The following is a 62,737-nucleotide window of genomic DNA, read 5'->3' on the forward strand; positions in this document are numbered from 1 at the left end:
TCTCTGTGTTGTTCTACTTTTAACTTGTACTCTGGATGGCTGTACTGTATTTGGAGGCCAGTATTTTACTTTGCTTTAGTTCAAAGCTTTGATTACTTACTATTTTACATATTTCATAATGGGTAAAATTATTGAAATCATCTCTAGCTGATAGACATAAAAATCTATTGCATAATATTCTGCCTTTTCTTATTGCTTAAAGTGAATTATGACTTTTAATAAATACTTAGCAGGTAATAAATAAATTATTTAATAAATAAAAGCAGGTAAAATTAGTTATTCAATTAAAAAACATGTTTAAACTCTTGTTCAACCCATTTTAATTCATCTACATAAAAGAACAAATCTTCACTTGATCCTGAAAATCATGTTGGTGTTTCTACATAAATGGTCCACACTGTTTCCACACTGCTTTATTCTTTTCTTTTTTCTTTCTTTTTTTCTTTTTTTAATTCGGATGGCCCATTTAAAAAAAAAACAAAACATTGATATATCTCTGACCTACATAATGAGTGAGTCACTTTGATGGATTTAGCAGAAATGACAAATGTGTCAAGTACTGGTAAGGTGCTGGTGTGGTTCCCACGAGTTTGGTTGAAGGCAAATGAGCTATAATTCAGATCAAACCACAAGCAACTGCAATGGAAATTCAAAGAAAAAGAAAACTGGTTTCATGCTGGAAACCACAGTTGTTCACAGGTGTCAGGCTGCAGGCTATTTGTTTCCTCAGTAAATTCTCACCTTTTATCAAACATGCAGTCACAACGAATCATGTAGTGATCCAGTCTGTTAAAATACCGCCATCTATTCTCTGCATCATGTCCCATCATGTCTTATTTGAAAATGATTTTGTGTGGATGTGCAGACCACCGTTCCCTGTTTATATATGACTCGGCCTGCGGTTGTCCTATTTCTCTGCATGGGATGAATCTATCAGAGGTTCTGGAATTACACATGTTTAGAATTTTCAAGTCTCTCTATTTTCTTTTTATTATATATTATATCGTGGCTCAAGAGTTGGGAGTTCGCCTTGTAATCGGAAGGTTGCCGGTTCCAGCCCCGGCTTGGACAGTCTTGGTCGTTGTGTCCTTGGGCAAGACACTTCACCCGTTGCCTACTGGTGGTGGTCAGAGGGCCCGGTGGCGCCAGTGTCCGGCAGCCTCGCCTCTGTCAGTGCGCCCCAGGGTGGCTGTGGCTACAATGTAGCTGCCATCACCAGTGTGTGAATGTGTGTGTGAATGGGTGGATGACTGGATATGTAAAGCGCTTTGGGGTCCTTTGGGACTAGTAAAGCGCCTATATAAATACAGGCCATTTACCATATGAAATTTTATCGGTCTGCTGTGGTCTGTATCTAAGGTAATCAATGGACACAGTTGATGAGGTAACATTTACTTCTCAAACTCTGTTTGATAATGAGGATGACGACCATTATAGATATAATTAGGCAAAGAAAAGGGAAATTAACTTTTTCAGTTATATACATAGATATATAAAACAAATACCAAAAATTCAGTAGATGTAAAAGCCAAATCTTTGTCTCGGTCAATGTAACAGTGAGAGCTGGGGGTGTGTGACTGGGAGGAACTGCTGGGCCAATCTAAACCCAAGTGGTGTTCTGTTATTAGATTTGCTAGACTGTGCTAATCATGATTTATGCAAATGTCAGCATAAATGCACTTGGCTACAGGACATCAAAGGTTGTAGTGAGGCTTTACTTTGAGCAGAGGCTCAGTCCAACAAACAGCATTCCAACACTAAGTGTGAGCGGGTCATGTTCTTCCTCTCCATTTCTCTGGCTGCTGTACTGAGTTGTGGCCATTTCTACTTTAGTGAGTTGGAATGTTTTTGGATGTTTTATACCTCATGAAGGTGAGTTGGAACAAAACACTGAGACTCATAAAATAGTGATAAGTAAGTCAATGTGCAGAGTTTTTTTCTTCCTATGCATCTCTCACACATTCAGGAGTGCAGAGATTTTGAATCGGTTGTCCTCTTCACTTATTTAAATAGTTAAGACAAAGTCACAACAACAGTCAACTGATGTGTTTTATATTGTAAGGCAAAGACCAACGATAATGCAGAGAAAACCACAACAATCAGTCGACCCCATGAGCAAACACTTGGTGACAGTGTCAGTAAAAATCATCCATTTTAACAGAAGGAACCTTCGGCGAAACCAGGCTCAGAGAGGCGCAACCATCTGCTCTGATGGGTGAGGGGTGAGGGGAGGAAGAAAGGACAAAAGCAACACACCCAGAGATCAAAATTATTTTTAATCATTATCAATGATTAATTATTTAATACAAACTGCATCATAGTAAGCCACCAGCAGCCTAGGTCTATTGCAGCAGAACTAAGAGAGGGTTAATGGACACCTGATCCAGGCCTGACTATAAGATTTATCAAAAAGGAAAGTTTGAAGCCTAATTTTAAATGTAGAGATCCAAGGTCTCCCGAATCCAAACTGGAAGCTGGTTCCACAGAAGAGGGGCCTGAAAACTGAAGGCTCTCCCTCCCACTCTACTTTTAAATACTCTAGGAACAACAAGTTCAACAAGATAATACAGGAGATATAATAATGGATTGGATTTATACAGCGCTTTTCAAGGCACCCAAAGCGCTTTACAATTCCACTATTCATTCACTCTCGCATTTACACACTGGTGGAGGAAAGCTACGGTTGTAGCCACAGCTACCCTGGGGCAGACTGACAGAAGCGGCCCCTTTCGGCCCGCCAGTAGGCGGTAGGGTAAAGTGTCTTGCCCAAGGACACAACGACCAGGACAGAGAGCCTCTGTTGGGAAGCGCATCTGTAACCTTCCGGTTACAGATGCACTTCCCAACCCCCTGAGCCACGGTCGCCCACATATGGGATATATGCTCTCTCTCTGTGGTCCCTGTCAGGACTCTTGCTGCAGCATTTTGGATCAGACTTTACTGTATCTGGACGGTTTCACTGATATTTGCATTGATTTGTTTCTTTCTCCCTTCATGTAGTAATTTTTATTTTCTCTCTTCCACACCAAACATGAACACCAAGTCTTAAGTCTCACACCGGTACTACAGACAACAGTAAATGAATGCACATCTCACTACGATTCATGTTTCGTGTTTTGTTTTTTTTGTTTGTTAGTTTTTTACACTAGCAGTGGTGGGTGGTGAGAATGTGTCAACTGAAGTCACACCCCGAAGAAAGACTTGGTTTCCTGTTGGTTCAGATGTATCAGGATCAAAGTGACTTAGTTCTGTAGATTACAACCTGCCATATGTGCAGAGTTTTAAACATCTGCTGAAGTTTTCTAAAACAAGGAGCTACATCTACACCTGTCAGCCACACAAACACCTCTGAGCTGTAAAATAAGTCAAAGGTGAGTTGTTGATGTTTTTGTCTCAATGCATACAATTATATTCATTTTGTACATGCAGTCAACTAATCTGATGTTTAACATGATTAAACCTGCTAATGTTCTTCAGCAATCTATTCTGACTCTCTCTGAATGGTACAGTTACCTTTAAAGTATTTTCATGACTTGGTGCCTCTTGTACCTTTGACTGATGGTTCTAATGTACCTGTTGGTCTTTGAATGATGTGTCAAAACAGTAAAACAGTATATGGTGCACCAGGGTGCACAAATGAAACTGAAGCGCTACAGAGGTCAGAGATGCAACAGGCACAAGATTTGAAAAAAAGGTGTTATGGTGGTGCAGTGGTTAGCACCGCTGCCTCATATTAACAAGGTTACTAGTTAAACTAGTGATTCTAAATCAGCTTTGGCTGTAAAATGTTCTAGAAGCATAAACATAAAAGAGCTTCATGAAGGTATTGTTAAAACTGCTCTGAGTGGGCAGTAAAGCTAGAGAAATATTCTGTATTTATGCTATATATACAAATGAGTATATTAAAGTTTCACCTGCATGGACAATCACCCACAATGTAGCTCATTCTGAGATTAAAACTAGACCATTCAACAGGGGGAAATTATGACGACCGCCGAGCAGCCATTTGCCCCCCTCCCCCAGTTTGTGATTTGAAAGCACAAACTAGTTTTCAAAGTGTTAATTAATACTGAACTTATATTTATTGTTATAAATGGAAAGTAATAGGATGTTTTTGACGATACAGCAGTGAGAGGTTCAGAACGTTCATGCCACTTTTCATTTTTGATAAAAATATATTTAAATCATTGTGGCTGCTATGTTGTCATGTCTTTAGTAAAACAGGACTTGATGTGGTCTTTTTCCAATAACAAGTGTTGTAAATTCTAAAAGATAGACGTTCCCTCCTCTGAAACATTAAGGACTCACATTAACATCCTTTTAATAATGTCAGATAGCTTGTTCTAAATGTATCCACAGTCCTAAATTTGCTATAGATACTTATGAGGGAATTCTTGGCACAGGTCAGAATTGACCTAAACTGTGCAATATTGTGTATAGGCAGAAAATATGAACTGTATGTAAGTTTCAAACAAAAGCTTTGTGAGCCTCTGCACCATGCATGCCTTCATTCCCTCAAATCCTAAATTCGGACATCCAATTAAGGCGAGCAGCATGTTCTATTCAAATAAATTGCTACAGGTATAAAACGAAGTGTAATTTAGTGCAGTAATTACTCCTGGCTCATAATTTTTTGTATGACAGATTTATACTAAATTATGTTAACTCTGGTTTACTGTATAATACTTTCCTGCTTTGTTTATTGTACATTTAAAATGCTGTAAAAAATATAAAAAAGCCGAAATTATTGGCTTTTTTGACATGCCTGTATTTAGAATCTTTTATGAAACAGTTCCTACGTGTATACAGGAAGGCTCATAATGTGTTGAATTAAGACACTAATTTTGTAGTTTTGCCTCTGTACACCACCTCAGCAGATTTTAAATGAAGCAGTTAAGATGTGATTAAAGTAAAAATAAGCTTAAATTCAAAAGCTTTTAATAAATACAAGTTCTTAGTAAATTATAAGGAATAACAACCGTTTTTATAAACAGAGTAACAAAATTAACAAACATAGTTTTTAAATATAAGCATTGTTTTTAATACTTGGATGAATATCATTTGCAGTCGATGACTTCCTGAAGTCTAGAAGCCATGAATATCACAAAACAGGCCTACGCCTTGATTTAAAAATGAGGATAATATATTATTAAAAAAACAAACAACAATAGTAGCTGAATTAAAAGGTTTGAGCACCACGGTCAACTGCCAATATCTAGAGTATCAATGTAAATATTACAAAACGCATTAAACTTTCTAAATTCGGTCAGTTATGGGATGTTTCATACATGCTACCCTGAAAATGGTGTAACCGGCACCTGCTCAACTTCCCTGTTTGATTAAACCACACAGCAGGAGTGGGCATCCTCTCTAATCAAGGCTTTCCACGTCAATGTGCAAAAGGATTGAAACACTTCCTAATACAGAACACTACCCAGCTAACAGGGGAGCACTGAGGGAACATTGTCCCACGTTACATTCAGGTAAATTTTCAATTAAAAAAACAGACGTTCTGAGAAATTTCACCGTTTACAGCGCTTCTCCCACTCACAGCCACCTTCCAGCTGTTTCTGCTCCCAGGAAATTTAGCTGTGTTAAGTTACCAGGATCACCATTACAGACTAAATGCCTTATCCAGGGGCGGATCTAGAGAAATTTTCTTAGGGTGGCATGAGGGTGCCAGCATCATGAGGGAAGTCAAATAGGGTGTCTTTTTTTTTCAAACACATATGCAGGTGGTTGCATATGGTTAAAATGATTCAATTACAGTAAGTATACACGTTTTTCTTATAAATATAGTCTATAACTGAATTATTTTCTGTAGCCCATATAATTAAACACTTTAGTTACATAACACATGCAAATTTTGATTTTATGTACTGTATAGCCCAGCGGTCCCCAACCTTTTTCGCGCCACGGACCGGTTCATGCCCGACAATATTTTCACGGACCAGCCTTTAAGGTGTCGCGGATAAATACAACAAAATAAAACTAGTTCCGGTACCGTAAAAAAGAAGATTTATTCACACGTGAAAAGACCCAGGAAAACCGAGTAAACGATAAAAACGATAACAAAATGACGCTGAAAACCGATAAAAACCCTGAAAACTATACATTTCACACCTGAGCCTCAACTCTCGCGGCCCGGTACCAAACGACTCACGGACCGGTACCGGTCCGAGGCCCGGGGGTTGGGGACCGCTGGTATAGCCTATATAATAAATGACTAAATATGTAGCCCAATAAGTATAAAATCCAGAAAGCAACAGAACATGGGGTGGTTGCTTTACAAACACAATTCTAACTTCAGTTTCACACTGTTTTTGTTAGAAAAAAAAACAAATTGTACATGCTTAAATTTACACAAAATGTCAGAAATCTGCAGCGTCATGAACAAAAATCTAAACCTAACTTTTCATGACTAACTTTGTTAGGTTAACCCTCTGAGATACAAAATAACAAAATATAAATGGACATTTTTGACTCCTTTTGATTTTACATTTGTATTTCACCCTCAAATTGTTTCATTGTATTTATTTTTTTCCTGCCTTGTTTTCCTGCATCATTCTTTTCAGCTCAACCTCTTGTGTCTGAATTTAGTTGTTTTTTTCATTGACATACTGTATTAACACAACTGATCTGAAATCACACAAAAAACAAAATCCTAGTAGTTATTTTTTTTACTGTCAAAACCACAGACATGTTGAGTAAATAATTTTTATAACTTGAAATGCAAATATAAATTGTACATTTTGAAAACTTGTGCACACATTTTGTAAACATATACAACTTTATCTGAAAATGCAGCCAATACAGCTGGCATTTTTAAAATTTGGCACAACCATTTAAAAATACTACTAAAACTAAAATGAGAGAACAATCAGGTGTCACAATAAGATGCCCCACAAACTACTTGTGCCAGTAAAAAAAATTGTCCGCCACAAGACAGAGGAGAACAGCACAAGGACAAACCTAACACTATGCAATAAATTCAGTTTTAGAATTTAGATTCACTGTAAACTGTAACTGCACTCAAAGTGTTAATGCTATCTTATTTTAACAAACAACACTGTCATATGCAAAACTAGGGTGGCACCCCATGCCACCCTTCTAGATCCGCCCCTGCCCTTATCTAATACCTTAAAAACACGTGGTTTCACACATCTTGCTACATTTTTACAATTAATTTGTCATCATTAAGCACTCTCAGCACACTACTCGCTTAACAAGTATGCTTCTCAGAAGTGGAAGAGAAGCTTAATTACAAAGAAAGAAAAGAAAGAAAACGGGATTTCCAACACTGTTCATACCAAATCAAAAACACTGCAGTTTCCTGCCTTCATGACACATTTACACAGTGAAATTTGTACTTCTGTGGTTCCTCTACATTGACTGGAGGAAGAACCTGAGCCGGGACAAATGATGGCAAAAGATGGCACAAAAAGTAATGACGTCACAGTTACCTACAGTCACCTTGTGGTTAGCCAGAGAACCAACGTCATCTATAAGAAAGACAAAGGGAAATTTGTTGAAACAAAACATTTTTACAGAAAAGTAGTTTTACTATTTTCAGGTCATTAAAGTCTGTGGTTGAAACAGATATTTCTAATGTTTGTCAGTGACTCAATCCCAGCAGATTCATAAACCCTTTCTTAATAATATAGCTGCTTTATCCTGACTACCAGGAAAAAAAATGTTGTCCAATCAAAAAAATTTTTAAATCCCCCAATGTTTGTAAGGTAATTAGAAGACTGAAAAAAATTTTTGGGAAAAAAAAGTTTACATTTTTTAGATATCACACGTCCACTGCAGAGGACATTGGAAGGCCGAACGTGTAAAAATGAACTTTGATGGCAAACATTTTCTTCAACTCTTCACCAAGGAGAAGTTTGAACTCAAGGAACTGTAGTGGTTTCTTCCCCCAAAACTGCAAGTCACTGCTATACTGAAGCCACGAGTTGGTGATTGCCAGATCAAAAAGTAGAAAACTGCACATACTGTCAATTTCTGAGTGTGAGAGACCATCCTGTAGAATCTCAACATTCAATATGGTCCACGTCACCTATATTGGTAGTGTACTCAGCAATTGCCAGTGGACTTGGCACATGGACAAACCTTTTGTTTTTCTTAGACCATCTTGTGCATCTGTCCTGAGGTTGATTGCCATAGGCAGAGGATGCCATGACAACTGTCCAACCACTTAATGACAGCAAGTTCAGGTCTGAGTACCATCCCTGATGCTCCTCCTTCTTTCTTCTTCAAGGGCTTATTCCCTATGATCTTCTTCATCAGACAACTCAAGATCTGGGTTTCCCTCATCAAACTGCAATAAGTTTCTTTCTGCTTCTAAAAAGGACTCCTTTTCTGGTCATTTAAAAAAACAGAACAAAATGGAAGAAATGACTACAAATGTCCACTATGGAGGCCATTTTTTAAACACTTCAATACTATACTAAAATGAAGTTAGAATTAAGCATACTATGTTTTAATGTGTTATTAAGAGACTTGTTTAAAATATGCTAACAACATTTATAGCTAAAAATTGCTCAATAAGAAGTTTTATGCACTTTTCTTCTTCCCATAAAATGTGCTTGCAGCGATGGCTGCCATGTTCCTTAATGAAAAAACTAAAGTTCCCAAAGCTCCACCCCTTCACATTTGGTATCATTGGAAAGCCCTAAATGTCCTCTGTAGATACCAAAAGGAGGCAATTCTGTAGTATGCAGTGCATGGGAGATATTCAGGTTTAGAAAGGTGCTCTACAGAGGACAAATTTGCATTGCTGGTAGTCAGGAGAGGTTGGATGGTTTCCAGAGACGTGTCCCAATTCTATCCAACCGAACACAAACTCTAAATAAATGCAGGTGCAGTATTTTTATAGAATAAAGGAATGTATTTGTCAGTAGCAGGTAATCATATGTAGCACTGATCACATGACTAATCAGCCTATAATAGTTATTACGCAAAAACTATTTAAATGCACATGTCAGTAGCATAGTGTTGCTGTGACAATGAGGAAGAAGAGTAGCCCTTTATTTTCATTGTACATGTAAAACAAATTTATGGGGGCTCCGAGGGAACTGTGCAGGAATAAAACATAAATAGTAAGACAGAAATATATACAATCAAGACCAGTATATACAAACTAGAGCCTGCTGCTTAACTCAAAGAATGATTGAAATTTCCTACTCCAGGGTGGGTAGGAAGATATATTAAACACAGCAAACTATATCGCACAACATCCAGGTGCGAGTGGTTGCTGGATGAGAATGGTTGTAGCTGGATCTCTGCAGTGCTGCTCCCACACTGACAGAAGTAATGGACAAGTAGGATGTTCTGTGCTTCAAACGAAGAAATATTGAAATCTTTCAATCAAATGAGCTATTTTAAAACACAAGATTATTTCGTAGCATTATTACATTTATCTCTTATATTTGCATATTTATTTATTATTTTTTCTCTTTCAGTAAGTTTCCAGAATCATTTCAGTTTTTATTATTAAAAACATTTGACTTTAGTTTGCTTTTAGTTTTAGTATTAGTTATATTTTTCATACGTTTTGTTTTTTGTCAGAAGCAAATATCTGAGCTGATCTTGAGTAGTGGCCGTGCGCGGTCTCTTATCTGCATCTCTTTTTGGACCTCAGCTTCTTTCAGATCATCTGGCTCATTCTCAAACCCTCATAAACCGCATGCACTTATGCATGTGTTGTACTGCTCGCTTTCCATGCTGTACTTTGTTTAGAAATTATTCTGGTGTTTCCACTTTGACTGTTTGTGGTTTACTGATATGCGTCACATTTTGTGAAATGCTTGAATTCAGATGCTGAGGTTTTGTGTGTTTCAGTTCAGTTGGTTTCTTGAGTTGGTCAGGTGTTTTCCAAAAACCTGATTACAGATTTATCCAGGTCTGTTGGTATGGATAGCAGTGGCCCTCTTTATTGAATGCAAAATTGATATTAAAAATCCACCGTATTACCAGGTGGACATACTAGCCTGTATTAGAGGTTCTGTACAAAGGACTTTTAGGTGACTGTTAAGATTTAGTGCTGTATGAATAACATTGAACCGAATATAACTGCACAGGCATTTAAAGGATGCATGTGGTTCCTCCTCTCAGCTGTTTATACACCAGGAAATAGTCTGTGCACAGTCTTATAGTCTTTCTCATAAAGGATTCCAATGAGTTGCCTGTTGTTGGCAGTCACCGATGAATATCACTATAGTTTACTTTAAAAATGACAATTTCCCAAATAGTTGTTAAACTTTTCCCCCATCTTGCTTAGCTGTAACAATTTTTTAGAATAGGTAAAAGAAAAATGGCTCATTTCTTCTACTTTCCATTCAAAAATGTGCAAATGATGGTTATGACATGAACCTTTCCTCTCTTGCTTCACAGGATTAAACAAAGGAGGTAAACTAATCCCTGTGTGTCACCATCCTGGGTTACTTGACCCAGTGTTTTGAGTTTTCTTGTTTTTTGATGTCATTTTGTATTATGTTTCATGTTTAAGTCCTCTTTGGTAGTCTTAAGTTCATTCTCTAGTGTCTAGGTCTCTAGTGCAGAGGGGGGAGGGGCCGTGGTTACGCTCGCAGTAGCACAGGAACAGAGTGGGAGTTAAAGAGAGAGAAAGAGAGCAGGGACAACAACGTCACATCAGAAGAGTATAGTAATCATCCACAACTATTTTCATTTGTGGATGATAAAGCATTCAGAAAGTTTATTCATGCAGTGAATCCTATGTATGTAATTCCAAGCAGGAAAACACTCTCCCAAAAAATCATCCCAGGCCTATGTGACAGAGAATGTGCATCTTCTTTGCATCTTTTCATTTATATTTTATTGTGTTGTGGTTTGCAGTGTTTTGTGTTGTTTTGAAGTTTGTACGTGCTTTGTCTGTAGGGGCCACCGTAAATATACTTGTATTTATTCACTCCACATAAAATGTAATAAATAAATTATAAAATACAAAAACCAAGTATTTACATTTCAACTTTTAACTATTTAAATTTTCAGCTTTTTCCTTTTAAACAAATTTAAAGTGAAACAACACAAAACACTGCAAACCACAACACAATTAAATATAAATTAAAGTGTGAGAGTGTTTTCCTGCTTGGAATTGCATACATAGGATTCACTGCATGAATAAACCTTCTGAATCCTTTATCATTTGCAACTGAAAATAATTGTGGATGATCAACACGGACGATTACTATACCTTTCTAATGTGACTATGTTGTCTCTGGTTGTTGTCCCTGGCTCTCTTTCTCTCTGTGTTTTGTCTCCAGGGGCCACCGTTTAGATTTATATGTTTGTTTTTACATTAGTAATAATAATGGATTGTATTCATAAAGCGCTTTTCGAGACCCTCAAAGTGCTTTACAATGCCACTATTCATTCACTCTCACATTCACACACTGGTGGAGGCAGCTACAGTTGCAGCCACAGCTGCCCTGGGGCAGACTGACAGAAGCGAGGCTGTCATATCGCGCCATCGACCCCTCTGGCAAACACCAGTAGGCGGCAGATAAAGTGTCTTGCCCAAGGACACAATGACCAAGACAGACAGAGCTGGGGATCGAACCAGCAACCTTCTGGTTACAAGATAAGCTTCCCAACCCGGAATTCCTTTTGTGCATAATTTCATATTGTTGTTGATAATAAATTAATTAAAGCAACAAAACAACCTGAAGAGCCGGTTGGGAGCCGAAAGAGCCGGCTCTCTAAAAAGAGCCTGAGTTCCCATCACTAGTTGTGTGTAATTTGCCCCAACTGTGTTCCCCATGAGTTTCCTGTTCCCTCGTCATTCCCTGTGTATTAAGGTCTTTTGTTTTCTTCTGTCCAGCGTTGCGATCTCCCTCATTCATGGCTGTGTGTTTCCCAGTGTGCCTCTTCATTTACTAGTTCACAGACATGCCCCAGTATAGTTTGGTATCATTTCCCTTGTGTCAGCAATAAAGCTGCTTTTGAGTTGGAGTGGCTGTAGCTCAGGTGGCAGAGCAGGTCAGCCCCTAATCAGAAGGTCGGTGGTTCGATCCCAGGCTGCATCCTGGCTGCATGCCAAATGTCCTTGGGCAAGATACTAACCCTGTGTTTGCCTACTGGTGGTGGTCAGAGGGCCCAGTGGCGCCTGTGTCCGGCAGCCTCGCCTCTGTCAGTGCGCCCCAGGGCAGCTGTGGCTACAATGTAGCTTGCTATCGCCTGTGTGTGAATGACTGAATGTAGTGTAAAGCGCTTTGGGGTCCTATGGACTAGAAAAGCGCTATACAAATGCAGGCCATTTACCATTTGAGTTTACATTTCGCCTCCGTGAAGTCTGTGTTTGGGTCCTTTCCTGCCTGCGCACAGCCGTTCTGTGACACTGTGCTACTTGTGATGTCACATAAAACTGAATTACATTTCACTTCCTTTTCATAAAAGGTGTGATACCTCCTAATAAAGAATTGTTCAGCTGAAGGTTAATCCTTTTTGCTAAGCACAATATGAATATAAATCATATTAAAGGCAGAACTACAGTCAGTGGCATATGCAGACACTTTAGAACAAAGTGCATCGTTGTGGAGATGGCACCACCTGTGCTGTGATTTCTTCTACAGGCGTTATAAAGCACAGCACAGTGTCTCAGTCAACAAAGAACTAAATGCATCTGTGCTGGGCTGCAGTGGGTTCCTCTGCAAATGTTCTGAAAAGAAATGCAGACATGCAGCCCGACCCTATAGCTGTGTTAGACAGATATGTGTGCATAGTCTTGAAAACCTGTTAACATTCTGTCATCATTGATGCTACACTTTACTTCATCTAAAATTTCAAGGCACTCCTCAAATATCTTTTTCTTGTTGTTGTTGTGGTCAGTGTCCCTTTAAAGGCTTCCTTTCGTAGTTCATATTTGTCATAGCTTAAATGTTTTAATAGCCAAATCTTGTATGTGTTCCTTTAAATATCCTTGCAGCACTCTGTGGCTGATAAAGTCCTTGTGTGCCGTCTTCAGTTCTGCAGTGTCTGCGTGTCATTGTCTTCCTCATAATACCATTTTTTGTATTTCAGTGGAATATTTTTTAGTCTGTAACAACTGATAAACTCTAACAGTGGTCTCCCTCTCTGTCTACAGTTACATAAACTGTAACTGTTTACGTAACTTCATCTCTGCAGGATGAAGGTGTGGATAGGAGTCACCCTGCTGATAGCAGTCGCTATTCTGCTTGTGATGAGTCAACTGCTGCCCTGGCCCTTTCACTGTAAGCTGCCTTTATACAACATAATACAATACAACTTTATTTATATAGCACATTTAAAAAACCAACAGTACACCAACGCCCTTTACAATAGAAACAGGGAAATTAAGACATGATTAAATAAAATGCTCTTTAACAAAGTAGCACATATCTCAGCAGGTTGAAGGCACTAATTACACTACAATAAAAGGGAATATAAGAACAAACTTACTAAGAACAGATATATATATATAACTAAAAGATAAGTAAATAGATAAAAATGGAGCCAAATATAAAATAAGGACACTAACTAGAATTTGAACTTTGCTGTTGTGTGCAGTCCTTTCAGATTCATTTTGCAGAGCTGGCATTTGTGACCCCATAACTAAAAAGTGACAGCAGTCAAGTCAGGTTAAGACCCAGCAATTCATTTTTGTCTTCTGTGTAGGACATGAATCCGAGACCTCTATGTCATTCACCTTTTACACAATCTATTTCAGTCCTATCGTACTGTCAAGAGGACATGCTGGGTTTTCTATCAATGCCACATTTGTGGGGGTTACAGAGAACATGAACCTTCTTTCCAGGATGATGGGAGAACTGTAAATAAAGGATGGCTCGTTCTGTAATCAGTCTACTGCTGACTATAAGCTAATGGCAAAACAATTCCCCACTGCAGCCAGTTTTGATAACACATTCATTTCTCTATTTGCTATATAATTGCAGTTCTTCAAACTATCACAAGTCATGATGGAGGCTGTGTTTCAATATTAAGTATTCTAATATTTGTGTATGTGCTGTATTATGGTCTGTGTGTTACTTTCCCACAAATATTTTGTATTAGTTCCTGTTAATATAAAGTGAAACTTGCTGCAGTTGAAGGTTTTGGTATAACTCGGGTAACTTTTCTGAAAAACATGCTTTCACAGCTAACTGTGACATTTTTTATCTAAGTGTTCAAAAATGAACTTTTTCAATTTAGTTGAGTAAATTTTGAAAAAATTCCAGGTTGTGTATAAAATATTTTAAACATTTTGTGTGTCTTTAGTACACAACAATGACACGGTGCAGAGAATTTACATCGGCTCCATGGGAATCAGCAACCAGCGATTCCTGCCAGAGCATGAAGACCCCAGCAGCTCAGAGTTTACTCAGCTGGCCGCTCAAGTCAGCCAACAGGTGAGACCTAACAGACTCACAGCATATATGCTTTATGACACGTTATGGACTTTATGATGATTCCAGTTTTTATCTTGTGAAGAAAGAATTATTCAGGAAACAAAGAAGAGTAGTATGAAATATACACACCTGTCATAAAAGTGAGAAAGAGCAGCATCACAAAGTGCTTTAATGCAGACGGTTTCCTTTTCAGTGAGTTCTTTATATTTGACCATTTTGAACAACAGTGAGGAATTTCCAACTGAATTGACATTTTTATACCCAAATTTGAGGCAGCACACTGTCACAAGTCAGAAATTAATCAAGCATAACATTCAACCACTAAAACACCAACAAAAGTAAATAACAGTAATTTAGCATCTCAATGACATAAAAAATGGCATTAAGATGAAAAAATATAGAATTTTTGTCACAGAGCCTGCTGATACTGGTTGACTAACCATGGGGGAAACATAAAAAATAATTTGGGTAATTACCGATGCTGCTAATTCGGGGCAACTGCGGCATAAACCTTAGGGTGGATGGTGGCCGAATAAATTTGTTAAGCACTATAAAAGCATTTATTGTGAGATTACAACAATCCTAAAGTTCTATTCGCATACAGTTTCATAAATTGGCCTGTAAAATCAACTCTAAGAAATTCAAAAAGTCTTGAGTTCTAAGTCTCTGTTGTGACATTTGGGTCAGAATTTGGTGTAAAACAACAGGAAACCATGACTCCATCATCCCTTCTGTCAACACTTCAGGCTGCTGGTGCTATAATGATGTGGGGGATATTTTCTTGATACATTTTGGACCACTTCGTACCAACTGGACATCATTTAAACACCACAGCCTGTCTGAGGATTGTTACAGTCTCTTTATGACTACAGTGTACCTACCTTCTGATGCTTCCATAAAGATAACGCGCCATGCCATCCTGTCGATTTGGATCAAAATGACTGCTTGCTATGAATCTGTATTGTAATCTTGATGTTATCACAAACCTGTGGCTTCCTCTGTTGTGTGTTTCTGTCTTTGTTGAGGCAATTAAAGGAAGTCACTGCAATGATGTGTGACTTTTTTCTCTTTCAGCTCAAACTGATTTACTCCAAAAACTCAGTGCTGGCCAAATACTTCAACCGCAACTCCGTCCAGGCCTTCAGGTACTGTGAAACAGGAACTTGACTGTGCCTGTCAGTTGGCCATGGTGTCATGCTGACTGCTAAGTGTTGTGTGTTTGTCATTTGTTCACTGTGATCAGCTTATCTAGTTAAAGATGTTAGGGTGCTGAACTGTCAGTTCTTGAAGGTAATGTTTCCTAAGATGGATTAGAGTCAGTGCAACTCTGACATGTATCAAGATGTAATGGTTATGACTGCGCTTCCAGAACAGCTGGTCTGTTGCTTGCTCCTGATATCCAGTAGTTCGTTCTGACCAAAAGGTCAAAGGAAGGACAATCACTGCTGTGTGCCCGGGGCTCAGTAATGCTCAGAGGCATGCGTAGATACATTATACACAAAAGTATTGAGACATCAATACATTGCAGCTACAGGAGTGCCTTGGCCATGGAAACCTATGCCATGTAGCCCCACCCAGTTTCTGTGCTGGTTATACATGCAAAAGTTTATGAATCTGCAGATGATTTGATCTTCTTCCTCCTAGCATTATTGCCACTCTGCCGGATCCGCTTTTCTGCAAAGCCGCCTCCATTCAGCACGATCAAGGGCATCGTTCAGGTTGGCACCTATCTTCTTCACGTCATCTTTGATTCTATCCATCCATCACCTTTTTAGTCTGCCCCTTGATCGCCGGCCTTGGGGGCTGAGTCGCAGTGCTGTTCTTGCCACTGAGTTTTTATCACTTCTGACCATGTGCCCATACCATTGCAGTCGCGCTCCTTGCATCTTCTCTGTGATCGGTGTGATGCCCAGCCGCTTTCGGATGCTGATGTTCATGATGTGGTCCCATCGTGTCAGGCCCAGGCACCATCGCAGCAACCGCATTTCCATTGTGGGAAGGGCCTGTTCGTGCGTTGCGGTTGCCGGCCAACATTCGGATCCATCAAGGGCCACAGGGCGCACTACACTCTTGTAGATATTTCACTTGAGGCAGTCGGGGATTCGTCGGTCACACAGAACACCAGTGACTTAGCGCCACTTCATCCAGGCCGCATTAATCCTGGCTTGTACTTCTGGCAGGATGCTGCCATCGTTGCTGATCATCGATCCGAGGTACTTGAAGTGAGACACCTTCGCCAGATCTTTTCCATCAACGCTGATGTTCCGGTTGGTTTGGGGGCCGGCTTCTAAGTACTCAGTCTTGTTGGTGTTCAACCTCAGCCCGTCACTCAGGTGTGTCTTCCATTGCTAAGTTTGGCATTGCAGCTCCATTCGGGATTCTGCAGAGTATGATTGGTTTTAATATGGTGGATTGGTTTGTACCTAAAATACTGAACTCTCTTGTTCAGTGGGGCACTTTAAAAATAAAGTCTGTATAAATCCTCTCTGTGTTTTGTGGAGCAGTGAGGGTGACAGCGGGGACAACAGCATTGTGGTGTATTATGAGTCAGAGTTTGATGTCCCCGTCCCTGAACGGACCACTGTGGATGAAGCCATTGAATCTCTGGAGCCTCCAGCAGAAAGTGAATGGAGCCAACAGGGACAAGGGCTGCTGAAACCCAGTGACACCCTGAACATCAGCAGCATCATCTCACAAGGTTTGACAGCTCACAGATTTATTAAGTTCAGTTTTCCACAGGTTTTTTCATCGTTTGTTACCAACTTTATTGCCAAACAAATCCTACATCTAGTGACTGAAAGAACAAGATCATACAAAGTGAGCTTCCTTCGAAGGGTGGCTGGCCTCTCCCTTGGTGATAGGGTGAGAAGTTCAGCCATCCGGGAGGGGCTCAGAGTAGAGCCGCTGCTCCTCCACATTGAAAGGAGCCAGCTGAGGTGGTTTAGGCATCTGACAAGGATGCCTCCTGGGCGAGGTGCCCCGAACATGTCCGACGTGAAGGATGCCCCAGGGCAGACCCAGGACACGCTGGAGAGATTATATCTCTCGGCTGGCCTAGGAATGCCTTGGTGTTCCCCCGGATAAGTTGGAGGAGGTGGCTGGGGAGAGGGAGGTCTGGACTTCTCTGCTTAGGCTCCTGCCTCCACAACCCATTCCCGGATAAGCGGAAGAAGATGGATGGATGGATCCTACATCTTTTCAATAAATTTGCCATAATTGAGATAATGTGAAATCATTGAGAAATCCAAAACTGAGTAAGAAAGAATGCAATTGTTAAGAGAAAAAATGATCAAACACGATAATTGTTGTGCTTGTAATGCTTCATAAATATGAATCATAAGTATTATACTTACAAGCATCATTGGTATCTTTTGATAAGGAGAGTCTCAATGTAAGCACGGCAACCTACATCCATAGACCTTGAACAACAATACAGTCTTGTGTGCAAGATAGTGCTGTTCAATGTTGTTTTGGCTATTAAACTGTTTGGCACTGCATGTTTGAATGCAAAAGTGAGTTACTTCTCACAGCGTGCTCAGATCTGACAAGTGAAAATACACCAGGGAAGCTACATTCAGCATATGCAGTCCATATATTTTGATGACGATGAGCTGGGAAGCAAAATTCGCTTTCTTGCAAGAAGAATAATGGCCTACTAATGCCTCCTAGTAAATTAGTAAAACTACTAAATTTGATAGATGTAAAGTTTGACGCAAGCAACTACGTGGAAAAAAAAAGGAGACTGTGTACACTTTGCATGAAGCATGCTATATACTCAGTAAACTGCAATGTTTGTTTTGCACTTACAGCACTTAGGCAGTATGTGTGCCTTGAAGTTAATTGTGTTTAGTGGAGCCTCAGACAAGAGCACTCAGCGAGGACACTGTATTAACTTAATGGGGTGAGGTGGAAAGTTCTCACCCCTTGCATGGTTGTGAGAGTCAAGAAGGTTGTATGCAGTATATTAGCAGGTGAAATACTCGCAGTGTCACATGGACTAGACAGCGCCATCTTTCCATCCACATTAGACTGTGATTTTACTACTTACACTTATAACTTCTGTCACAGTCAATGTCATCTGCCTCCCATTCTACTTTTAAATACTCTAGGAACAACAAGTAGGCCTGCAGAGCGAGAGCGAAGTGCTCTAATAGGGTGATATGGTACTACAAGGTCATTAAGATAAGATGGGGCCTGATTATTTAAGAGAGGATTTTCAATTTTATTCTAGATTTAACAAGGAGCTAATATAGGAGAAATCTGCTCTCTCTTTCTAGTCCCTGTCAGGACTCTTGCTGCAGCATTTTGGATTAGCTGAAGGCTTTTCAGGGAGTTTTTAGGACTTTCTGATTATAAGATGAAATCATCTGGCCTAGAAATAATAAATGCATGAACTAGTTTTTCAGTGTCACTTTGAGATTTAATGAATTAATAATAGAGATATTGTGCAAATAAAGGAGGCTTAGATATTTTTTGATATGCACATTGAAGGACATGTCCTGGTCAAAAAAGGTTCCTCACAGTGCTACTGGAGGCCAAAGTAATAGCATCCAGAGTAAGAATCTGGTTAGATACCATATTTCTAAGCTTTTCAGGGCCGAGTACAATAACCTCAGTTTGATCTGAATTAAGAAGCAGAAAGTTAGCGGCCATCCAGGTCTTTATGTCTTTAAGACATTCCTGCAGTTTAACTCATTGGTGTGTGTTATCTGGCTTCATGGACAGACAGAGCTGGGTGTCATCTGCATAGCAGTGTAAATGTATGCTATGTCTTCTAATGATGCTGCCTAAGGGAAGCATGTATAATGTAAACAGAATTGGTCCTAGCACTGAACCTTGTGGAACTCCATAATTAATTCAATTCAATTCAATTTAATTTATATAGCGCCAAATCACAACATAAGTCGCCTCAAGGCGCTTCATTAACCTCAGTGTGTGAAGAGGACTCTCCATTTACATGCACAAACTGGAGTCTATTAGATAGATATGATTCAAACCACTGCAGCACAGTACCTGTAATACCTACAGCATGTTCTAATCACGGTAATAATATTTTATGGTTAACAGTATTGAATGCTTCACTGAGGTCTAGCACAACCACACAGATGAGTCCACTGTCAGAGGCCATAAGAGGATGATTTGTAACCTTCACTAAAGCTGTTTCTGTGCTGTGATGAGCTCTGAAACCTGAAACTTTTCATTAACATTAATTAATGGTAGGACTTCCCTGAGCAGTCTTGTAGGAATGGGTATTGGAGGAAGTAATTACTGAAGTTAACTCAGAAAGATCAATTGAATAAAAAGACTCTAAATAATTACCAATGGTAGTGAAATTAGCTGTAGATAATGTTACATCTGTAAAATGGTTACAAGTTATTTATTTTTTCAAATGGCCACAATTTTAACAGGAGGAGAGAAGAAGCAGAGAGGTGTTTAGGACTGCAAAGTTTATTATCTATGTGATTTACTAATACATTTATCTTTGTGTTTACAGTTATAGATCCACGCTTGACCAGGTCCAAATTAACTAGTGAGTACTGGGTTTTCTTCAAGCATTTCTAAATGTAAAGCTTAAATTTTCTTAAAATAATTTAAAACAGATTTAAGTTGCCTCAAAATGTAAAAGAGTCTATTTATTTAGGTGAATACGTTACAAAGCATAAGACCTTCATATCCTGTTGCACAGTAACAATGATGCAATGTTACTTTGTTAACATATTTTTAGAGAGGAAGTTCTTCAACATCCATGTCAGGAATCGTGGAATTGTGCATTCTCCGGGGTTTCCAGACTATCCTTATCCTCCAAATGCCAACTTCCAGTGGAGGCTTCGGGCGGAACCCGGCCACCGAGTTAGGCTCGACTTTCACACTCTGATCTTGGAGGACGACTGTCAGCGCGACTTCATCAAAGCCTATGATTCGCTGGCTCCCATAGAGAAACGTGCTCTGACAGAGTGAGACAAATAATCCCTCTCCCAGAATTTAAACTGTCAGTTATCTCAAAGTTTCTGTTTGTTGCCTGAGTAGACTGAATGTTTGGGTTTTTAGGTCAGAAAAAATAAGACATCCATCCATCCATCTTCATCCGCTTTGTCCGGGGCCGGGTCGCGGGGGCAGCAGCCTAAGCAAAGAGGCCCAGACCTCCCTCTCCCCAGCCACCTCCTCCAGCTTATCCGGGGGAATACCAAGGCGTTCCCAGGCCAGCCGAGAGATATAATCTCTCCAGCGTGTCCTGGGTCTGCCCCGGGGCCTCCTCCCGGTGGGACATGCCTGGAACACCTCACCAAGGAGGCGCCCAGGAGGCATCCTTGTCAGATGCCCGAACCACCTCAGCTGGCTCCTTTCGATGTGGAGCAGCAGCTGCTCTACTCTGAGCCCCTCCAGGATGGCCGAACTTCTCACCCTATCTCTAAGGGAGAGGCCAGCCACCCTTCGGAGGAAGCTCATTTCTGCCGCTTGTATCCGCGATCTCGTTCTTTCGGTCACTACCCACAGCTCGTGGCCATAGGTGAGGGTAGGGACGTAGATCGACCGGTAAATTGAGAGCTTCGCTTTTACACTCAGCTCCCTCTTCACCACGACGGACCGGTGCAGCGTCCGCATTACTGCAGCTGCAGCCCCAATCCGTCTGTCGATCTCCGGCTCCCTTCTCCCATCACTCGCGAACAAGACCCCGAGATACTTGAACTCCTCCACTTGGGGCAGGAACTCATCCCCGACCCGGAGTGGGCACTCCACCCTTTTCCGGCTAAATAAGACATTTAAAGATTTATGTATGTCCATCTTAACTGAAGGTCTTGCGTTTGGTGACCTCTGTGTGTTTGATGTTTCACCTTATTATAGGGATGCACAGATGTACCATGCAGGCCAGATGCATGAAACATGCACAAATTTTTTAATTGATGGAATTATAACATTCACAATGAAGTAGATGTGTTTGGAAATTAAATGCAAACTTCTTTAATTCCTGTTTAACTTACGTAAAAAGACAATTATAAAAAAACATAACAAAACCATGTATAAACCTTGTCTAAACTATATGGGATAGCTGTGTATTTTTAAAACACCAGTCTTTTACTATAAATTCCAGTGTATGTTCAAGAAGAGGAATTTTGTTCACACACATCCTTTATGCATCCTGCCCCAGGACTGTGGTATCTCTGCTGTGTGTTATCAGAAATAAAACAGGCTTTTCAGGCTTCTGTAAAGTTCCTCTTTAAAGGTTAACCTTTCTGTCTCTGTGTTCTTTTCTCAGACAGTGTGGGAATCCTCAAAAGTCATTGTCCTTCTTCTCTTCTGGAAATGTCATGTTACTGACGCTGGTCACAAATGAGAAGGAAAACTTCCCTGGTTTTGAAGCAAGCTACTCCCAGATTCCTTTGGCTAAACAAAGTAAATTCAGATACAATTTGTATTGTTTTGTTTGTTTTCTTTTTAAAAACAAATATTTTCACTGGGAATATGTGACGAAAATGCATATAACAACGGGTTCCATTTATATAGCGCTTTACAATTGCACTATTCATTCACACACTGGTGGAGGCAGCTACAGTTGTAGCCACAGCTGCCCTGGGGCAGACTGACAGAAGCCAGGCTGCCATATCGCACCATCGGCCCCTCTGGCCATCACCAGTAGGCGGTAGGTGAAGTGTCTTACCCAAGGACACAACGACTGAGACTGTCCGAGCCGGGGCTCGAACTGGCAACCTTCCAATCACAAGACGAGCTGCCAACTCTTGAGCCACGATCGCCTGTATGCCACATATGTGAAATGTGAAAAGTACAGACAGTAATTTTTTGAAGGTATTTAGCAGAGTCTATAAGGAAACTTAAAGAAATCCAGATGCTTTTCTTTCCAAGCTCCGTAGACCAGAGAAAAGCAGATATTCATTTGTATCTAACACTGATCTGAGGTCTAGAAGGACAAGCACAGAGATGAGTCCATTCTCAGAGGCCATAAGAGGATGAGTTGTAACCTTCTTGCATTTGCGCAATATCTCTACAGTTAAATGTCCAGTCTGCTCACCTTGTGCTGTAATGCTATATAATGATCTTCAACAAAATCAACAAGCAACATGCTGACCACTAAGTTTAACTCAAACTCCTCTTAGGTGTCACCCAGCATTTCATTGTGGACTTCAACCCAACTGATTGCTAAGATATTTTTGTCTTTAAAAAAAAAAGTTTGACTGAAGGACTGCAGCAATTTCTAAAGTAGGTAGAAACCAGGTAAATAGATTAACTGATTTTTTTTTGTCTTATCAGCTTGTCCAGGAAGATTCCAGTGCAGCAATAACAAGTGCGTCAGCAAGAGTTTTCAATGTGACGGCTGGGACAATTGTGGTGACAACAGCGATGAAATCAACTGCAGTGAGTCCATCAAACTTCTCATTGTCTAAAGTCTAAAAAGAGTTAAAGAAGGTTTAGCACCAAATGTGGATTTGTTTTTTACTGAGATAAATGTGCATCTACAGTATAACGGTCACTGTCAAAAGCAAAAAACAACATAATGACTACTAAGTTTAAGTTTTGACTTGTTCCACATCTCAAGCAGGATTTCACTGATGAGTACTGACTTCAACCCAAGTGATCGCTAAGATGATTTTTTTTTCTTTTTAAAATGAATGTTTACATGGAAAAAGTAACAGATTTTCTGAACCAGGTAAATAGATAAACTGATTTTTTTTTGTCTTTTTAGATTGTACAGGAATGTTCCAGTGCAGCAATAGCAGGTGCGTCAGCAAGACTTCTCAATGTGACGGCTGGGACAATTGTGGGGACAACAGTGATGAAATCAACTGCAGTGAGTCCATCAAACTTCTCCTTTTGTGAAGTCTAAAAGGAAGGTTTAGCAGCAAATGTGGACTAAATCTCAACTAGAAATTGTTTAAGAAGAACTGGCAGTCACACTCAGTCTATCTAAGTCCGTTCTTTACTATCCCATCTTTTGGAGTGTCAGCTTAGGGTGGGATACTTCTAAGATACAATATAAAAAAAAGTCCATATAAACCAAAATAATGCCTGTGTCATGGGTTGGATCTCTATGGTGACAACACAGATAAAGAAAACTGTATCAAGACCAGCAGAAATTGAAACTATTCTGCTTTGGGCGATCGTCGCTCAAGAGTTGGCAGTTCGTCTTGTAACCGGAAGGTTGCTGGTTCGAGCCCCGGCTCGGACAGTCTCAGTCATTGTGTCCTTGGGTAAGACACTTCACCTACCACCTACTGGTGTTGGCCAGAGGGGCCGATGGCGCAGTATGGCAGCCTCGCTTCTGTCAGTCTGCCCCAGGGCAGCTGTGGCTACAACTGTAGCTGCCTCCACCAGTGTGTGAATGAATAGTGCAATTGTAAAGCGCTTTGAGGGCCCCGAAAAGCGCTATATAATTGCAATCCATTATTTGTACTTACTGAGATAAATATATATGTAAAGTATAGTGGTCACCATCAAAAGCAACAAACAACATAATCAACACTTAGCTTAACTCATTCTATGTATAAACCAGGGTTTCACTGATGAGTAACGACTTCAACCCAAACGATCACTAAGATGATTTTTTTTCTTTTTTAAATAAGTGATTACACGAAAGACTAACGCATTTTCTGAACCAGATAAATGGATAAACTGATTTTTGTTTGACTTTTCAGCTTGTACAGGAATGTTCCAGTGCAACAACAACAAGTGCGTCAGCAATACTTCTCACTGTAATGGCTGGGACGAATGTGGTGACAACAGTGATGAAATCAACTGCAGTGAGTTCATCAAACTTGTCTTTTTGTAAAGTTTAATCAATCAAGCCTTTTATTTGTTACATGCAATGTTTACACCTGCATCAAAATTGGATCCCACACACACACACACACGCACAGACCCGTGACCAGTGTTGGTCAAGTTACTTGAAAAAAGTAATCAGTAACTAATTACTGATTACTTCCCCAAAAAGGTAATCCCGTTACTTTACTGATTACTTATTTTCAAAATTAATTAATTACTTAGTTACTTTTTAAAAACACGATTTACATGCAAGTAAAACACAGCAGAAAATAAATAAAACCAAAGACTCAGCGGTCCTGTTGCTCTATTTTCACCTGTAAAGCAGGAGTGGGGTAGGCGGAGGTTTACCCTGGTGCAGGTGTGGAAGAATCCGCGAGTTTCTCTGTGAGTTTCCCATTACGTCGTAGCTACTCGGTGCTTGCTCGGAAGTTTAGGGGTTTTTTTCGCTGTAAAAAGAAGTTTTCTTCCCACACACAGCGGACACTAATGTTTTTGTCACGTTTTATGGAATCAAACTCAAAGTAAGGTCAGTACTTCCACGCTTTAAACGCTGCACGCTCACACTCTCTCCCACACTCGATATATGATCCATTGTTGATCTGCACACAGCTGTTGTCACGAACGTCGCACTCGCTTACGTCACTGTCACTGTTACAAGTAAGGCGTTACTGCCCATCTCTGCCCGTGACCATACATACATAGCAAAGACATGACGTGGGAAGACAGGTCAGAGACAGGTGGTAATTTGGAAAAAAAGATTGAAATGTACAATACAATGAGCAAGTGGAGGAGGGCAAAAAGAGACATCTACTCATACTGGGCTCCTTATGGGAGGTCAGCATGAGAGAGGAAAACAAAAACTTGATTTACTTGATCGACTTGATCTACATGTCTTGTAAGACTAACATATTTTCTGAATCAGGTAAATAGATGAACTGATTTTGTGTTTGTCTTATCAGCTTGTCCAGGAAAATTCCAGTGCAACAATAACAGGTGCGTCAGCAATACTTCTCAATGTGATAGCTGGGACGATTGTGGGGACAACAGCGATGAAATCAACTGCAGTAAGTCCATCAAACATCTCTTTGTCTAACGTTTAAAAAGAGTTAAAGTTAGCCCCTAATATTTAGTGCAAGAAATGACTGGTTTCACTGTAACTTCCACATGTATGCAATGCAGGGACTCCAGCAACACTTAAAGGGAAGAGGAACAACTTTTTTGACTGTCCAACACGTTTTGGCTTGTGGCCTTCATCAGGGTCAAAGTAACACATAGTAGAAGTTTGCTTAAATAAAAGGCAGGAAACTGAAAAAAAAATTAAATTAACCAATCACATCTTCATAGATAAACCAGCTGACATATAACAGGTTGGTATTGGTTAATTGGTTAAGTCACGCCCAAGTAAATACTGGACTAGATCCTTATAATTCTACAACTGTTTATAACTGTTTATAACTTGCATATTTCTGTATAGCTTTATATTTCATATGTATGTATAGTTTCATATTTATATCCTGTTCATAGCCTGTACATAGCTTGTATACCAACTACAGCCTGTACATACTTATAGTTATAGCATATTCATAACATACCTTCATACCGTGTACATTGTAACAAACCCATAACAGTCCCATTTCTGTAATATATCTATATACCTATATTATTGCTAATATATATTTTGTAATATATCTATATTATGGCTAATATGGATGGATGCAAACTGCATTTCGTTGCCTTGTACTGGTGACATGTGCAATGACAATAAAGTTGAATTCTATTCTATTCTATTCTATTCTATTCTATTGATGGGGGGAACACACATAATCTCCACCTGTCTTAAAAGCCAAAACGTGTTGGTCAGTCAATAAATTTGTTCCTCTTCCCTTTAAGTGTTGCTGGAGTCCCCGCATTGTGATTTTTTTTCATCCTCTCCATGCACCTTGGAAGCATGTGAAGTTGTGCCAGAAATTTTTGTTGTGATTTATTAACTTCCATATGTACTCAGAGCTTTCTGGAAATGAGAGCAGCCTAAGCTGTGGCATTGTAATGAAATTGGCTTTTTCAAAGGAGCTTTGGGTCAAAGGTCTGATAGAAAAAAACACTTTTCAAATAGTTTTTGAAAAGTGAAAAGTTTTGTTGGTGAATGGGCAATATTGATGCAAAAATAGGATCTGCATCTGTCGTGGAAAAGACGGGTGTCTGATGCAGTGTTTTTCAACCTTTTTTGAGTCACGGCACATTTTATAGATTAAAAATATCCCACGGCTCACCACCAACCAAACCAAAATGACACATTCTAGCCTAATACAGTACACATAATGGCAAGTTAGTCTCTTGATCTTTTTACACTGAGTGTGAAACCTGGGCCTGTTTAGCAGAACACAAAGATGACACTCTGGCAGGAATTGAAGAACGGCAAACATGAAGCTCTTCCTCAACAGCTCTTAATCGCACTCTGTTTTTAGTTTTTAGAAAGTCTGGCAATTGTGTTATCTGAGATCTCTCATAACACAAGTGCTATCTGAGAGCCTTGAGAGCTCTTTCAGACACCTTTGTGTTTTTTCTCATTAAAGTTACCTGTTTCTCAGCATGTTCACGCAGGCAAACAACATAGTCTGCGTCCTTGTTTTGAAGTGAGGGATGCTTTGTGTGCAGATGGTGTTTAACCTTGCTTAGGACCATGGCACTGTTTGAGAGCTTTTCCCCACACAAACATAATAGAATTGGTGCAGTTGGATCTCCAGTGAAAGTAAATCCAAACAAAAGATAACTTTCGCTGTACTGCCTCGAGCCCACCGATTTTTGCTTTCTTTTGACCACCACTCATACTCGGCTCTTCTGGACTAGAATGTTGTCCAGGCCCCAGTTTGGAGTCTACAATTTTTCCTTTCAAATATTTATTCAGCTTTGTTGTATGTCTTCCAACTGCCACGTACCACATGCATCACTAATTCTATTGTCTTAACTTAGCAAGCTCACTTTTCGCTACCCACTGCCACCTACTGACATGAAAGAGTAATTACTCTACCAGTCACTGCATTGAAAGCACAGATGCCCAACAATGATTTTAGTATTTGCTGTAATCATTAAATTGTATTTTTTGCACCAGTTAATTAAAATTAAATAATTTTAAATAAATAACACCAGAGCAAAATAATTGCTCTGGTGCAATTATTTTATAGGGCAGCACGGTGGCACGGTGGTTAGCACTGTTGTCGCACAGCAAGAAGGTCCTAAGTTCAATTCCACCATCAGGCCGGGGTCTTTCTGTGTGGAGTTTGCATGTTCTCCCCGTGTTTGTGTGGGTTCTCTCCAGGTACTCCGGCTTCCTCCCACTGTCCAAAGACATGCACTTAGTGGGGATAGGTTAATTGGTTAATCCAAATTGCCCATAGGTGTGACTGTGAATGTGAGTGCGAATGGTTGTCTGTCTCTGTGTGTTGGCCCTGCGACAGACTGGCGACCTGTCCAGGGTGTACCCTGCCTCTCGCCCTATGACAGCTGGGATAGGCTCCAGCGCCCCCCGCGACCCTGAAAAGGATAAGCGAATGGATGGATGGAACACCAGAGCAGTGGTTGGGAAACACTGGCCTGATGAATGTGAAGAATGACAAAACTTTAAGCTAATATAAATGATTTGGAGATACTAAAAATTAAGATTAGATTTCATGAAAAAAACATTTTAATTGATATTTTGACCTAAAAGATGCCTTTGTATTAGAATTTTCTTAGAGACTAATGTCATGTGTGTCTCCTTTCATTTAGCTTCAGTGGTGTGCTCAGCGTTCACCTTCCACTGCAGTAATGGACTCTGCATCAGTAAACTGAACCCAGAGTGTGATGGAGTGCAGGACTGTGAGGACGGCTCTGACGAGGCTAACTGTGGTACGTTTACCACACACTCACCCACAGATGGTTGCAGTGTGATTTTTCTAGTGTATTAAGATCTGTGTTTGCTTTCAGATTGCGGTACGAGTTTGTACAGTAGCACTCGTATTGTGGGGGGTCGGGGAGCTAATGTGGGCGAGTGGCCCTGGCAGGTGAGCCTCCACTTCAAGGGGCTAGGACACATGTGTGGAGCCTCTGTGCTGAGTGACCGCTGGCTGCTGACTGCTGCCCACTGCGTCCAAGACACTACAGTTTACAAGTAGGAGCTCTATTTTAAGTGATAAATATTGCTGCAAATGTTGTAAAGTGTAAGGATTTGAGCAAATTTGTCAAGGGCCAAATTGTGATGGCTAGGTGACTGCGTCAGAGCATCTCCAAAACTGTCTCTCCTGTAGTTCCCAGTCTGCAGTGGTCACTATGTACCTTGTGGCGGGGAGTGGTTTGTAGATGCCACGCAGGTGCGTCCATTGCGCCTGCAGCAGGAAACTCGCCACATACCTATAATGGTCCAAGGAAGGAACAGTGGGGGATTAACGATCTAGCATCTGTGGGATGTGCTGGACATAAATGTCCCACTTTGAAAAAACTTCAGTTGATCCAAAGTGCAGCAACGAAAGTACTGACAAGGAGTAGAAAAGAGAGAGCATGTTTCTCACTCATTGGATCCTTGTTAAATCCAGAATTAAATTTAAAATCTTTCTCATTACATAAAAGACCTTGAATAATGAGACCCCATCTAATGCCCATAGTATCATATCACTGCAATAGAGCACTTCATTCACAGACTGCAGGCTTACTCCTTTTTCCTAGAGTATTTAAAAGTGGCCCCGCCCCTCCCCGAGCCTTTTTCTGCCCGAGGTTTCTTCCTATTAAAATGGAGTTTTTCCTTACCATTGTCACCAAATGATATTGAGTTGTCTTACTGTTTGGGATTTTTTCTTGATTATTATTGGGTCTTTACCTCACAACGTGGTGCTCTGAAGCAACTGTTGTTGTGGTTTGGTTTTACAAATGTGTCACAGTTGAATTGAACTGAAAACTAGTAGCCACCTCACCTGCTCTTTCTTGTTGTAAATGTAAAACTTTTTGTCGCATCCAATGGAGCTGGCAGGACTCGAGACATGGGACTTGCTTCTTTCTTAAAACTTCAAAGGATTTATTTTACAGTCACTTAATCCAAAAAGCACAGACACAGGGGATTGTTATCCAAAGGCTCCGGGGACATAGAGGGAAGGCTCACACATCCAGTTCACAATAAAAGCTCTCTCTCAGACGTAGGAACACTCTCTCACTATACACCAGGGATGAGACACTGGGAAAGTCACTAACGAGGTAGGTCAACGATCCAGCAAAGAGGTCGCAGCAACAACTCGTCAGCACTAGGTGGGTGATGTTCCTCAGGTGTGCAGGGCGGGAACCCAGGCAGAGTACTCGCATGAATACAGACACCAAAACAAACAACAACAGAGAAAGAGGCAGAGTGTGGCAAGATGCTTGGAGAGAAGGCGGGACCATAGCAGTGCACCCCACCTCCCCACCCCTTCTTCTTCTACCCTTAATGGGAACCTCCTGGAAGCCGCACATGCTCACAATGGAAGTCTGTAGGCATCACTTTATACAAGGTGGCAGCCTGGGGATGCTCCTCCAGTCTGTACCCCTCCCACTCCACAGGATATGGAAGGCCCCTCCCTCGGCACAAGGATTCAAATTCCTTTAAAGCAGGGGTTTCAAACTAAAATCAGCCGCGGGCCACTGCTGGCACCATCATCACATTGGAGGGCCACTTCAGTGTTCAAGTAGTACAAACAAACAAGAAAAGACTCACAAATATTTCCTAAAATGTAGTGTTTGTTTGATTTCAGGGCGCAATTTCAAATATTGTATAACAAAACAAAACTGCAACTGAAGCCTTTCATTAAACTACCAAATAAATAATTTGGTCCTCTCTTTCTGGCCAGACACATGTCAGCACTTCTACTATATTTGTTTGTATTTAACAAAATAAAAATGCAGACATAAGTGTACACATTCATTTTTGACAGCTAGTGAAAATAGTTTTCTTTTTGTTTGTACTCTTTTGTTACCTCGGCCACGTCTGCGGCTCTGAACCGTAGTAAAGGGACCTCTGGCTAATACTTCGGGTTCGTGTCGGGCTCGTAGCCGAAAACTAGCTTTACTGTCTGGTTCAAGTTTGCTAGCAAGAGACAGAGAGAGGTGTTGAAAGGCTGCTCCAACGGAGCTTATTGTTTCAGAGGAAAACACGAACACGGTGTACAGTCGAGTCTTAAAAGCTTACTTACAACTGGGCTCGTCAGGCTCTCTTTTTGGCTGCAGTGGTTATTATTATTCATGCTTCAAAAAATTCTTTGTGTCTAAAAATCTTTTTTTTTTTTTGAAAGCAAGCTTTATGTCAGTTTACTATGAAGCTGCAACAGCTCCAAACATTGTTTTGGTGTTAAAAACTAAGAATTTAGTCAGTTAGTTACAGTGACAATTTTAGAAAGTAGAGACATCAACAAAATTACAAGAGAATTTAAATCAAACAAATGTGACCTAATGAAGGCAAAAGATAGTTTACTGCGTCATTATTAAATACTGCATGTCTTTTCTCAGCATTAATCCTTGTTTAATATTTTTGAACCATCTTCATTTGAAGTGTAATTACATTACAATTGCAATTAAAGCATTTGTTTACATCCCTGACTGTTTTCATGGTGCAGGCTGTCTCAGGCTCACAAATGGGAGGCTTTCCTGGGATTGCAAGTGCAGAACCAGACCAATGAGTGGACAGTAAAGAGGGGTGTGAAGCAGATCATCACTCACAGGTACTACAACAGATACACTGAAGACAGTGACATCGCGCTGATGGAGCTGGACACCAGAGTCAGCCTAACCCAGCACATCAGACCCATCTGCCTGCCTTCCTCCACCTACTTCTTCCCATCAGGCCAAGAGGCTTGGATCACCGGCTGGGGGACTACCCTGCAGGGAGGTGAGATGAGAATAAAGAAGTACTGAAACACTGTGTCAAAGTTAATATCTTTCTACACTGGAAGGTGATGACAATGTAACACAGTAAGGGGAATTACTGAATAGATTATATTAATGGGCCAATAGGTTCAACTATAGGAGCACAGGGGTGTGTTTAAGAGAGACAGAGACAGGAATGTGACTGAAAAGAACCAGCTGCCTTTAGCGAACCATAAGTTTTGACAACCACAGGGATAAGGCACTTTACACAAGTGTGGAAAAAATTAAATTCAATTTGATTTACATAGCACCAAATCAAAATAAAAGTCTCCTCAAGGCGCTTCATAGGTAGAGAAAAAAACACAACAATCATATGACCCCCTATAAGCAAGCACTTTGGCGACAGTGGGAAGGAAAAACTCCCTTTTAACAGGAAGAAACCTCCAGCAGAACCAGGCTCAGGGAGGGGCGGGGCCATCTGCTGCAACAGTTGGGGTGAGAGAAGGAAGACAGGATAAAGACATGCTGTGGAAGAGAGACAGAGATTAATAACAAGTGTGATTCAGCAAAGAGGTCTGTTAACACATAGTGAGTGAGAAAGGTGACTGGAAAGGAAAAACTCAATGCATCATGGGAATCCCCCAGCAGCCTACGTCTATTGCAGCATAACTAAGGGAGGATTCAGGGTCACCTGGGCCAGCCCTAACTATATGCTTTAGCAAAAAGGAAGTTTGAAGCCTAATCTTAAAAGTAGAGATAGTGTCTGTCTCCCGAATCCAAACTGGAAGCTGGTTCCACAGAAGAGGGGCCTGAAAACTGAAGGCTCTGCCTCCCATTCTACTTTTAAATACTCTAGGAACAACAAGTAGGCCTGCAGAGCAAGAGCAAAGTGCTCTAATAGGGTGATATGGTACTACAAGGTCATTAAGATAAGACAGGGCCTGATTATTTAAGACCTTGTATGTGAGGAGCAGGATTTTGAATTCTGGATTTAACAGGAAGCCAGTGAAGGGAAGCCAATACAGGAGAAATCTGCTCTCTCTTTCTAGTCCCTGTCAGGACTCTTGCTGCAGCATTTTGGATTAGCTGAAGGCTTTTCAGGGAGTTTTTAGGACTTCCTGATAATAATGAATTACAGTCGTCCAGCCTGGAAGTAATAAATGCATGAACTAGTTTTTCAGCGTCACTCTGAGACAGGATATTTCTAACTTTAGAGATGTTGCACAAATGGAAGAAAGCAGTCTTACATATTTGTTTAATATGTGCATTGAAGGACATGTCCTGGTCAAAAATGACTCCACGGTTCCTCACAGTGTTACTGGAGGCCAAGGTAATGCCATCCAGAGTAAGAATCTGGTTAGATACAATATTTCTAAGATTTTCAGGACCGAGTACAATAACCTCAGTTTGATCTGAATTAAGAAGCAGAAAGTTAGCGGCCATGCAGGTCTTTATGTTTTTAGGACATTCCTGCAGTTTAACTCATTGGATAGATAGAGCTGGGTGTCATCTGCATAGCAGTGAAAATGTATGCTATGTCTTCTGATATTACCAAAGGGAAGCTTGTAAACAGAATTGGTCCTAGCACTGAACCCTGTGGAACTCCATAATTAACCTCAGTGTGTGAAGAGGACTCTCCATTTACATGCAAAAATTGGAGTCTATTAGATAGATATGATACAAACCACTGCAGCGCAGTACCTGTAATACCTACAGTATGTTCTAATCGCTCTAATAGGATATTATGGTCGACAGTATCGAACGCTGCACTGAGGTCTAGCAGGACAAGCACAGAGATGAGTCCACTGTCAGAGGCCATAAGAAGATGATTTGTAACCTTCACTAAAGAAAGAAATGAAAAATAAACAAATAAAAGTAAAAGCACATAAAACTACTAATATAAAGACTTGGCCAAGTCTTAGCTCTCAGTTCTCAATGTTGGGTGCACCCTGGTAACCTGAATCCTAAACTGTTATAGAAAACAGATTTCTCAAATTCAGTGTCCATTCAAAGGAAGATCTCACACACCTTTCAAATGTGGAGAATATTTTCTTATTATTGACAGTCCCAAATAAAACTTGTCCAAGGGGTAGCCTATAGTCCAAAAATGCAACTGAGAAAATGTCAGTCAGTGGTCTTATGTATAACCAACTGTGTGTGAACATGTGGGTGATACAGGCCTACAATACCGTAAGGTGCATCAGATCCTCAAGTGGAAAACGATGGAAAATCCGTCAAGGTGGGAAGGCTTGTCATCTATCACTTGAGGAATCCACCTCAGGAGCAATACAGCATGCTAAAAAACATGACCTAGCAACAGACAGGGTCAGAAGAGTAATTATTCTAGCTATAATCCACAACTTGAGCTTGTGTTGACATCATATTTGTTTTACAGCTGCCTATAAATGTGTTTGCCTAGCCTGTATTTCTTACTCAAAAGTGTGTACCACTGGAAGCAAGGTTTTCTTGACTTGAGTAAAGAATAGAGGGTAACCAAATGAGTTCAAGGTTTTAGCAACTTGTTAGAAGCTACGATTGATTATAAACCCCACTTTGAAATTAGGATTTATGTGCTGCCTTTAAAACAGCATAAACAGGATCAAACAGTAGTGAATTGCTTTGTCATTCATCAACAAGCTTTATAGAACACGACTTTGTTGTCTGTCAGGTGCCGCGACGGCCATCCTCCAGAAGGCGGAAGTTAAGATCATCAACAGCTGGCTGTGTAATATTCTACTGAATTACAGGGTCACAGGTAACATGCTGTGTGCTGGAGTCCTTTCAGGAGGCGTGGACACCTGTAAGGTACAGATAATTCACACACACTCGTAATAGTGAGAGGAAAGGTGAAGTACTTTGCTGCTGTTTTGGTTTTTACAGCTGCATTTGTTTGATGAATTTACTAAACAAGGGTGCTTAGTTCAAAGAGGAACCTATAGACTGTATATAAAAGATGCATACAGCCACTTCACTGCCACCTACTGGTTTGTGAGCTACTCATCAGCCTCAGTGTTAGCTTCATAGCTCTATAATATGTGATTTTCTGGAGCCAAAAGTGACCATGTCTGGAAGAGTGTAGGAAGTGCATGAAGAGAGTAGGTAGTGCTAGCTTGGTTAGCAAGCTAAGTCCATAAGGCTCCACATAGCTACATGCTATGCTAAACAGGTTAAAAATAATATAGCAGAAGTGAAATGTATTGGGAGTGTGGTACCACACAGCTATATGATCACAGATGAGTCAATTTGATGATGTAGAGCCTATGCTGCCTGTGCTGTTAAGGGGGCCATGCCTAAAACTTTAAACCTTAAAAAAAACCCACTGGGTGAGTTATGCAGCTCACAATAACTTCTGATTATTTTTAAGACCAGTCTGCAAAGGTAATTACTAATAAATGGTATAAAGGTTTTCGGCACCAGACGTTGCAACTTAAGGGAAACTTACACAGTAGAAGCAACCAATGTATGTATATGAAACATAATAAATGAATTTAGCCTTAACGGCAACTATTGTTATTTATTTATTTAATTTTAAGTTTTTTGTTTTTTAATTGTGATGCAGTTTACATCAGCAGTAGCTTATTATAGACACTACCAGCTGCAGTACTGTTCTGCTCGCAGGTTGAATCATCTGGAGAAAAACAGGAAACAGACCAGATGTGTTCATTGTTAAACGATAGCTATGCTTTCTTGAATCCTTTCTTCATGTGAGCTTCTGTGTCACAGTATCAGGGACATGACATGTATAAAGGGAATGAACTGATTAAACAGTGACCTCTAGTGTTTCTTATTCATATTACATCACATAGTCCTGGCACATTTTACAACAGATACAACTGGTTGGTTTTCAGTACAGTGGTCCCTCACCATAACGCGGTTCACCTTACGTGGCCTCGCTGTTTCGCTGATTTTTTTTTTTTTTACAGCGCATTGTGTTGTGTGTCCTGATTGGCCGTAGGCCACTGTCAATCAATCTCGTGCCGTGTCTCCTGTACAGTACAGAATGCGTTCAGCTGGTCAAATATACATAAGTCTTCAATCGCTAGCAGTGTGACTCTGAAGTGCTGTACTGTAAGTTTTCTACCCAACAAACACAACAATGTCGACGAAACGTTTTGCACCGTCAAAGGCACCTGTAGTAGCACCCAAAAGCTAAAGCTGACTATTATAATAATGTAGGATCTGTTGAATAATACAGTATAAAGTGCATTGGGGTGACTGTTGCTTCAGCACTGATTAAATACAGTAGCATTTTCTATAAACACATTGACAATATCAAAAAACAGAATATTAAGAATACAGTGGATTTCAAAATTGTTTGTAATGTGATGCTTCTTGGGACGCAGCTCAGTCGCAGATATTTCACAGCAATAGTTGATTGTAATGTTCTGCTCTCTCTCAGGGTGACTCCGGCGGGCCCCTGTCTGTCGCCAACTCCCGCGGGCGTTTTTTCCTGGCAGGTGTGACGAGCTGGGGCAAAGGCTGCGCTCGCATATATGCACCCGGCGTCTACACTCGGGTTACCAAATACCGCAGCTGGATAAAACAGAAGACTGGAGTGTAGAAGCTTATGGATTACACACATTCCTCCTGGAAATGGAACCAGATGTTGACATTTTTTGAACTTTTTTTTTAATGACCCTAATACCAAAAATGATGACATGCACATTTACAAGGCATCAAATGCAGTATTTTAACAGTTAAACTGTTACATTAAGATAAGATGCTCAGTTGAATGGCAGCATCTCTAATAAGATTTAAATATATTAACCTCAGCTGGCCTTTGATTTTGCAGATGTAAAAATTGCAAACAAATGTTTTATAAACTATAAATAATCCAGTATGCACAAATTCTAGAAAAAGCAGGACCAAAGTTATTATCAGGTTGCAACAGCTCAAAACATTGTTTTGGTATTAAAAATCTTTAAGGACTAACTCGACAGGCACAGAGACAATTTTACACCTCTGAGGCATCAACAGAGTTAGAAGAGGATTTAAATGAGTCATAGAAATGGGACTTAAAGGCAAAAGGTAGTTTATGCAGGCATGAATGCTCCTAGTGGGCGTTGTGTTGTGCAGGCTGCAACTCCCACTAGGAGCACTTAGAAATTCGTGCATGAGCAGCATGACTGAGCAGACATAGTGCGGTACTGTATCTTTTAAAAATATGTGAAAAACAGCAACATAGTTGTAGTTCGCTCAAAGTATATATCCTAGTTACTCAATTTAATCTCATATAAATAAACTAAATGTGGTGCTTATGTGTGTTAACCTAACTGAATTCAAAACATCTCCACCTCTCTGGGTAATATTGTCGCTGTATTTTTATTGTTTTTAAAAATAAAAAAATACATTTTTATGTTTTTTATGGATGACTTATGCTATTAGCATTGTATTTGATCTGATTGTAATTTTCATGATTTTAATCACAGAATGACTTCATAATGGCCTCCTTATATTGTTTAGTCATTAGTTATTGATCCACTCTTGCCACCTTGCTAAACTTATCGATTAAGTGGTTGATTGTTGTCTGGTTTGATCTGGCTTTTTCCAAGTTATGCACTTCACAGGTGATGTAGGCTGAACTTGAAACATGTAATTCTTTATCAATGTCTTTACACTCTTTGAGTAAAAATCTTTTTAAATATCACTGAAGAAGATATTTTCAGCCATACTTACCAGGTAGACCGGAAATAAGCGACTGTGAAATTGGACGGTCTAGCCTTCAGAATTACGTCACCGTCTGCTGTCTAAAATATAACCGGACGCTGGCGTAAATTTTCGACCATCTCACACTTCTATTTGACGGGGGGACTGAAATTCGGGATTCTCCCGGAAAAATCGGGAGTGTTGGCATGTTTTCAGCTGCTCCCTTGTCACAAGGAGTCCCCACAGTGGACCACTCTGCATATCTGATAAATGAAGGATGCCTATACGAACCACAAATGCCCAGTTAATAATAATAATAATAATATTTATTATTATTATTATTATTATTATTATTATTATTATTATTATTATTATTATTATTAGTCAATATTTCATTTTCCAAACGGCTTGAAAAATGTTTCCATTTACAAACATGATGAAAATTATTTCATAATTTAAATAGAATAAGCAGTACAGTGATTTGTAATTAATGAGCATAATTTCAATAGATTAGCAGTTTAATTGGCCTCTTAATTAACTGAGGAATAGAGCAACATTTTCACCTGCAGATCGCTCTGTACTTGAGGAGGCAATATATAAATAACACAATCATTAAAATCACAGTTAAAAAAATAACTTCTCCGAATTACTTTTATTAATGGTTGCTTTAGGGTTATTACATCAGTATATTAATATGATTTAGTCCCTTTTATAATTGGCTGAATAAATAACCCAACAATATGTTTTACATTTATTGATCAAATAAATGAATTTAGCTTTAATAGCAACTATTTTTTGATTTATTTAATTTTAAATGTCAGATTTTCCTTTTGGTTTTGAATCAAATATGGATTTTTTTGTTTTGTTTGTATTTTTATTGTGATGCAGTTTCCATCAGGAGTAGCTTAGACTCTACCAGCTGCAGTACTGTCCCGCTAACAGCTTTAAAGTAATCAGGTTTAATCATCTGGAGGCAAACGGGACACACACCAGATGTGTTCATTGTACAATGGCTACGACAGAATAAATGAAAAGGACAAAAATGCTTTCTTGACGTGATCATTTGTGTCACAGTATCAGGGACATGACCTGAATAAACACTGACCTCTAGTGTTCCTTATTCATATTACAACATTTTACTTGCTGTACATACAACTGGTTGGTTTTTAATACCTCATTTTGAAGTGAAATGCTGCGTGCACATGGGAGATCATCTGATTATTGGATTGAATTTAATGTAATATCATAATAACGCAGGATCTGTTGAATACTGCAGAATAAAGTGCATTGCTGTTTTAGCGCTGTATAAATAAGGTACACTGTACACACTGTATAAAAGATAAGATAAGATAAACCTTTATTAGTCCCACAACTGTGAAATGTGCTTGGTCACGGCAGAAAGCGGACGGCACAAAGTTAAGAGCAGCATAAAATAACAAAAACAATAGAATAGAATAAAATAAAATAAAATAAATACTATGTCAAAACTGCAATGAAGCCAGATACGAGGTGCATACGCTGATGAGTTTAGCCGCGGCTGATGGGAAGTCTGTAGATGAAGTAACAGGTGTGTGCTCCACCCGCAGCACACAGTCTCCTCCTCTCTGGCCCCCCCATTGATCTCCGCCCTGCCCTGTTTCCTCATTCTCGCTGTAGAACCCGCTCTGACACCGACCCAGAAACACCACCGACTCTGGCCAGGCTACAGCATCTTTAACTAACCTGTCAGAAAAAGACAAAAATCCAAAGAAGAAGAAGAAGAAGAAGAAGAAGACAGCTGTTTACGTTTCTGCTCAGCTGGGAAGAGAGAGCGAGAGAGAGAGGGAGAGAGAGAGAGACACCTGCCGCTGCTCACCTGTCGCTGCCATGACCGCGCTGCGATTTTAGTGTTGGAGAAAAATCGATAAGCGACAAAAGAGGGAAAAAAAACGAAAGAAAAGAAAAAGTCAAAGGGACTAATGGATTCCCTGGATTCAGGACAAAAGTTCCGTCCCAAACGGGTAAGTCCAACACCTGTTATGGTAACCTCTCAGTGACGTCACACCAGGAACAGGTTTTAAAAAACATAAATATGATTGATTTATATCGGAATTATGAACGTACTGATATGCACAATGTGCAGAAGGATTTCTGGATTAGCTTTACAACATAGGCTGAACCTGTTCCCACGTCACACTGCGGGTTTTATTAGTTTAAGTGCGATCTGTTCGAGTAATGTGAGCACTGGTTTCTGTTGAACTCCACTGAAACCTGGCGCGCCTCTGGCATTGAACCTGCATATTTTCACTCTTTGAGGGTGGATTTTGGTTTTATTGATTAGTTGTTTAAATGACAGAACGGCGCCTGGTTCAGTTTTAATAATCAAAGAGCTGGAAACGACATCAGCGTTTGTTCTTTTCTGATTTCTGGTGTTTTATATGATAATGAGCTGATTAACATTTTCTGATCAAACATTTAACTTGAGAAACCGACATGGAGATGGATTGAAGCAATCAATCTCAAATTTCCACCCCAAAAGCAGTTATGTTCCAGTGCCTGATTAATGTGGCAACATTATACAGTTTCACTGTAAATGTGTTTGTATGTTTGTTAATGTGAAACCAGAAGTAGACTAAACACTGCTCAGGCATCGAAAGAATGTAGATGGTTTCACCTCCTCCACACCTGTCAGTAAATAATCTGTGGACACAGTTGAAGGTCCCCTGTGATCAGTGACCTGGGCACAAACAACCCCACTGTTAGGCACCCGGTCCAGGGTGTGCACCGTCAGGGTGTGCAACCTTACAACTCTTATCTCACCACCAGTGTTTCTGCAGGTGTGTGGACGTCAGTGGAGTGATTAGTATTTGGACTAGATTGGTTATTTCTTGCCCTTTGCCAGTTGTAACATTAAAAAAAATAAGGCTCACAAAGTATTTTCCCCCATGAAAGTAGTAACTAATTAGTAAAGTAATACTGACCTTAACCTCTTTACCAAATGGCTTCAAAAATCCAGAATAGAGCTGGAGCTCATTCAAGAACCTGGTAGAAAAGCTGCGCAAAACTATACTGATATCAATTCTATCTTCTGAAGACAAACAGTGTTTGTTTGGTCAGTCATTCTGGATCTTCTATGTAAGCGTGTAATATCTAGTTTATTAAAGAGATTAATGTTAATCACACATTGTGGTTAGATGTGCACATTATGTCAGGGTTTGTGGAAGGGTTAGTTCACAGTTGCTAGTTGCATAGTTGCTTCACACAATTTTGCCTTTGAGACAAATGACTTTTTGGATTGTTTGAAGGGAGAGCATTTATGTCGCACCCTATAATGAGGCACCAACCAGCTCTTTAAAGCACTGCATTAGAGATCTAATGGTGTGTCCAGGATACAACATGCTGGCATTTCATAACAGTCATAGAGACATTCCTGTGCAGCAACACCCTGCTTGACACAGCTGAACAGGTTTACAGTGCATTGGAAAACACACTGTGTCCTCATTTGTTGCCTTTACAGTCATAAGTACAACTAAAAACTGAAGGTAACACCTTTTCACAAATTTATCATCAACTTTGAACTAAAGTATCAGGTTGGGGCGATGCCCCTGGTGCTTACAGTCTGCTGTGCTCACTGTATATTCTGACTCCACTTTGTTGTAGCACTAGTTAATAGTTCTAGATGTTTTCTCCCATTCACACTGCTGGATCATTACATCTGTTATACAAAATCTGGTTTACCCTGTGGGGCTAGTTTTCTAGTTGTCATAATAGCTGTTTTTATAACTCCTCTTTTTGTTAACTTTAATACTTGAAATTAGGGATCAGATGGAGCACTCCATTTTGCTTGGTGCCTTTTACTGACTATTGTTAATGGACCAGTCAAGGGTGTAAGAGCTGGGATGGGCTCCAGCTGCCCGGAATAAGGATGAGCAAAAGAAGATGGCTGGATTCTCAGTCAGGCTGTGACATGGATATAATAACTTACTCAGGTCACTATGTTTCCCATTAAGTTAGGAGTCCACTCTGTGGTCCAATTTGGACATTTTAATCCTTAAAAACTGCAAACTGCTGGTTCAGGCTTCAAATCTCACAGTGAGTCTTCTACATTTTTATATAGAGTCTGTAGTGAATACAAACATGCTGAACAGCAGCATCTTCAAAAAGCTGGGGAACTGTTGAATTTAGACCGAGCGCTGTGCTGCTGTCACTGGAAAACACCATCCAATACTGCAGTCGAGTAAATAGCCCACAGTCTGCTGTCTACTAACCTGCTATTCCTACCTGATAACGTTGCACGCCAGACTGAGTAAAAAAACACACACAAAAAAACAAAGATAAAAAACAAACTTTGGCCTTGAACAAAACAAAAATGTTGAGGCCACTTTGAGATTTTGTACAGTCCTGAACCAACTGATAAACTTTGTCTTCTCCAACTATCTCTGTATGCAGGACAATGACGTTGAGGAAGCATTTCTGCAGGCTCCAGATCCCAAGGACGTGGAGAAGAAGTCATGCAACAAGAAGGGGGCAGGGATAGGAGTCGCCTTGGTGATTGGTGTTCTGGCTGTGATTGCATTGCTGGTCGGGCTGTTTTGCCGTAAGCTGACTTCATCAAACTACATTCAGCTAACCTGATGCTGGGGGTTGGATTTGAAAATACATATCTGAGCGCCTTGATGTCAGACAGGATATAAGATAAGAGAGAGAAGATAAGATAGAACTTTATTAATCCCTCGGGTGGGTTCCTCTGGGAAATTCAACTTCCAAAAAAAAGCACAGCAACGACCGAAGTTACAGTTACAGAATTGTTATATATATATATATATATATATATATATATATATATATATATATATATATATATATATATATATATATACACACACACACACACACACACATATATAAATACAGAGACAAATATAAATAAAATATACAAAGGGGATAAATAGAATAAATAGGAATAAAAAATAAAAATACAAGTGAATTGCACATTTCAAGTATTGAGTCTATTGCACTGTTGACTATTTACAAAAAGTATTGCACAAGGTATTGTACAGTGAGGTGCAGAGGCACTACAGCTTAGTTGTTCCCTCCTTTGTCCTCCTGTTTCCCCTCCCTCTCCCCTCCAGAGAGGAGTTAAACAGTCTGATGGCGTGTGGGACAAAGGAGTTTTTAAGTCTGTTAGTTCTTGTCTTGGGGAGAAGCAACCTGTCACTGAACAGACTCTTCTGGTTGTTTATGGCCGTGTGCAGAGGATGCCCAGCATTGTCCATAATGTCCAGCAGTTTCTTTAGTGTCCTTTTCTCTGCCACTGTCACCAGAGTGTCCAGCTTCATGCCGACCACAGAGCCAGCCTTCCTGATCAGTTTCTCCAGCCTGCATGAGTCCTTCTTTGCTGTGCTGCTCCCCCAGCACACCACAGCATAGAAAAGTACTCCAGCAACCACCGACTGGTAAAACATCCTCAGGAGCTTCCTGCAGATGTTAAAAGACCTCAGCCTCCTGAGGAAGTACAGTCGGCTTTGGGCTTTTTTATACAGGTGCTCTGTGTTGCATGACCAGTCCAGTTTATTGTCCACCCACAGCCCGAGGTACTTGTACTTGTTGACCACCTCCACCTCCTCCCCCTCTATCTGAACCGGCAGTGGACCTTCTCTGGACCTCCAGAAGTCCACAACCAGTTCCTTAGTCTTTGAGGTGTTGAGTTGCAGGTGGTTTGTGTGACTCCATGCGACAAAGTTCCTCACCAGACTTCTGTACTCCTCTTCCTGATCATCCCAGATACACCCCATGATGGCCGTGTCATCTGCAAACTTCTGAATATGGCATAATTCAGAGTTGTAGCAGAAGTCAGAGGTGTACAGGGTGAAGAGAAGAGGGGACAGCACAGTTCCCTGTGGTGCTCCTGTGCTGCTGACCACAGTGTCAGACGTGATGTCCTTCAGCCTGACGTACTGTGGTCTGTCGGTGAGGTAGTCGGAGATCCAGGCCACCAGGCAGGGGTCCACCTCCATCCTGTTCAGTTTTTCCTGAAGCATACAGGGCCGGATGGTATTAAAGGCACTGGAAAAGTCAAGAAACAGTATCCTGACCGTGCCTTTTCCCCCATCCAGGTGTGAGTGGGCTCTGTGTAGGAGGTACAGGATGGCATCCTCCACTCCGACACCCGCCTTGTATGCAAACTGTAGTGGGTCCTGGGCATGTTGTACCTGTGGTCGGAGGAAGTTGAGGAAGAGCCGCTCTAGAGTCTTCATAAGATGTGACGTCAGTGCCACCGGTCGGAAGTCATTCAGCTCATTGGGCCGGTTCTTTTTGGGGACCGGGACGATGCAGGATGTCTTCCATAGGGCGGGCACTCTCCCCAGTCGCAGACTGAGGTTGAAGACTCGTTGTAGCGGCTCCCCAAGTTCAGCAGCACACGCCTTAAGCATCCTAGGACACACCTTGTCTGGCAGGTGTAAGGTCTAATTGAAACAGAGCAGCTACCTGGACTGGATTATCTCATTAATAGTGTTACGTCCTCGCTGCGTATGACTCTGGATACTATGGCTCCTATGAAAACAAAAGCTTCAAATTCAGAATAATTGACTCCCTGATATAAATCTCAATTACACAGCTTGATGCAGATAATGGAGAGGAAATGGTGTCTCGCTAATTTAGAAGATCTTCATTTATTGGAAAGAAGAGTTTGTCACTATAAAAATACCCTCGGCAAAGCCAGGACGTCTCACTAATGAGTGAAGAAACTACCCCAGCTTTCCTCTCACGACTGTAGCAGTGTTATTTGTCCTGTAAGAGAGAGAGGTCCAGTCCACAAGGGAAACTCACCCATAAAATTGTCATAACAATTATATACAGTTGTGATCAGAATGTTGTGTATAAAGATATTGGAAACATCTCTGTGTGTCTTCAGAGCCCCAGCATGTGAAAATGAAGAGAATTTATATCGGCTCCATGGAAATCAACAACAAGCAATTCCTGCCACAGTATGAGGAGCCTGGCAGTTCTGAGTTCACTAACCTGGCTGCTCAGGTCTGCAAACAGGTGAGACCTGACAGTTCCAAAGCATCATGGGAATTTTCCATATATGCGGTGTTATACATTCATCATGAGACCTTCAGGTTTGCTCTGTGATAGAAATAAATATTTAGAAGACATACAAGAACAATCTGAAATATAGATGCATGTATAGTGGTGTGTGTGTGTGTGTGTGTGTGTGTGTGTGTGTGTGTGTGTGTGTGTGTGTGTGTGTGTGTGTGTGTGTGTGTGTGTGTAATTGGTATCTTGGAGTGCAGCTGTCTTCATTCACCAGCATCCATTACACCCTCAACTTAGAAACACAAATTTCTAACATAGAACCCTCCAACAACTATCAGCACTATCAGTAGGCAGAGGTGATAGCACTCCTACACTTCCAGTGAGACTAATCTTTTCAGGCCTTTTAATAGGACCTACTTCCCCAAAATCCATTACAGCACACTCTGCGTCACTACATGATTGTGTGCTGCGAGTCTGAGTTGTAACCTTGATGTTACTTCTAACCACTTCTGCTCTGTGTCTTCCTCTGTCACCTGTTTCTCTATTTGTTGAGGCCATAAAGGTAATAGGTGCCATAATGTGACCTTTTTCTCTTCAGCTCAAACTGATGTACTCCAAAAACTCATTGCTGGACAGATACTTCAACCATTCGTCCGTTCAGGCCTTCAGGTACTGTGAAAGAGACAGCGTGTACCAGCCAGCCACAACAATATCACCAGTGACGGGAAAAGTGAATATCAATGAAGATCTTTTAAGGGGTCAGAAATAAAGGCAATAAGTGCAGTCCACGCTCTGATAGTTCAGAGAGCAAATGGACCTACACAGTACTAATCTGATTGTTGTATTGAGGCGGCTGATTGGTACATAGCTGTAATGCGCAGTTGCTTCTCTGTTGCACTGAATGAAGCCTGTACAAATCCTCTGTGTGTCCTGTTGTGCAGTGAGGGCGACAGAGGGTCGAACACCATTGTGGCTTATTACGAATCAGAGTTTGATGTCCCCCCACCCCAGCAAGCCTCGCTGGATGAAGCCATCGACTCTATGCAGCCTCCAGCAGGAAGTCAGGAGGGCGGAAAAGGACGATTCCTGCTGAAACCCACAGACGCCCTGAGTGTCAACGACATCGTGACACAAGGTTTGACGGCTCACAGATTAGTTTTCTACAAGGTTGTTCATCCAAAACAATTTTCAAGCTTTTTTTTTTACATCAAATTATTATTAGCTTTGTATTCACTATGGGCACTTAACCACCAGCTGTTCTCCATATGTCTGTTCTTCATCTGCCTGCACTGAAAAGTAAAATCTACGCTCTGATATGACCCTTTAAACCTGGAGCACTGTGCTGTCGTTGACAACTCTTGGAAAAATTAGTTAATTAATTAAAAAAAAAATTTATTAAATTAATTTAAAAAGTATATTTAACTTACATGCAGACATTTTAACGATGAATGGTTCTTCTTCTAATGGTTAATGGATTCTTCAACTCAGCTCTTATCTTTTCTTATGGGGAAACATCTTCTAGAAGCTTCTTTGTCTCATACAAACATGATGCTGGACACTGTTAAAGACTGAGGAGCGAATAGATTCCTAAAGTGGTGAAACTGCATAAACCCTTGGAGGATATATAGTTATATGTAGTAAGAGTCATAGTCCTGGTGTATATGTATAATCATAACTATAACATTTGGTGACAGACAGGAGCTTACTTGTGTCTCACTGCGATTCACAAATGATCAAAAAACTGCAGCACTGCTGCTTGTACAGCAAAACTAAGCAGTAAGCTTTTGTTTCCAATGACGACAGTGAGACATCAAGACGTCCCGCTACGATACGTCTGTTCTCAAATATTGACGCTACATCTGCTCTGAATTCTTCCTCCAAGGTTTTGTTAAAAATATCGAGTAAAGTTTAATCAAAAACGCAAAAATGATTATTGTTGTTTTAATTAGTAACGAGGAACTGATATATGTGGTTTACTAACACATTTATCTTTGTGTTTACAGCTATAGATCCACGCTTGACCAAAACCAAGCTTTCAGGTATAAACCAGTTTCGTGGTGGGAACTTCTTTTTTTTCTGTAATTCTCTATGTAAAGTTTGACTTGTTAAAATGTTCCAAAAAAATTAAAGTTGCTTGTTTCACAACTGGTATACTTCATCCAAAACATGTTCTTCTCGTCATATTTTCAGAGAGGAAAAGCATCGACATCCACATCGAAAACTCCGGGCACGTTGAGTCTCCGGGATTTCCAAACTCTCCGTACCCTTCAAACGCCTACCTGCAGTGGAAGTTTCGGGCAGACCCGCAACACCGAATCCAGCTCGACTTTGATGACTTGATCCTGGAGGACGACTGTCAGCGAGACTTCATCAAAATCTACGACTCGCTCGTCCCCATAGAGAAACGCGCTATGACAGAGTGAGACGAACGATCTCTTCCTAGAATTTAAAGTGTCAGCTATCTCAGAGAAAACAAGACAAAACAGGCTGATATTCTTATTCTGTGTTTTAATAGCTGCTCATTTTTAACACAAAGGGATGTTCAGACTAAAGTAACCGGGTTCCTGAATATTGTTTACCCTGAAACACTGGCTCAGGTTAAAAAATTGGCAGAGACTATGGAACGAATGTAAAGATATGGAGATATATATTTAGTTGTTTCAGAGTGACCATAATTGGACAGGATACGGAATGAGGAAATCAGAGGGACATGTCAGGCATACGCAGAGGAGGGAGAGGGCATGCCTCGTACAACACCAGTTTGTGTTGGGGAAAAGGCATTAAAACGTTTTTGTGCCGACACATGCGTTATGCACCCGGCCCCAGGAGCACTAAAGGTTTCTTTCTGTCTCTCCCTTGTCCGCTCAGACAGTGTGGATACCCTCACCAGCCGCTGTCCTTCATCTCCTCTGGAAACGTCATGCTGCTGATGCTGGTCACTAATGAGGAGAAAAACTTCCCCGGCTTCAGAGCAAACTACTCTCCGATTCCTCAGACTACACTAAGTAAATCAAACGTCTTCTGAACAGCTGTCAGCTCTTTGTGAAATATTTCCACAGGGCATGAAAGACTTGAAATGTGTGACTTAAATGTGTGTTGGGAAAAAATGCAACAGCAGCAGAAATCTTAAGACTGCCTAATGTTTCCAGCCCAGAGATTACAGTAATAATTTTTCAATCAGTACATAATAATAATAGTAATTGTGTTAAAGGCGGCACGGTGGTTAGCACTGTTGCCTCACAGCAAGAAGGTCCTGAGTTCAATTCCACCATCAGGCCGGGGTCTTTCTGTGTGGAGTTTGCATGTTCTCCCCGTGTTTGCGTGGGTTCCCTCCGGGTACTCCGGCTTCCTCCCACCATCCAAAGACATGCAGCTTGTGGGGATAGGTTAATTGGATAATCCAAATTGTCACTAGGTGTGAATGTGAGTGTGAATGGTTGTCTGTCCCTATGTGTTAGCCCTGCGACAGACTGGCGACCTGTCCAGGGTGTACCCCGCCTCTCGCCCTATGACAGCTGGGATAGGCTCCAGCGCCCCCCGCGACCCTGAAAAGGATAAGCGGAAATGAATGGATGGATGGATGTGTTAAAGGTCAGATCTAAAGGATGCTATCTCGACATAAACTTTATTAATTCTGCAGCTAAAGTCTTTGTAGATGATCTAACATGTCAGTATGAACTGTGCGTCCCTCAGACTGTGGCGGCACGCTGACTGGAGAGAAAGGCTCCATCTCTTCACCGTTCTTCCCGTCCAACTACCCTCCTCGCACCACATGTGTGTGGAACATCGAGGTGAGCCTTCATTTTACTGAGGCTTCTGCACAGCATCCTATTTGTTCCTACGACCGCACTCCAGCAGACTCATGGTAACAGACACCTGAACAACCAGCAAAGACCAGCAAACTGCCAAAACACCTGTTTTTATAGAGGCGCTCACTCTGGATGATGCTCAATTACTCGAGTACTCACTCTCTTAATAGGAGTGTACTTATTTTTCTATGCACTCTTGCATTTTGGCTTGATTATTGTTTAATTAATAATTTGCAGGACATTTAGTGATTGTATGCAACTTTAAATTCTGCCTCCAGGTGCAAATGCTTCACTGCCAACCTGAACACAAACTGAATTTCATTCCCTCCACTGAAAGGACACTTTTCAGTTAGCTGACCTAGAACCAAACGAACTTTTCTCTTACACTGACCAACTGAGTCTTTAGCAAAACAATATAATTATTATTTATAAAGATAAACCCCATAGATGATGATGATGACGACAATGACATTTTTCCATCATTGCTCATTTTAAATTTATTAAAAGCACAAATCAGAAAATCTATTTATTGGACTTATTTTTATTAGTTGATCATGTTTTAAATATTTTACACTCCTGTTTCATTTGTTTTTTACTTTGTTTTTCAGGTTGCAAACAACAAATTTCTGAAGGTTCTGTTCAATAAGTTCTCGCTGGGAAATAAAACTGAAGGTTGCGGCCATGACTATGTTGAGATCAATGGTGAAAGGTCAGTAACGAGCAGTGTTATGCCTTTTAAAGAAAGATTATTCTTAGTATACAGTGCTGTTAAAAGGTCTTACATTACCACCAATGTCCTTATATTTAGCTTGAAGAATGGGAAATAGCTGAAGTGAAATACATGGAAATACAGTATATAGCTAGGTTCACACTGCAGGTCTTCGTGCTCTATTCCGATTCTTTGATCAAATCTGATTTTTTGTCTGCTTCTTCACACTACAAATAAAATGTGACAGCAAACGCGCTCTAGTGTGAACCCTCAGAGAGCTCCGCATGCTCAAAAGAAGACGTCACACACAACGCGCTCTGTTTGGACCCAGACCAAACAGCATTGTGTGACTGATGACCCTTAATATAAAGACTTGTTTCGGATTTTACGTTTCCCAATTTTGCTTTAAGTTATAAAGTTATTTTGTTATTTACATATGGCCTAATAATGATCATTATTGCTGTTTTAGAGGAGCGGTGCTTCACAGGATAGTTGCAGATTTCTGTCAGAATCTGCAGATTATATACAAAGAAAATGTTTGCATTTCTCCAACGTTGTCTTCGCAACAATTTCACTGGATGGCCAGGAAGCGTTCACGATGTTTTCTCAGGTGCTGATAATTGGTGTCTGTCTTGTGTCGGTGACGTAAAAGACGGATTTAATGCGACACCACCTCCACAGGACAAGACTCAGCAGTCCATCTGCATCTTAAGGTCAAAGGTCACTCTTTTGAGGATGCCAATGTCCACATTTTGGACAGAGAGGACAGATGGTTTGAAAGAGGAGTGAAAGAAGCATCTATGTCCACTGTGAGCGACCATCTTTGAACAGAGGCGGGGTTTACGACACCAACTGTCTGCAATCTATAATCCAGTTTTGAGATCCCTCCCCAGACGCCTTAACGCCCACTCACATCCTGGGCCATCTGACCTCAGGAAATCACATGATAAGGTGGGGCCAGGTTTCACAATGAGCTCACCCGAAACTCTGGCTGATTGGGACCCACACTCGCTTTCACACCTTGGCTCAGGCGATTAGAGGATCATCAGGGGTCCTTTTGTCCCTCTGTGGGGGGGTCACTCCCACTAGGTTTACCCATATGGAAAAGATATATATAAATCTTATAAAGTTTGTATCTGTCTTGTGTGAAACTTGTATGAAAAGCATATAAGAGTGAAAACAGATATAAGATCCCGTGAAAAATTATATAATGAAACTTGTATGTTTTGGATACTTACTAAAACAATGTATGAAAGTAATGAGAAAGTGGCCACTTTCATGAGTAAATCATGTAAGCCTTATATGATTTACTCATGAAAGTGGCCACTTTCATGAGTAATCACATATACGTTTTTACTATTTCTTTTCCATATGGGTATATCTGGGACTCTCCACCATTTGACCTTAGAACTGAAGAAGCTTCTCGGATGAGAGGTGAAACGTCTTCAAGTAACTTAAAGAAGTCCAGACGCTTTTCTTTCCAAACTCCTTAGACAGATATGTATCGGATTCAGCACCACATACGAAAGTGACCCAGGTCGAATTTGAAAATCAGATTTGTGCCGTTCACGATGTCACACCATGATCGGGTATGGTCAAAAAAGTCGGATTTGACACGCTTTCGCCTGCAGTGTGAACGTAGCCTATGAGGCAAAAACCTGGAATGGCTACTTTTTATTCTTGGGCAAGTGTTTTTATCATTTCTTGAAGTCGTCTTCAGGAATAGTTCTCCAGGCTTCCTGAAGATCATTTCAGAGGTCTTTGGATACTTGCTGATTATTCTGATTTCTGTCCAAATGTTTACTGACTGTTGCAGTAATGTTGCTGCATGAGTTTGTTGCCTTGATGTTTGAATGGTTGATGAGTTAGTCATGATTAGTCACTTATGATTAATGAGTGGCTTAATAAACCAAAACATTTTGTCCCAATGGTCGGGTACAAGGACCGGACTGAGAATGACAGAAAAAGTAGATAAGTGTACTACTGTAAATGCTGTGTAGACAATCATACTGTCCAATACAATAATTACAGTTTTATAACTGTTTACAACTGTTTAACCATATGTATAACCTGTACATAGCTTGTACACTCACTACAGCTACAGCCGGTACATACTTAAAGTTATAGTATCTTCATAACATACCTTCATATGTGTAACATACCTATAATAGATCTATATCCTGTATTATATCTATATTATTGCAAAAGCCCTTTCTGGATGGATGCAAACTGCAATTTGTTGCCTCACACTTGTGACATGTGCAATGACAATAAAGTAGAATTCTGTGTGTGTGTGTGTGTGTGTGTGTGTGTGTGTGTGTGTGTGTGTGTGTGTGTGTGTGTGTGTGTGTGTGTGTAAAATATGTAACCTAGTTACATTGTTTTGTGTTTTTTTGTTATAGGCTGTGTGGCAGCGACTTGAAGAGCCCAGTGTTCACCATCAACAGCAACAAGATGACCATTACATTTAAGTCGGACTCCTCCTACGTTGATCAGGGCTTCACTGCTGAGTACGAGGCCTTCACCCCGAACAATCGTAAGGATACATGCTTAATTTAAGGACTGTAGCGTTCTCTGAAGCCGGCGAACAAATGAGGTAATATTATGTTTGTCCTATCAGCTTGTCCAGGAAGGTTCACGTGCAGCAACAACCTGTGCATCAATAACACTCTGCGGTGTGACGGCTGGGGCGACTGTGGAGATGACAGCGATGAGATCAACTGCAGTGAGTCCAAACCGTCAAACTTCTTTCTGTCTGAAAAGAATGAAATTAAAGGAGCACATCGAAAATGGTCTTTCACCTTTTCTGTCCCTAACAATGTTGGGTTCTCTTTGTGTGCCTCATTAGAGTGTGATGCGTCTCAGATACAGTGTAAAAATGGTCACTGTAAACCAAAATTTTGGCTGTGTGATGGGGTGGACGACTGTGGAGACAACACGGACGAAGAAAACTGTGGTGAGTGCAGCGAAACAATAAACTGGAGCTATTTCAGCAGTTGATGTTTATTTTAAACATCGCTTAAAGTTTATTGCACTAAAAACTCAGGCAGTGTTGTCAGTGACAGAGGATATCCCAAATATGCTCTTGTTAGATAAGTAGGTCTGACTGCATTTGCACTAGCCCCACCTGCCTGCCAATCAAATCCTTTATATTTGGGAGGGGCAGCCAATCAGAAGAAACCTGAGGAGATTAAAAAAAGGAGAATAAACTGAGGGTCTGCATTAAAAAAATGTATAAAGACATTCAAGTTGAGGGAAATAATAAAAGCCAAAAAGATGTCTTTTTTCAATAAGTACTGATACAAAGAATTAGTTGAAACTTCACCAAAGCAACAGGCAAATTTTATCACTTTTCTCCATACATTTTAAAGTAATATGTGCATAAACAGTACTGTAATAAAAACTGGACTATAAATGCAAGGTGGCAGATAATGCAAGAGGTTGTTCTGCCGGTATAGCCAGTTTTGTTGAGGAATGTAGGAAGCCCAGCAGGCAAATCAGACCAGAGGGTTGTGCAATCACATTTCCATAAGAATCTGTTGACATGCAGAGGCAGTGTATGTGGAAGAAAGGTGGAAGACTAGCCTGTGTTTGTCTTTGTTGAAACTGACTCCTTTAAAAGAGCTCTGGAATTAAAATAGCAACAGGTCAAATTAAACACTCGAGTGGAGGGTAGTAAATAAGTGATTTTTCTCTTGTTTTACAGAAACATGCAAAGGGCAGTTTTCCTGCAAAAATGGCCGCTGTATTGCAGAGAATTTGAAGTGCAATGGAAAAGATGACTGCGGTGATGCGTCTGATGAGTCCAAATGTGAAAAATGTAAGAAGTAAAGTTCAAATAAGAACTTCTGAAAATGTATGGTTTTCATGAAAATCTTTAATCAAACAGCATTTTGAGGTAAAGGATACCTGTGGGTCAGAGTTGCTCACTGATACTGCACGTGTCTCTCGTCTTTCAGCTTTGGTGCTGCAGACATGCTCAGAGTTCACCTTCCAATGCAAAAACAAACTCTGCATCAGTAAAATGAACCCAGAGTGTGATGGAGTGCAGGACTGTACCGACGACTCTGATGAGGATAACTGTGGTAAGTTAACCACACACTTGCCTACAGATGGTTGTGGTATGGAGTTTAGTGGCGGTAACGCCTGCACATATGTGTGCTTTCAGAGTGCGGGATAAGGCCGTACCGCAGCTCTCGCATCGTGGGAGGACAAGCATCTCGGGAGGGCGAGTGGCCCTGGCAGGTCAGCCTCCACTTCAAGGGAATGGGACATGTGTGTGGAGCCTCTGTGCTGAGCAACCGCTGGCTGCTGACCGCCGCCCACTGCGTTCAGGACAAGTAGGAGCTCCTCTATCTGAAATGACGGGGCTGAGTGTTTACTGATATGAAGTGTGATTAAAAAGTTCCAGAAACAGACCTCAGAAAAACCAAAAACCTTATTTAAATTTTGCCCATCTCTCTCTCCTGTTCTCACCACTTACACTGAGTGCTCTCTATTTTTAATGTGGACGTCAGACTTGTGCAGACATCAGCTTTTGTTTCAGACCAAAATTCTCTGTTAAGCATCACCGTTGATGAGAATTCAATCTCCAACTATAACAGAGACATTTTGTCCTTAGAGGCTGAATTCAGACTTTCAAAGTGTGAATATGTCATTACAAGTGAGCAGCAAGACCAGCGGCCTGTGGAGCACTCATCATCCGTGGCACTTTGTACTGTGAATCCCTGTTTAGATTGTGAACACTGTGTCAGAGATGAACTTTAGGTAGAAACGACTGGGACTGTGGTTGTGCCGTCATCTGTCAGCTTAGAGTGCACTGAAAACACGAGAGCCTTACTGATACTGAATCAATCTTTGCTCACCACCAGTGCTGTTCACCACATTTGAGTCACTGTGACTTTTTCACCGCTGTTGAAATAAAGGACACTCCTTCAACTAGATTGCATACACTTTGTAGAGGCATGGGTATAAGTGGGGGACATGTGTAGAGTGATCGAAAACTATGAGATGCACTCAACTGTTTCTTTGCAGTTCAGAACCCAATAACTTCATATATATCACAGAAGCATGATTACAGACCGGCTGTTTCAGTATCACTAACTACAAAATAATGTCTTTTCCTGTATATTATACATCCTGCTCATTTGATCTCTAACTACTCCTCCCAAAACCAGACACAAGTCACATCCTTTCTAGTGGAGCTCTAGCTTTGAATTTTGTGTACCACAAATTTTACAGTTTTTTGTTTTTTTTAATGTACTTGTATATGCTTTTTAATGTAAAATCAGACAAATGACATAAATGAACTGAAAGAATTCCTTGGCTGTTTTTTCATGTAGATTCTCTCAGGCTAACCAATGGGAGGCTCTTCTGGGTCTTCACGAGCAGAGTCAGACCAGCAAGTGGACCATGAAGCGGGGCGTGAAGCGGATCATCGTTCACCCGGGCTACGACCCTGAGACCTACGATAACGATATCACTCTCATGGAACTGGACAACAGCGTCACGCTCAACCAGAACATCTGGCCCATCTGCCTGCCCTCCCCCGCGCATGACTTCCCAGTAGGAGAAGAGGCTTGGATCACTGGCTGGGGAGCTACCAGGGAGGGAGGTGAGATGATGAGAATGACGAGAACACAGCTTGTCTGAAACGTCCGAATATCCCACACTGGAAGTGTTGTGGAAGTTTTTAAATGTGTCTGCAATGAAACGTTCCCACAAACAAACTTAACTGATCCCACAGATGTGTCTGCCCAGCCAGCCAGTGGATTCAACACTAAGCATTGTTCTGAAAGACCTAATAGTAAAGATAACAATGTTCCTCAACATAAAATTCACCCTACCACAGCACTTCACTCTCAGACTGCTGGTTCAAATGTGCGATATTTACATGTAAAATGAGATGCACAGCCTTCATTTTTCAGGCCCTCTTCCACGGACCTTTCAGTTTGCAGACACACTCTCTGCTTTTAAGATTAGGCTTAAAACGTTCCCTTTAGACAAAACCTAAAGTTAGAGAGAGAGCCTAAACTCTCCCTCACTGCAATAGGACTGCTGGGAGCTTCTCAAGTTGCCCTGTGTTTATACACCACTTTACATTTTACAGGTATAAGAGTATTTTTGTACCCTAAAAACTGTTAGCCGAAAATTTAACATGGCACGGTGCACAGTGTGTCCGTTAAAATGTTTTTGGGTAACTGGATAAGATGAATAAAAGAGGTGACTGATCTAAAAAACAAAAAAATAAACAACAAACTTTAAGCATCTGAAAGTCAGATCATGACAAAGAACCAGAGCGCTGTTAGAAGTAATTTTGCTGTCTATCAGGTTCCGGGGCGGCTGTACTGCAGAAGGCAGCAGTCCGGATCATCAACAGCACAGTGTGCAAGAGTCTCCTGACAGACTCGGTGACCGACAACATGCTGTGTGCTGGAGTCCTCAAAGGAGGCGTGGACGCCTGCCAGGTACAAACTCGAATGCTTGTAATAGACAGATGTTTTATTTAAAACAAATAAACTACATTTCTGTGTTTGTCACACTTTAATGTTTCAGATCAAACGAATTTGAATATTAGACAAGATAACACACAAAATGCAGTCTGTAAATAAAGGTGTTAATTATTAAGGGGAAAATCCAAACCTGCATGGCCCTGTGTGAAACAGTGAACCTAGTAACTGGTTGGGCCACCCATGGCAGCAGCAGCTGTAATCAAGCATTTGAAATTAATGGCAATCAAAGTAATTTACAGCGCTGTGGAGGAAACCTGGCTCTCTTATCTTTGCAGAATTGGGGTAATTCAGCTACACTGGAGGGTTTTCAAGTAGGAAATGCCTTTCTAAGGTCACGCCACAGCATGTCAGTCAGATTCATGTCAGGACTTTGACTACTCCACTCCACAGTCTTCACTTTGTTTGTCTTAAGACATTCAGAGGTGGACTTGCTGGTTTATCTTGGATCATTGTCCTGCAAAACCCAAAAGTACTGGTATAATGTTCCTTTTCTGAAATGCTGTTACTTTAACGCCAGATGTTATGGGACACACGCCTCCCAAAAAGTTCAGTTTATGTCTCATCAGTCCACAGAGTGTTTTTCCAAAAGTCCCAAAAAAGGGGATCATGTCGGTTATCGGGGATCGGTTAATATGTCCTTTTTTAATGCTTATTGGGACTCACAGAAAACCTTCAAGCTGAAAATAATCTCTCTCCTCTCTGATTCTCAGGGTGACTCTGGTGGACCCCTGTCTTTCACCAGCACCAAGGGGCGGGTCTTCCTGGCTGGTGTGACGAGCTGGGGCGAAGGCTGCGCTCGCAAGAACAAACCTGGCATCTATACCCAAGTTACCAAATATCGCAACTGGATAAAAGAAAATAGTGGAGTGTAGGAACAGGAACGTGCACAGGTTCTCTGGATTACGGGTGTTTCTCTTGGATTCACTGTGGAATGCGCAGCACCAAAACGGCTCTGCATGTATTTTCTCTGCAGCACATGCACAAAACTTTGCAACATCCAACATAAACTGTCTTGTTGAGAATTGCGAGTTCCTATCAGGACTTTACCCTTACATCAGAACATATCCATTCTCATCCACTGCCTGTTTTTATATGAACTGCCTTGTTGTTTCCAGAGTGTAAAAGCTGCACTTTCACCATGTTATTTTTGTAAGGATATTAATCACCCATCAGGTCTGCTCTTCTGTGCCCTGCTAATTTGCACTGCTTTTGGTAAATTGTGGTGGAAGTTTGTGATGCATCCTGGTCCCACATATGTTCTTTGTGAAGGTGAGCTGGCTTGTAAAAAATGGTGCTTGAAATATTCTCGGGGCTTAATAGGATATTCATAATGGAATATTGTGAATATTCATTGCTTACTTACATTCAAATTGCAAATATCTTCAAGGCTCAGGATTTCTATTTTAATTATAACAGAATTACAAATTTAACTGATTTAGTTGAACAGGATAAAGGCTTGAAGGTAAGGCCAAATCAGAAATATGATCTCATAATAAAAGGTTTACTTTGGGGGCTCAGGGTTTTTTGTCATTAGCTAACCCAGTTCTTCAAATTCATCTAGAAGTCTAATTTATTTATTAGGGAGAAAAAGTTCTCTGTTAATGTTAATTAACTTTTAAATTAACATTTGAAGTAAATATAATGAGAGGTGGCACTGGAATAGAATAGAATAGAATAGAATAGCACTTTACTGTACTGTACATGTATAACAAAATTATAGGTGCTCAATGCCAACTGTGCAGTTTAGAGCACTGTGCCGCTACATACGTCCGAATGCTTCGACATCTTGAACATAAAGAGGTTCTTCTACAGGTGGAGTTTATATTGCAGCTACACAACATTTAATTGAGGAATAAATTTAAAAATGTTCCAAATAAGCAGTAAAATGCTGTACGTTTGGAATTCAGATGAAAACTTGAAAGATAAAACACAGCAAAAATAAATGCATTCAAAATTTTGAATGAGGGGATAAAAACTTTCATCTAAAAACTTTGATCTAAACAAAATGCTACATCCAGAGTCAGCTTTCTGGGAACTCTGATGTATTTGTGTATCAGAGGTGAGCTTTAACAGAAAAGGAGCTGACAGAACAAAACCTCCAAAATTCTCATTTTAAATGTTGTTTTTCTCTAGATTAGAGCAGTTAGTAATGTGAGATAGTAGAAGTTACCCTTAAAACCTTTGTACTTGTCATTTTTGGGGGCATTTTATAAGTTTGTGTTGTTTTTTAAGGTTGTTAAAAATTAAAGCCTTTGTTGTCTTTCTTTAAGCAGCACTTCCCTAAAGAAGCTGATTTTGCCACAGTCTTATCTTTTGTATTTACACTCTTTGCTGTGACGTGTCTTTTGCTGGCTGTATTTATATATGCAGCGTATATATACATCTCAGTATAACAATAATAATAATAACAATAACAATGATGATAGTAAAGAATATCACTTAGCAGCATTACTCCACAATGTAAATGCTCAGATGTGCCCACTCCAGATCGGGGATGAGTTCCTGCCCCAAGTGCAGGAGTTCAAGTATGTCGGGGTTTGTTCGCAAGTGATGGGAGAAGGGAGCCGGAGGTCGACAGATGGATTGGTGCTGCAGCCACAGTGATGCAGACGCTGCACCGGTCCGTCGTGGTGAAAAGAGAGCTGAGCGTAAAAGCGAAGCTCTCAATTTACCGGTCGAGCTACGTTCCTCACCTATGGTCACGAGCTGTGGGTAGTGACCGAAAGGACGAGATCGCGGATACAAACGGTGGAAATGAGCTTCCTCCGAAGGGTGGCTGGCCTCTCCCTTAGAGATAGGGAGAGAAGTTCCTCCACATCAAAAGGAGCCAGCTGAGGTGGTTCAGGCATCTGACAAGGACGCCTCCTGGCCGCCTCCTGGAGGTGTTCGAGCATGTCCCACCGAGAGGAGGCCCCAGGGCGGACCCACGACATGCTGGAGAGATTATATCTCTCGGCTGGCCTGGGAACGCCTTGGTATTTCCCTGGATAAGCTAGAGGAAGTGGCTGGGGAGAGGGAGGTCTGGGCTTCTCTGATTGGGCTGCTGCCCCCGCGACCCGGCCCCGGATAAGCGGAAGAAGATGGATGGATGGATGTTTTATAAAGAACAGAGAAAAAATGTGGTTGGTCTTGTTTTGTCAGCCTAAAAATTAGTTTTTCTTTTGAAGAATAATGTTTTTTCTTTCTTTTTCAATTTTAAGCTGTAATAAACTCACATGGGGATTGTTCATGTCAGTGTTTACTTTTAGGAAACAGCTGCCAATAATCATGCAATAAAAACTTTAATGAACATATATATTTATACTATGTGGCTCTTTTGTTTTTCTTTATAGTTAAATATAATATGAATTTAAAGCTACACCACACCCACTGTTGTTAAGCAAATTAATACGCTCACCTTATTTCCATGCACAGTTCCAAACCATATCAACTTAAATGTTTACTGGAATTTAATGGACATATAAGCCAAATTCAGCTGGTAGTTATAAGCTGCTGACATCTACTAAAGTATCCAAGAGTACAAGGTGAGAAGTCGTCCACTAAATGGAAAACTGGAGAAAACTCCCTGACAAATATAAACCAGCTGAAGGCTCAGGATTAAAGATTTTAAGCATGCTGAGGCGATTGCGGTTGGGGTTTTGTGCTATATGAATAAAATTGAAGTGAATAGAATAGACTGGGAGATTTCTTAAAATCTTTTCTGAACGGATTCAATAATAATGAATTGCATTTATATAACACTTTTCCACTATTCATTCACACACTGGCGGAGGCAAACCACAGTTGTAGCCACAGCTGCCCTGGGGCGGACTGACAGAAGCGAGGCTGTCATATCGCGCCATCGGCCCCTCTGGCCAAATGTCCATAAATGTTTATCTTGTTTGGCCCGCGACCTAAAATGTGCCATTGAGTTTGACACCCCTGCTTAAGCAGTGGTACTTGAAGAAGTATGGAGCATTTTAAGAAAGCGATGAACTCTGTAGAAGAGGGCAATGTACCATCGCATGTATCCAAGTATTCAACTGCTTTGCAGGCCAGAAAAAGCTTTTGAGGCGACTGTGAATACAAAGACACAGCACTGAGTGACTCATGCCCTCTCCTTTTCCATGGATGACTCAAAGCCAGCGAGACCTTGCCGCCTTGGGTCATGTTGTTTCCTGCGACTCCTTGTTTCCCAAAGGTTGGTACGATGCATGAAGCAGCAAAAGTTACAACAAAGGGAAAATCAAAAATATATGTAGTGCACAAAATTGACTTGGGTAACAATGTGCATGACTTCCAGGTTTTTGTGAAGGTTGATGCTCCGACAGTGTGGGTTACACGGAGCTTAAAAACTGTCCAAACAAATACATTTTGTATGAAAAACTAGAAGGTGGATCGCACAAATTTCTTGAATAGTATGTACCCCACAGCAAGCCATATTATGTCTGATAATCCGAGTAATCACACTGCTAACTTTAAGCCTTAAAATACCTAAATGAATGGCACATATCCCACATGCAATTATTCAAATGGGAGAAATTGAAATTAAAATCATTTTGGACCAGGCTGTAAGTGTGTTTATTCTAGTGTAAATGTCAAGATGGGATTCTGTAGTGATTTATGGAGCCAGCCGATATTTGACCATTCCACCCTGGGAGTCATCATCTCTGCTTCTCTCTTATTATTCACAGCTGAACCGTGCACTGTATGTAGCAAAAGTCTCATTGTTATTCTATTAATAACAGAATGCGGGTGTTAAAGACAAATGTAATGTGATTACAATAACGTGTTTACCTCCAGCACTGTCAGCAAACATCGACTCTTTACTGGAGCAGATCATGAATTATATGAAACTGAATGCTTCACACTCTCTGGTTCTGCTGCCTCAAATTTCAAACTCTGTTGAGAAGTCATGGTACAAATTTATGTCACATAAAAATGTGCTGGTTTACTTTGTTTGAAGAACTCATAACTGTTTATGATTGTCTAAAGGTGCAAAACAATGTCTTATAATCAGGATGTTTGCAGTTTTATATGTGCACATACTTTGAAAACAGGAAGTGCTTGGTTTCCTGTTAGTACTGTATATTTTCAGAGGGTATAAGCAGGATACCAGCAGATCGAATCAGAGATGGAGGCCTTAATCACAAATCTTGCTTCGGGAAAACGGCGTACCTACATTGTCATCATTGTGATCTTTACCATTTCTGTTTTATTTAGCGGCAACTTTGAATGCACTTGCAAATCACAAGTGTCTGACTGCAGCATTTACATGTTTCTGCCTTCTATAATAATATTTCTCTTAATGCTGTGGACCAGCAGCTCCTTTCAGAGAGTCTCTAGATTCACATGTGATGGTACATGTGGCTCTAAATGCTGCAGGTTTTGCGGTTCGTTTCTCCGTCGCTTTTTAAAGGCATCTTTGGTTAGTGTGCTGTGGGCTGCATATCTGTTTTTCAGTGGAGACTGGTATGTCTGCTGTATGAGCCATCTCTCTAACAGAACAGAAGAGGCACAGTTACCCTGCAAAGACAAGTGGAAGCTCACTATTGAGGAGCGACTACGCATCACTGAGCTGAACAATGAGTCCAGGGTTAGTGGTATTTTCTTCCTTTTTCATCTGTTTGAACCTGTCATATTAACACAACAATATGAATGCATTTTGTGTTTCTTTTTCAGAGAGTTGGCTACTTTTTGCTCATGTTTGTCAATGGAGCAACAGCACTGATATCATTAATTAACTGGAGAAAATGCTGTAAAAAAATATCAAGTTGCTTTGACAGAAGAAAAACCTATTACAAACTGATTTTGGAGGAGGAGGGCTTGGTGCGGAAAGACCTTTTAAGGAAAAAGGCCAAAGAAAAGCTGACTGATTTCCTGAAGACAATGATTGAGGAAGGACAATGGGAAAAATGTTTCAATGCTGCAGAAGAACTGATTAAAAGGGAAGAGAACTCACCATTTGAACTGGAGGAGGTCGGAACAGTACAATTTCAGGTAAACGCACTTTAGTTCATTTTTTACACGACAAAACAAATGATTAAACGCAAAGTGGTGTATAAGTGTTTGGCATTTTATAAACCTTCCTCCCGAAATCTGAGTTAGTAAGTGGTTACAGGATTCTCAATGCAGTAATCCATACTTTTGATGAAATTTTACCGCAGAAACATCATTGGAATCAGAGAAATAGCAGAGAAATATATAGATATATTAGGGGTGCAACGATACTCGTATCGATATTGAACCGTTCGATACAGTGCTTTCGGTTCGGTACGCATATGTATCGAACAATACAAAATTTTGTAATTTATTTTATCAACTTTCCTTCTGACGATGCTGTCAGATGTGGCGTTTGGAACTATTTTGGTCTTCATGTGACGTATGACCCTGAAGGTAAGCGCGTCATGGACATGGGTGGGAACTAGTGTGTTAGCGCAGTTAGCTCGTTAACGTGTTGGCCGTCCAGCCCCACGCACGGGGCGATCCGCGGTAGCTCGTTAACTGAGATTTGCCGTGTTGTGGCGTTAACGTCATTTCAGATTAACGCTGACAGCACTAGTGGGAACACAACGAATATGACTGCACATTTACGCCGACATCATCCTAGTGCAAAGACAAGTGGAAGCAGACAAAAAGAACAAGCATGCATGCTACAAACTTTAGCCGAGTCATTTAGACAGCCGTTAGCACAGGATTCTCCTTATGGGGACCTGATATGTTTAATATGCTGCTGAGAATATAGCCCAGAAGAAGCGGATAGTTTAGCTTTTATTTTGGAAAGAGACATTTCTCTGTAATAAACTCTCTTTTCCAAAGATGAGAGATTTCTCCATCAGATAGATTTATTTTTTTATTACTTTGTTGTTTCAGCAACATTAAATTTAAAAACTGTACTTTTGAGTTAAAATATATATTTATAATTTTAATAAATGATAAATTAAAAAGGCATGAACATTTTTTTTGTATCGAAAAAATATCGAACCGTGACACCAAAGTATCGAACCGAACCGTGAATTTTGTGTATCGTTGCACCCCTAATATATATATATACATCATCCATCCGATTTGCTAAATTCCGATGTTCCAATAACTTCCATGGCCATAGATGTAAAATCAAACACCTAGTCATGCAGACTACTTCTTTAAATGTTTGCGAAAGAATGGATCACTCTCACTCTCTGGAGGTCACCAACTTCCTGAATCAGTCACTACAGACCTTCAGATTAGCTCAATAACAGTACATAGAGAACTTCATGGAATGGGTTTCCATAGCCAAGCAGCTGCATTCAAGCCTTACATCACCAAGCACAAAGGAAAGCATTGAATGCAGTGGTGTAAAGAAAGTCACTGCTGAAGAGAAATTATAAAATAAATTATAATAAATTATACGTCACTGGCCACTTAGTTCCAGTGAAAGCAACTCTTAATGCTTCAAGACATTTTGGACAACTTCATGCTCCAAACATTGTGGGACCAGTTTGGGTGCACCGGTGCCGAGACGTCTGCTGCCAGAAACTGAAATAAAGCTACTTTTAACTTCTTCCTGCTTACAAGGGGTCAACACAAGGGGTAGCTCCCCACTCTCTATGCGGCAGAGTTTTTACGCTGAATGCTCTTCCTGACATAGATCCAGAGGGGTTTGTGTCTCCATCTGTGTTTGAGCAGGAAATCTTTTTCTTAATTGGGGATTGTTTAAACCCCTGCACTAAAAATGCACACTTTTTTTGACTTAAATGAACATTTTCTCTGGCTAGTATCTCTGCCATCACTTTTCTAAGGTTGAAACACTTGCATCTGTGTAGCAGTCAGTAGAGGTCACTGCTGCATAGGCTTTTACCTTTTCATCTAAGCTGTTGCAGTTCCTCGTGTTTCTTTCACTTTAGTTCATCATATTTTCCTGGTTTCTACAAATTGAAAAGGCCCATGTTCTAATAGTAATCGAGTATTTATTGATTTGAAGACTTGTAACCGGAGCAGATTCTAGCCTATATGCAAGGATGTGTTGGCAGATATAACAGGCAAGTAGTTTTAAGTTAG

The 62,737-nt window shown here is 40.6% G+C and overlaps 2 protein-coding genes across 2 annotated transcripts; both read left to right on the forward strand.

Annotated features, from left to right (window-relative positions):
* Window positions 1-13,150: 13,150 nt before the first annotated feature.
* On the forward strand, window positions 13,151-36,302 carry LOC146645858 (suppressor of tumorigenicity 14 protein homolog). The gene is made up of 16 exons (XM_085392605.1): window positions 13,151-13,235; window positions 14,260-14,390; window positions 15,465-15,535; window positions 16,895-17,088; window positions 19,885-19,920; window positions 20,116-20,344; window positions 21,646-21,782; window positions 22,656-22,760; window positions 23,089-23,193; window positions 24,038-24,142; window positions 25,124-25,228; window positions 27,930-28,049; window positions 28,128-28,311; window positions 30,773-31,044; window positions 33,691-33,827; window positions 35,422-36,302. Exons 1-16 carry the CDS (start codon window positions 13,151-13,153, stop codon window positions 35,581-35,583), a joined length of 2,178 nt encoding a protein of 725 aa, XP_085248731.1. The 3' UTR covers window positions 35,584-36,302.
* A 2,005-nt stretch (window positions 36,303-38,307) lies between these two features.
* On the forward strand, window positions 38,308-57,945 carry LOC146645859 (suppressor of tumorigenicity 14 protein-like). The gene is made up of 19 exons (XM_085393013.1): window positions 38,308-38,668; window positions 41,097-41,244; window positions 43,564-43,694; window positions 44,287-44,357; window positions 44,630-44,823; window positions 45,692-45,727; window positions 45,879-46,107; window positions 46,557-46,693; window positions 47,382-47,479; window positions 48,106-48,206; window positions 50,609-50,742; window positions 50,827-50,931; window positions 51,055-51,162; window positions 51,913-52,026; window positions 52,166-52,291; window positions 52,375-52,546; window positions 53,549-53,820; window positions 54,537-54,673; window positions 55,429-57,945. The coding sequence occupies exons 1-19, from the start codon at window positions 38,627-38,629 to the stop codon at window positions 55,588-55,590; spliced, it is 2,517 nt and encodes an 838-aa protein (XP_085249139.1). The 5' UTR covers window positions 38,308-38,626; the 3' UTR covers window positions 55,591-57,945.
* Window positions 57,946-62,737: the final 4,792 nt, after the last annotated feature.

The sequence above is a fragment of the Rhamphochromis longiceps genome, linkage group LG20 (genome assembly GCF_057381845.1).
Source record: "Rhamphochromis longiceps isolate RC_006_pf linkage group LG20, R_longiceps_female_GT1.1, whole genome shotgun sequence".
Classification (NCBI taxonomy): Eukaryota; Metazoa; Chordata; class Actinopteri; order Cichliformes; family Cichlidae; genus Rhamphochromis; species Rhamphochromis longiceps.

Bases quoted from the DNA above. Each gene is read 5' to 3' on its own strand.
- LOC146645858 (XM_085392605.1), top strand. From the start codon at position 13,151: ATGAAGGTGTGGATAGGAGTCACCCTGCTGATAGCAGTCGCTATTCTG. The intron at 13,236-14,259 runs GTAAGCTGCCTT...GTGTGTCTTTAG, and splicing joins GCTGCCCTGGCCCTTTCACT to TACACAACAATGACACGGTG. The intron at 15,536-16,894 runs GTACTGTGAAAC...TTTGTGGAGCAG, and splicing joins AACTCCGTCCAGGCCTTCAG to TGAGGGTGACAGCGGGGACA.
- LOC146645859 (XM_085393013.1), top strand. From the start codon at position 38,627: ATGGATTCCCTGGATTCAGGACAAAAGTTCCGTCCCAAACGG. The intron at 38,669-41,096 runs GTAAGTCCAACA...CTCTGTATGCAG, and splicing joins AAAAGTTCCGTCCCAAACGG to GACAATGACGTTGAGGAAGC. The intron at 54,674-55,428 runs GTACAAACTCGA...TCTGATTCTCAG, and splicing joins GAGGCGTGGACGCCTGCCAG to GGTGACTCTGGTGGACCCCT.